At 56.5% G+C, this 70377-nt stretch overlaps 2 protein-coding genes across 3 annotated transcripts in view; both read right to left on the reverse strand.

Annotated features, from left to right (window-relative positions):
- Window positions 1-8852: 8852 nt before the first annotated feature.
- On the reverse strand, window positions 8853-41629 carry CACNG3 (calcium voltage-gated channel auxiliary subunit gamma 3; the record flags this gene model as incomplete). Its single annotated transcript, XM_082490586.1, has 4 exons — window positions 8853-9364; window positions 11161-11301; window positions 13429-13512; window positions 41419-41629. The coding sequence occupies 4 exons, from the start codon at window positions 41627-41629 to the stop codon at window positions 8853-8855; spliced, it is 948 nt and encodes a 315-aa protein (XP_082346712.1).
- A 10557-nt stretch (window positions 41630-52186) lies between these two features.
- PRKCB (protein kinase C beta) overlaps window positions 52187-70377 on the reverse strand; it is a gene marked incomplete at both ends in the record, with an annotated part of 136225 nt that continues 118034 nt past the window's right edge. Inside the window, 2 exons of one of the 2 annotated variants that reach the window (XM_082490624.1) lie at window positions 52187-52339; window positions 67474-67614. In XM_082490624.1, the coding sequence (XP_082346750.1) occupies window positions 52187-52339; window positions 67474-67614 (294 nt within the window). Of the gene's footprint in view, window positions 52340-57810; window positions 58130-67473; window positions 67615-70377 lie in introns of those variants that run through there. The other variant, XM_082490623.1, reaches the window with a different exon arrangement.

Raw genomic sequence — 70377 nt, forward strand, 5'->3', positions numbered from 1 at the left:
CACCCTCGCCAAGCGCTTGACTTGGCGCTGCATCCCAACCCATCACTAACTCTTGTGTGTTTGATGTATTGCCACCGAGCAGTGGCCACCGCCACCTCTCCCTGTAGCGGCCAACACAGGTACCTGCCGTCACACGAGACAGCACTTTGTCACCTCCCGCTGCGACTCCAGCCCCAGGCTGCGCATCCCCTTGACTGCAAATTACACAGCTCAGCCCCTGCACACCCGCTGGGGCTGCTCAGGTCCATGTCCCCCACTGGGCAGCCACGCAGGAGCCCTGAGCTGGTCCTGCCCACGCCACTCCCATCCCACCCACGTGCTTGTCCCTGTCCCTGGGCAGCCAGGGGCTCCTGTGGCTGCCGTCACTGCTCTGGTGGCAGCAGCTCCCTCACTGCTCCTTTTTCTCCTCCACTTCCAAATGGCTTCTCAGCTCCCAGGAGACCTCCTCCCCGATTTGCCATCATAGGCCAGAGGTCCGGAAACCCATTAATTAGCTCCCAGTTGCAGGCTGGTTGCTGGAGCCAATGGTGCAGCACACGGGTGGTGGCACTGTGTAGCCCCTGGCAGCGGAGGGTCCCATGGTCCTGAGGGCAGCACCCAGCCCTGCCCGCCCGCGGGGACCTGCTGTGCGGGGGGAGTATGGAGAAAGGTTTAGGTTGGAAGGGACCTTAAAGATCATCTAGTCGCACCCCCCTGCCACAGGCAGGGACACCTCCCACCAGCCCAGGTTGCTCCAAGCCCCGTCCAACCTGGCCTTGTGTGTGTCCCAGCTGCCACCAAGCACTGCTGAGGGCACAGCCTTCACCAGGCAGCTCCAGCCACCGCTGCTGTCACGGGAGGAGAAACACATACCCACGGAGGCAGAGGCTTTGCAAAGCAGGCGCCGGTGCAGCGCTCCTAAAAACAGCTATGGTATGGCAGCTGGGCAAAAGCCCTCCAGCTCCCCAGGTTCTTTCTGGAGGTGGTACATCCCCCGGGGTGTTTTGCGACAAGGTGGACAGGGACGTGCATGGTCACCCCTTGGTGTCTCGGCAGGTCGGTCCCAAGGCGAGGGGACACGCCGGGCTGGTGGTGGCCACCCCTGTGGGGTCTGGATCTCCCGCTCACGGCTGCTGGCATCGCCTGAGTCTCTGATGGCACAGGAGACAGCCAATGCTGTGACAGTGGTGCGAATGCTAACGAGGCTGGAAGGAATGAGAGTAACTAAGGAAACTAAAGAGGATGGAAAGTCGCTTAATAGAAGAGCCAAAACGCACTGCAAATGGTTAAAAAGAGAGCAGAAAGGTGCAGCCTCCTCCTAGGGAGGAGGTTTGTGCAAGCGAGAACTCCGAGTCTTCCACTCGCTTCAGTTACTGGTAAAATTTGATCCTCCGTTCATTTAGCCACAAACTTTGCAAATCAGATCATCTGTACTATATATAATGCAAATTCCTGCCCTTCCTTGCACCTACGGCTCAGTTCGTGGTGGCTTCAGGCTGATGCCCCCGGACACCGCCAAGTCTGGCGCCAGGAGGCTGCTGAACCGGCAGAGACTGTCCAAAAATCATAATGACAAACCCCCAAAAAGATGGAAAGGGAGGACAGTTTGTTCAATTCCAGCACTATTTGTTATCAGCCTTGTCCTGCACTGGGCAGGGTGAGAGCAAGCCTGGAATAATTTACATCCTTGGCAGGCTCCTTTTGACCAGCAATAGAAACCAGTTTATCAAGAAAAAGGGAAGACTCCGCTTGACTTAAAAAAAAAAATCTCAGCTGGCATCCGTGCAAGGTGGCACCTCAGAGGAGTGGCACATACAAACACTCCTGTAAACCTGCTCTCTCTGATGCTGTCTGGGGACTTGTCACCAGGGACACCAACGCCAGTAACTCCCGTGTGTTCTCATTGCTCTGCAGCATCACCTGTGCTGGGCTCCCAGCAGGGACAGACGGGGTTTGGCAGGTCCCCGCTGGCGGACACCAGCCGACACATGGCCAACCTGATTTTCCCCTCTGGGAGCGCACACCCATGCCTGTGGGTCCCCGAGGGGGTTCCTGCAGCAGCCACAGGGACTGGTGCTTTACTTGGAGTTGTTTCCTGAAAGATTTGACCTCCTGGAAGCCCCCGAGACCACGAACAACCCGCAGGAGGGATGTAGCACAGAGCGAGGCGAGAGCTCCGTCACAAGCCCTCAGCCCCGTGTCAGGCTTTGCCGTAGCAGAGGACTCACAGGTCTACAACAAACATCACCCAGGGGGCTGCAGCCACCCCCAGGAGCAGCAATAAGCACCAGCAATAATTAATTACTAATTGCACTTACCTGCATCACTGTTTCCCATGGCCTTCCCAGGGCAGCCATCGGGAAGCGCCGTGGGGGGTTCCCCTGGCTCTCGGGGGCAGCTCCAGAGATGCAGCCGTAGGCACACAGCACCCATCCCCCGCCCCCCGAAAACACCCCCAGCTCACAAAGACCTTCTCCAACACAAACTCAGGTGCGTCAAGGAGGCTTTTCTCCTCTAGTGACTAGAGGGAGGTTAACGACAGAGGGACAAGAGTATATCAGCAAAGAGACTTTACTGTGAAAGCAGGTGAAAGTTATTTGTTGAAAAATTTCTGGGGAACTTTTTAAGAGCTGGGTTTAGTGGCTGTGGTCAGCTGAAGATTTATGGGTGCGCAGGCACTCACGGTGGACGATAACGATGCCGGAGAAGCTATTCCAGTCCCCGAATGAAAGGCTGCCCTTTGAAGCATCTCAGCGTTTGGATTTAGATGACATATAGTAATGGCACCACAGAAGCCATTACTGTCCATCAAGTAAATAATAAACATGTGATATAAATTTCTTGGACTTACCTAGGCTTTCATGAGCTATTGCAAACAGTAAAAAAAACCCCAACAAATCAAAGCAAGAAAGGGCAAAGGACAACGTCGAGAAATGAACAGCCAAAGAGGCGGCTGCTCTGCAGGAACACAGACCGTGGGAGCTTCCCTTGCGGCAAACCATGGCGAAGTCTGTACACTCATCCTGATGTAGATTTGGACTTAGGGAAAAAAGGGTGAAAAGAAAAGCTATGTGCTGCGGACAGGACGCAGCTGACATCTCCCCTCCGTGGCTCTTTGTGCGAGTGCCAGCGTCTGCAGGCTGACTGCAGGCGGTTCGCCATTGCGTTTCTGTCTGTTACAGCACCAATACGGCAATTAAAAACCTCCCTTGAGAGGTGAACAGGAACGTAAGCCCACGATGACCAGCAAACCAAAGCCCCAGCAGTGACGGGAAAGCCATCTCCAGTTCCCCTTGCTATCGCTGGGTCCCTCTGCGCCTCAGGGCTGCACCCTGCCATGCCACCGTCCCCCGCGGTGCAGAGTCCCGTTTTACCCACGGTGAGCTGCAGGTAACCCGTGGCGACAGGCGCTATTATATTTGACATTGAAACACTAGGCACTGACCCTACCGGACGCATTTACTGTAATACCGTAACTGGATAGATGGTCTTTGTCCTGTCCATCCAGCGGGATCGTTCCAAGGGCAATGACTAAATTACCTGAAGTCTTTTGCTCCAGCCGGACGAGCCTAGAAGCTTGCACTCATTTTGCACTATTTACAGTGATCACGCGGTGATCTAAAACTGCATAAAGGCATTGTAGGATAAATACAGAGCGCTGCAGCACCCTTAAATCAGGCTGCTCAGAAGCAAGTGTAGGATTGGGTTCGTTTCTGTGATGTGGGACAAATGGGACTCGGAGAAGGGGGCGCAGGTGCAACTGGACATGACAACCGGCTCCTTCATCACCGCCCTGGGCTACTGTGCCCACGATGGAGACTGCTACGGGCGTTGGCATAGGGATCCGTGCCCCAGCTTGCCCTCGCTTGTGGGATGGCACGGCTGGTGTCGGGAACGGTGCTGGGCAAGGCACCGGGAGCCACACAATGACGATGGGCTATCATAGTGTTTATCAAGGTCTGGCAGAAAGAAAACAAGGTAATGGGGCATTTGCTGATTCAATTCGTTGAATTCGAACAAATCTTTTTAATCTTCCTCCCCGAAGGATTGGAAAGGTCAGGAAATAGGCAGAATGTGCACTTTCAGGTATTGAAATTAAACTTGTTAAGAAATCCATATTGATTTGCACTCCTCTGAAAAATATTGAAGCCTCCAGATTTAGCCTGGGTATTGATTTTCTCTTCCAGGGGAAAGACATCGGCACGAAGGAAAGATATTACACGTGGCAGTAAACACCTTCAATCACCGCCCGCCCGCTCTCCCTTCATAACCAAATGGCCCCGCTTCGCCCTGGGGGGCTGCAGACCGATCCCAGCGCTGCCACCCGAAGGCGCTCAGGCAGTTCTACAGCCGCAGCTCCCTGGGGGCTGCGGAGCTGCCAGCCCCCGAGTGACGGTGCCCCCCGCTGCCGCTCCCTCACCTCTCCCCAAAATGCCGTTGGACGCTTTACCCGGTTTGGCCGTGCGCCGTCGTGGAACAATTTGAGGATGAGTGCTGTGGTCCCAGCCATATACTGCCCGGTCATTCGGTCCCCTCCGTGCGTGGGACCGTGGCTCTCTGCAGCTTCTGGAGGAGGGGGTGTGGAGAGGGAGGTGCTGGTCTCTTCTCCCTGGTATCCAGGAACAGGAGGCGTGGGAATGGTGCAAAGCGGCGCCAGGGGAGGTTCAGACTGCGCATTAGGAAGCATCTCTTTACCGAGAGAGTGGTCAAACACGGGAACAGGCTTCCTAGAGAGGTGGTCGATGCCCCCAGCCTGTCGGTGCTTAAAGAGGCATTTGGACAATGCCCTTAATACCATGCTTTGACTTTTAGTCAGCCCTGAAGTGGTCAGGCAGATGGAGCAGATGATCGTTGTAGGTCCCTTCCACCTGAAATACTCTAGTCTAGTCTAAACTATTCTAACAGTTGTGTTTCGGAGCTCCTCACGCGGGTGCTGTACAGGTAGCTCAAAACCAAAGGCACCACTGATGCAGTAGCTCCAGGGGTCTTCTCCCTGCTCATCTGACCGGCACCTCAGGTGCTTTACACCAGCAGCCCTGCAGCGAGCCAGCTGCGGGACTGAGACGGGTCACAGAGGTTGGAACCAAAGGGCAATGGCACTAGAAGGAGCAGTGTCCAGAGTTAAGCTGCCTCAGAAACAAACAGCTTCAGGCCGTAAATTTAGTAAGTAAGAAAAAAACGTTTGCTGTCTGACTCTCCAGCACCCGCCTGCCTCGTGGCACCCAGCACGGCGCAGGGGAAGGTGACAGCCAGCACACGTCCTGGGGCACCTCCTGCTTCTCTTCAATTACTTAAGGGATAACTTGGTTAATTTCAGAAAAATCAATCCTCTCTTTGAAATGAAGCAAAATCCTTTCCCAACTGATCTCCTGCCTCACTGGCCCTCAAGAAAAACACTGGCACTGCAAATTGCCCCGACTGTGGCTTTAATGACACTTGAAGGCACAGAGCATCCTGCGTGTGCACAGGACACGGCACAGCAGCATCCCAGTCCCTGATAAACGGTTGCTCCGATTTACTGCCGCAATGGCAATAACGATATAGCGACGGCAGTATTGATAATGATAACAACACTTCCAGTTGTATTATCAACATTTGCCATGCTGCAGGAGTTAATCTATCTGCAGCTGGTCAGGCATCTTCCTGACAACTACCGCACCGATGTCAGGACCAGCCCTGCCCCAGGGACAGGGACAGCCACCTGTCCTGCTAAGGAGGGCTCAAACCGCAGCGGGCACCGCGCTGTGCCAGGGCAAAGCCCAGAAAGGAGCCTCCCGCAGAGCCAGGGCTTTGCTGCTGCTGTTGTGGGGTTTGGGTTTAATTGAAATGTACTCTGTCCGCATCCTTTGCTTTGCCTGATGGAGACAGACAGAGTTCCTTACCTGCAGCACTCAGTGACTTGGCTGGAGCCCACTTTCTGGAGATTTAATTCTGAAAAAAAAATAAAATAATACATCTTTCCTTTAAGGCACAAAGTGTGCGTGTGCATAAAATCTAGAGGTCGGTGATGCCTCTGCAGCTGGGCAGGGCGGTTACGGTGCCACAGCAGCCGGGCTCCGGGCAGGGGCTGCTCAGTGTGACGTGGGGGCAGCAGGAGCAAGACCCCCACCTGCAGCACCATAACCCCTCCCGGGGTCGGCACCGCTGCGGATAACACCGCCAGCACAGCGGGGAGGATGGCAAATGAAGGTCTCGGTGTGGCTTTCATGATCAGAGTCTCTAACGATCTGCTTAAAAGCGCTGCTCCGCATGCATCGATCCCGGCAGTCAGCCCATCAGCTTCCCCTCCGAGCATCCCTCCTGCCCCTTGCCTGGCCGGGAGCCCTCGGTCCCAGGCGGGATTCCCACCGCTCCGCTCCGGGGAAGCAGCAGGGCTGGGGGGGGGGCTCCGGCTGAGCACGCGGACCTCCCTAGCACGACCGACAGATTAATTATCGGTAGGGATTTAATTTCAGATCTTTGTCAAGGACGGCCAGAGCTCTGGGGTGCGTTAATACGTTATTAAAGCAAACCCTGTGTCTGCTTGGAAGCTGCGGGAGGGAGCCGGGCAGGAGCCGCGGCCAGACCAGCACCCACACGCCAGGTAAGTTAAAATGCAGCTTATTCCGCCTTTCACGCAGCCAGTCCGTTCGCTACTTTGTTTTTAAATATTTCCCTAAGATCAGAGTGCTACGCTTCCTCAACTGTTTTTAATACACGCAATCAGCAACTATGGCAATTAAGAGGCCTAATTAGCATCTGAATCGGTCTTCTCACACAAACCCCCTTGCAATAGTGGCAAATAAGCAGTAACGGAGAACCTGCACACAGTCTGCAGCCCCGCGCAGCCTGGACCTGCCGAGGGCCAGACGGCCTTTGCCGGGGCTGTTTGAGGGGCTCCGGGAGGGATTTCGCACCAGCAGAGCTCCCACGCCGGGGTTTCCCACAGTGACCTGCCTGTTATTCCTGGGAAGGATTAGGATGTGCCCCGCCACGCTCTGGCTTTGGCTGGGAGACCGCGGGCAAGGCTGCTCAAGGGCACACACCCCAGGCACCAGATGTTTCCCTTCTGCGAGAGAGAGCATGAGTAAATGAGAGCTCCGCTGGCCCCAGATTACCTGTGGCTGCCTAATGAGCCCCCCCAGGGACTCCGTGGGAATCCATCAACTTTCGTTAGAAGGTTAAATAAGATTTCAATTAAGTGACACGTCAAATTGTAAGAGCGGCTACTTCAAAACCGCCTCCGTTTATAGACGAGCTCTGCTCCAAGGAGAGAAGGCAGCTCGGTGTTTAAAGCCAAACTGCCGGCTGCACACATACGCTTTGGCATTTAGAGACTGATGTCCTCCCTGCCAGCCCGCGCTGTCCCCTGGCTGTCACACCACGCAGGCAGCTGGCACGTCCCCGCCAAGCAGCGCGGAGGGGCCGGGCGTGCGCTGACACCCATCAGGCAAACACCCGGAGCAGCGCAGCTGGGAGATGCGCTCCCCGAGGGGGGCTTGCAGTTGGCTTCGAAATCGGCATTTCCCGGGGAAACCGGTCTTGCCACAGCTGCCCCCGGGGGATGCCCGGCCACCCCCAGGGAGGGGACGTCACCCCGCTGCAGCATTTTTTGGGGGAAACGGCTTTCTGAGCCGCTCTCCTTGGGGCACTCACCCTGTTGGTGCGTAGGCTTTGGGGGGGGGGGGGATTGCACACACACAGCCCCCCACCCCGCAGTGCCCCATGCACCCCACCAACCCCCCCGCTACACAAACCAGGGCAGCACCACCACGGGTGGGAGAGCGGGGGGGGGGGGGGGCTGCTCCCCCAGACCCCCGCAGCCCGGGCACCCCCCGCAGCTCCGGGAGAGGTCGAGGCTGCCGTGAAACACCCGTGGGACACAGCATGCGGTTTTCCAGTTGCCCGCAGCAGGGTCAGGGCGACCTAGTCAGCCAAGTAACTTGCTTGCCAAACCGGACGATTTTATTGTTATTTTTCTCATCGATCTCCCAGCCATCAGAGAATCATACACCATCCGCACGCAGCCCGCGGCCGGCAGCCCAGCCATCAACCCAGCGTCGCCTTCGGTACCACCAGGTCAAGCGTCGCCTCCTTGGTTGTGCCCAGACAGTAATTTGTGACCGCGTGTGTATTAATTTTAGGGAATTAATTCATTTTCTTGCAACATTAGAGGTTAATTAAATGCTGGCTAATCGCTACCAGTCATTGGAGGAATTCTGCTCCTGAGTCCTTTCACGGCCTGAATGCACCAAAGGAAGAAAAAAGGAAAGAAAGAAGGAAAGAAAGAAGCCCTTTCAAGACCACAGAAAATTGCAAAAGGATGTTTCTTCCAACCCGACATGACAAAATTGAATTCCAAGCTATTTAATGCATGCACGAAACGCCATAGAGAAACCCAGCCCGAGCACTCCATCCATCGCGACAGGGAAAGGGGTTTCGTAACACGAGCACTCGCTACGGCACCGACTCAGTGCTGCAAACTCCGGACTTCCAGGCAATTTCGCTTAAATGTAACTACCAGATTAAGGATTCTCACAGACAGGGCTATCGCCAGCATTTCCATGGGACATACAGCTAAGGTAACACTGCGATTATGAGCAACATTAACGATGGAGACCTCGGGAAGCCCCGCTCAGTCTGCAGGGGCACCACGGCCAGGCTCACAGTGCAGCCCCTGTCCCCTCCCCGCCGGGGAGAGAGGGGCGCGGGGGTCCCGGTCCCACCGTGGGCGCAGCGGCCCGGCCCGGCCAGTGGCATTTCGGGAGCGAAAAACCAGCCCCGCGGGCAGGGGCGCAGGGAGCCATCTGGGTTTGTCCTTAAAAACAGGATTTCACGGGTTACACCGTCACAAGGATGATGTCATGCAGCCTGACAAAACGCCCCTGCCCGCCTCAGACCGGCGTGGTTCGTCTGTTGGCCGGGTTGTTGTGCAAAGACTCCTTGAACTCTTTGGGGATGGAGTTATGGACCTGTAAAAAACCGTGGTCCCGCTCCGAGTTGAGCAGCGTCCCCATGGTGACCTTGGAGGGATCCCTGGAGAGGGTGAACATGGAGATGTCGGTGGAGGGGATGGTGCTGAACCCCTTGCTGACGGGCGACATGTCCCGGGACCGGGGCTCGGTGGAGCGGGAGCTGGACCGCCGGCGGAAGCGGTACCTGTAGGGGGGGAGGCGGGTGAAGGCCGACTTCTTCAGCAGCTCCGAGTGGGACTTGGCACGGATCTGGCGGTGCTTCTCGATGTACATGTGCACGGCGATCACCCCCACCATCTCGGCGATGATGAAGGACAGGGCTCCGAAGTAGAAGGACCAGCCGTAGGAGTAGCTCTTCTTGGAGTCGCTCTGCCCTGGGTCCCCCGCGTTGGCCGAGATGTAGACTATAATCCCGATGATGTTGCTGAGACCTTTAGGGTAAGACGAGAGGGAGAGGCGCTCGCTTGAGCGGCAGGAGAGGGATGGGGGACAGCAGCACCCCGATCCCCTCCTGGCAGCAGAGGGACCCAGGCTGGAGGAGCCCTGCCCACCATGACCTGCAGGGTGCCGGGCAGGCAGGGAGGGTGCCAGAGGCCATGGCCGCATCCCCATGGGACACCAACCCACCTGCCAGCACTCCGGGACCAAAACCCCTCACAGACCTCTGCTACTGCCCCCAGTATATATCCGTATTCACATGGGTGGTATATATCCACTTTCACATGGGCAATGAAACTGGTGACGGGTCTGGAGCACAAGTCTTATGAGGAGCGGCTGAGGGAACGGGGGTTGTTCAGCCCGGAGAAGAGGAGGCTGAGGGGAGGCCTTATCGCTCCCTGCAGCTCCCTGAAAGGAGGGTGCAGAGAGGGGGGAGTCGACCTGTTCTGCCAAGTAACAGGTGATAGAACAAGAGGAAATGGCTTCAAGTTGCGCCAAGGGAAGTTTAGATCGGGTATTAGGAAGAATTTCTTTACTGAAGGGGTCATCAGGCACTGGAGCACGTTACCCCGAGCAGCGGTGGAGTCCCCATCCCTGGAGGTATTTAAGGGTCGTGTAGATACAGTGCTCAGGGACACGGTTTCGTGGTGGGCTTGGCAGTGTTGGGTTAACGATTGGATGAGATGATCTCACAGGTCTTTTCCAATCTAGGGGATTCTGCGATTCTGTGATACGTATACTCATGTATACTGAAGGAGCAGGAGGAACAACCACTATTTGGTCTAGAAAAGGGACATTTCAAGAGCTGGTTTTGCCTTGCAGAGCTGCTCACTGAGCAATGGACCGCAGGAGCCCAGCCAGTGCCAGCGCGGTGGCCGGAGCAGAGCTAACCCACGGGGCACGGAGGGGGTCCCTCCGGCACAAACCCCGGCTCACCGCAGCCTGGGGAGCGCAGGGAAGGGGGAACGGCTCCATCTCTTTTCATTCCTGGTGGAGGCCGGAGGCTTTATTTGGGATCTGGGCAGTTTTTGCACTGCCAGCAGCACGGCGGGGCTGCGCTGCAGGGCTGGGGAGTGGCTGATGTATTCCTGGATTTACTTAATGAATCGATTATGTTCTTTCTGTTGTTTTCTCATCTGCATCAGCAGCTCCTGCCAGCCGAAAGAGGGAGAGTAATTTGTCTCTTTGTAGGGAGAAGAAAAAAAAACACAAAACAGAGCAGTTCCTTGAGACAAAGACATTGTCATACAATAATCAGTGGAAGCGTTGGGGAACAGTGCACAGAGAAATGAGTAATCCAGAAGGAACGGCCTCTCGAAAGAGTGTTTTTCCTTGTGGGACTGTGGCAGTCCCTCTGCCTGCTGCCCGGCCCCTGGTGCTGCCAGTCGAGTACCTGCCATCGCCTGGTCCCAAGACCTACCGCTTGGCGGGGATGGAGGGCAGAGCCCCCCCCAGACCTGCCCTGGGGTGGGGGTGCTCCCCCAGCGTGACAGCCGCCCTCCGGGAGCCCCTCCTGGGCTGCAGCGCCTGCGTGGAGACTGCTCGGGGCAGAGCAGGGTGGATGCCTTTAAGTGCCGTCTGGCACGGTGACCACTTGCCAGAATCCTCTGCTGGTTTTCCCCTGCGATGAGGATTTTTCCACTGGGACAGGACAGCTCACAAACCTCAGAATCCCTCGGTGCCGACGGCCTGGGAGGACCCACAACCCGTCTCCTGCTTCCCTGTGTCCTCCCAACGCTTCCACGCCAGGAGAACCGCCCTGCTGCCAACACCGCCGGGCAGCTCCTACCTGCAGAGACGAAGAAGATGCCGGCGCTGAGGATGACGTTGTGTTTGCTCTTGTAGAACTCGCTGGCCGCCACGCACAGGCCCCCGAAGAACAGCAGACCCACGCTGAGGATGGGGAAGATGCTGGACGCTCGCACGGCACCTGCGGGAGAGGGAGCAGGGCAGGGTTGGCCCCCGACATTGCTCCTGCAGTGGGGGCTGCCGGCATCTCCTGTACCAACGCCAGCCCCCGGAAAGAACCGTTGCGACACCACGCTGGGTTGCTGCCACAAGGGATGTGGGGAGACCCAGCACCGGCCCCTCCGGCGCATCGTCTGCCCGTCCCTGAGCTGCTCTGCTCCAAGCTTGCTCTGGAGCCCAGCGTCAGCCCTGCAAACTCTGTGATTCAGACCTCCCATCACAAAAATAGCTTAAAACCTGAATTTCTTTTCTTTTTTCTTTTTTTTTTTTTTTTTCCTCCAAGGCTATTTCAAGGATTTATTTCTTCCAGTCTTGTCACACAGTCAGCACTAGCAATTTACCTTCCCATTACCAAACACACCACCCATGAGTTTAGGCTATGGACGTGACTACGGAGCCGAGGGATTGCAGAGACCTCCCCTCCAGCTCTCACCAGCCCTGCGAGGAACAGTACTGCCAACCACAAGGGTCAGGAACCTGTCCCTTGGGTCCCCCAAACTATCGCAGCTGCTTCAAAAGTCATGAATTTACTGATGCACCTAAAGTTCAACAAAAAAAAAGTTGTTTGCTGATGTAGGGGAGGAACGTTATCAAAATGAACGTTATCAAAAAGCCCAAGACCTCGAGCCCACCACGTGTGGCGCCGTGACCCTGGCACTGGGCTCCATCCCCAGGGGGATCAGTTCTGGCAGGACCCGTCTCTGCATGCGTAGGAGTCACTGACCAAGAGCTACGCAAAGAAGGGACTTTTCTACACGGCCTATCAGAAGTTCGTCTTCCAAAATGACAGTAAAGAGTAATTAAGGCAGCAAATCACTACCTGCTGCACTGAAGAGACACTGTGCCTTGGTTTGGGCTCTCATCCCTCTATCAGGGCCTTTATTAAAAGCACAGAAACACAGAGAAGCCCCATTAAAATGCCATTCCGGGCGCTTTAAAATAGACTTTTTGTTTTAAATGTGGGAGGGGGTGGGAGAAGAACTTAAACGCTAATCTACTAAAATTGCAAACCAATTCCATTAAACACATTCCCCTCTTAGATGGGTGAGCAGAGCTGATGGCTCCCCGCAGAGTTAGAAAATGGGGAGTTCAGAGCAACATCTGGATAAGGCAGCAGCTGCATCAGGCAGGGACCACCGCCCAGCCTGGGGATCGGGGCTGAGCACAGGGCAATGGGTGCTGGGGGTCACTTCGCCCCCAGGGATTCCTCCCAGCCCCGGCAGCTCAGACAGCTCCCAGAGATGCCGCCGCCTCCAAGGCTGCCGTGTTCTCACTCGTTTGGAAATTTAGGTGTTCAAATGAACCTTTTGCCGTGCAGGCTTGGCAGTCTGTCACACACGTGCACGCTCGCCAATGTCCCGGTGGTGCACGTCCACGTTGCTTTGCACGTCAGGGTGCGCACTGTTAGTGTCCAGCATCTGCCACCCCGCGGCTCGGTGCCCCAGCGCTCGCTTGTGCCTCTTCTCTGCAGGGTCAGCCTCACCCCAGTGCCAGGTCCTCCCACGTAAAAACCCTGCGGGTCCTGCCCAGAGGCTGCGCTGGTCCCCGAGAGCGGGAGGACCCTGCTTTTCCCAGGAGAGCCACCAGCTCTATTTTTACTCCCTCTCCCAGCACTGGGCTGCTGCCGGCAGAGCGCACGGCAGATGCTCGTTGTGCTTTCCCGGCGAGTGCCAGCAAATCCAGCCTGGATGCAGAGACCTGGGGACCAGCATGAACACAGCACCCCTGCGGTGCCACACCAGGGACCCGCGAGGTCCCTGTCCCCGGCCATCCTTGCACCCCGACGAGCTCGGGCTGCACAGCATCTGCCAGGACCAGCCGTGGGGACAGCGAGTGCCAGACAAACGTGACATGAACACTGCTACTGCGGCGTGACATGGCCACGCTCGGGTAACCCGGAGGGTCACTGCTTCCGTGCGGGGAGCCTGGGGGGGCTGCAACCCATCGGCCGCCTGCCAGCAGTGGGGGGGACCTACTGGGTGAAGCTTCGGGTGCTGGGGGACGGGGAGGAGGGTGCCAGCGCAGCGTAGGGCAAGGGGGTCCCCAGGGAGCGCGCGCAGCTCCAAGGTGCACAGGGAAGCGGACTCACGGAGGAGATACTCAGCCGTGTCTTGCTCGTAATCCGCATCCTCGGGGAAGTGGTCGATCTTCTTGCACACTCCTCGGAAGGTTCCTGGGGAGACACAAGCCAGGAAACCTTCAAATCCCTCTGCGCTGGCAGGAGCGCTGCTGGATGCGCCGCAGAGGGCCAGCGTGGCAGCAGCCCCCACCGCTCATCCTGGGGCTGCCAGTGACCCCAAACACCACCCTCGGTCCCTGGGGACAGTTTGCTCCCTGGGTGCTCCTGCATCCTCTGAGCGCTGCTGGTTCCCTCTAGATCTCAAACTAAGCCCCATCATTACCATCGCTGCCGAGCTGGGAGGAGATGCTCAAGCTGCCCTGCTCCCCCCTGCAGCCCCACAGCAGCCACCGGCGGAGCATCTCCGGCTGCACGGTGCTGCGAGGACCTGCGGGGAGCTCAGCAGTGCTCGGCATAGCACTGCCTCTGCTGAGCTTTCCCTCGCTCCTCGGGTGCACTGTGGACACGGCAAGGCTCGCCTGGCCCCCGTTTTCTCCAGTGAAGGGGGAGGCGAAGCAGGGCAGGCACTTGCTGGCTCCCAGCACCCACCCAGGCAAACCCCTCATCGGTTTTGACAGAGAATCGATGCGGCTGTAAATAAACCTCCCGGCCTCCGGGTCTGAGCAACACCTTATTCAGATGCACTGGGGAAAGTGCTCTGCGGCTGCAGCCCAGGGCTCATTCTGGGATGTCAAAGTCATCCGCCTTCACATCAAATTCCTGCTGGGGGAGATGACAACGGCACGGGGGTCAGAGAGGCTGCTTGAGCAGAGCCCCGGCTCGGGGCTGCTCAGCACAGAGACACCAGCCTGGTCTTCCCAGTTTGGCTCCTCCACCCCAGCCCCTCGGCTGCGCGAAGGCTTTGATTTACTGCCGCAAACGCAGGGCACAGGCTGCCACACAGACCGGGATCCTCAGCACATTTGCTAAAGTAACATCTGGGCCCCAGCTTAGCTTCCGAGATGCGATATCTTTGGAGGCACAGATGAGTTCATTTAAACGATTACAAAAAGTTTCTAGCCTGCCTAGCCTTTCCTGCCACTTCTCAGCCCTGCTTCCTGCCTGGGACACAGGCAGCTGGGGCAGAGAGTCACTTTGAGGACCTGCCCGTACCCCATTTCCAGCCTGCTTTCACCCGTCCCCCACAGCACGCACACGGGCACGCACCCACGCGTGACTGTGGATAAGCACCCAGTGCCACAGGCGGGCGTCCCCGCCGAGCTCGGCACGGGCAGGACCACCACCCGCCCCGCCGGGAGCCCTGGTCCCACCGGGAGCTCGGCACATGCCACCTTTTGCCTCCTGCTCGTGGGTCCCCACAGCATGACTCGGGAGTGGGGGCGAGAGCAGCCCCACCGACAACGCCGCCTGGAAGGCCCGGGGAAGGAGGCAGATGCTCTGGCATCTGCTGGCCTCCCACTTAGCATTTGGGAGAAAATAAAAAGGCTCTTTTTGTGTGGGGCCCCCCCCCCCCACTCCTGCCTCTGAAGCAAAACAAACGCATTTCGCCTTTAAACGCTTGCCTGTTTGCTTTGGCCTTCTCCTCGCTGCGCTTTCGGGCTCAGCCCTCTCCCGTGCCAAAGCCGTGCGATTGTGCCACGAGCGGAAAAAGCCAAGGACGAGTCAGGCTCAGGTAGGTGATGTACTGGGGAGTCAGTTACGCTTTGGAGGTGGCACTTGGGAGCAGCCCGCCAGGACACCGAGCGCCGCACTCGCTCTCTGCTGGGGACGGCTCAGAGCCGGGCTTGTGCCACAGCGCTGGACAGGAGCACAGCTCCTCAGCCCGGGGTGGCAGCAGCGTCCGCAGGACTCACAGAGACATCTTCTCCAAAGCACGCAGCAAACGCTAACGCCAAGAGTATGCGTGGTGCTTCTTCTGCAGTGCCAACAAGTGCTGTCCTTGATGTTATAAATGGGGAAACTGAGGCACAGAGTGTGAGGTCTCTGGAGAGGCAATGGGCAAGGTGAGGTGGGAGGAATTCCTGCGGTGTCTTCCTACATGAAGAGCAGCCCCCTCGTGACACCAGTGCTGGAGGACAGTCAGGTCACACTGGCTCTGTCCCCTCTCCCATGGCACCACAAAAGATGTGTCACCAGGGGACAGGGGTGAAGGCGAGAGAAGCCAACCCGCACGGCGTCCCGCACAGCGGCACGCTGTCAGTCTGCGCTCCGGCTACGGGCTCGGGGGAGCCGAGCATCGTGACAGGCATCAATTAAAGCCTGGAGATGAAGCTCTGGAGGTGGCAAGCTGTCATCCAAGAGGGAGACACAGCCTCTGAAGGAGAACCGCCTGCTCCCGTTACTTTGGGAACTGCGGGTGAAGGAGAGGCTGAGAATGGGTGCCATGAACTGGGATGAGGTGGCACTGGGCACAGGGAGGATGGCAGCTGCACAGTACAGCACTCCTTCTTCTCTTCCTCCTCCTCTCAGCTTTTGGTTTTCCACCCACCTTCTCCAACCTTCTCCCCGTACCTGCCAGCAGGGCTCTGCCCCAGGCACCCCAGAGCTGCTGGTGGGACAGATCTGCCCTCCCCGACTTTTAATGGCTGCAAAGCTGCTGTCAACCAGGGACGCCCATGCAGCGTTGCAGGACTTTGCAAGAGCTTCTGCACAGGCACCAATTCCCGGGCAGCGCGAGAACATCTCCCTCCACAGCAGCCTCCCTGCAGGGATGCAGAGCCAGTGTTCATCACCTCATTAGCGAGAGAAACTTTCCTTTGGTGCCACGTGGGAAAGGAGTTTAGGGTTCGAGTGAGCCCATCAGCACAGCGTGCAAACAGGAACACCAATTTTCCTGGGCTCGATCTCTTTGAAGTTCTCCGAGGCTCCCTGTGCCGCTGAGCCCCCACCAGAACCAGTGCTGGGCTGGGGGGGTGGGTGGTGGTGTGTGTGAGCACCCCCTGCCCTGAGCAGCGGCCGGAGGAGCCAGGACCCCCGGGGGGCCTCGCTTCTGGCATAGCCCACGTGTAAGGTAAACCTGCGCCCATGAGGGGCAAGCGCAGGGGATGCCCTGTTCGGATGCAAACACCGGGATGCGCATCCCTCAGCCCTGCCTGTCCCACCCTACCGCCTCCTTTGCAACACGGATGGGGGAAAAAAAAAAAAAAACACAACAAAACCACAAACCAAAAAGTTTTAAAAATAATAAAATCAAGTGACTTTCTCAGGGCAGGGGCAGAGCCTTTGGCAGGACCCAACACCAACTGCCTCCTGCTGCGGAGGGGGCGCAGAGCAGCCCCGGCGAGTGGCTGGCAGGAGAAATCCCGGTGGCATCGCTAAGGCTTGGAGATTGCTCCGACCCTGTGGCTCGTCCTGCACTTCGCAGGTGGTTTAGCAAAATCTACACCCACCCTCCCCCCAGGGCAAAGGGAGCCCCAACACATCCAGGGACAGGCAGGGCAGCACCATTGCCCCCCCTACCCCCGGGGACAGGGCAGGCAGGGGGGACAGCCCCGCTGCCTCCTGGCTCCAGCACATCTATTTCACGCTCTGACATTTATTTTGGCTCCTTTACTCCCTCTGTTCATTAACCGATGCTCGTTGCCATGGCAACCGCTGAGTCACCTGACACACAACTTCCCACCCTCCAAACAAATAACCACAACAAGCCTTAAATCACAAAAAGCCCCCCCCCCCCCGACCCCCAAAATGCTCCTTGAGGATGGAGCCCTTCCCTGGGGGGATGCAGCTGGAAAGGGCTCCGGGAAAGGATGGGGCTCCCGGGGAAGGATGGAGGCTCGTCCCGCCGAGCAGCCGGGCTGCACGCACTCCCGCCCCACACCGCACACCCCGAGCCACCAGGTCCCCGTCCCCCCGGGGTGATGGCAGATGCAACTCCGGGCTTTCCTCTCCCGGCTTTACAGCTGGGCCCTGCTAAAGGCAGCGTTACGACGTCACGGGAATAAAGGAAGCAGGTTTTGTCCGAGTCCTCAAACTCCGGAGCCTCCTTCCTCTGCCCACCTTTTCTTAGCAAGATGCCTCTGGCTCCCAGGGCGCCAGCCCTGCCCGGCACCGGCGCTGGCTGCACGCAGAAATCAGCCGGGGAGGGCTCTCCGGGATGCTGACCTGGCTCGGGAACAAGCTCAGCCGCCTGCTCGGGGCACTCAAAGCCTCAGCCCCGCTAACGCCCTGCCTGGGCAGCACCGTGCCCCCTCGCCAGCACCCAGCTGCGAGCCCACGGCCTCGGCTCAGCACCCACCACAGCTCGTGCTGTACGGACAGGCTGCCCGGGGGGCTGCTGCGTCCCCCCACAGTCACCGGTCCCTTTGCCGCTGGTGGTCAGGCTCCTCTCCCTTCGCAGGAGGGAGGGCAGAGCTCCCACCGGCCGGGAGCACACCGGGCTGCTGGGGGCCGCTGGTTTGGGCACATCCCAGCCTGCTCGCGAGTAATTTCCCGAGGTGATGCCCATGCCTCTGCAACGCAGCTCTGCGCCGCGTGCATGAGTCACACCACCTTGGGTTTAATTCATCTGCTGGCCGGGAGAGCGCCAGCAAAGGCAGCGCGCCGCTGCGGTTATTCATTCCCTGCTCAGCTGTCTCCGTGGTAGATCTGGGTAATTTTCTCTCCCTATTAGTGTGAATCCTGATTAGCCAACTTAGCTTATCGCTGCACTTCCCTGCCCGGAGCCCAGCGTGGCAGCAGCAAGCTCTGCTCACGGCGGCTGGCGCAGACCCGCTCCGGAGGCGGGAAGCAGGGCTGTGCCGGCCGGCACTGCCTCCCCCCGCGCACCCCAGCACGGCACGGCTGCTCCCTTCAACCTTTTTCTGTACCGAGGAACCAGACCTGCCCGGCCCCTCCTGCGGCAGGGTCCTGCTCCACAACGCGTGGGGCCCATCCAGCACACGCAGCCATCAGCGAGCTCAGCCGCACCAGCACACCCGCAGGTCCCCCAGATGCCCAAACAGGCAGGGACAGTGCTCGGCCAACAGGCACCGGCCAGGAGCCACGGAAACACCGGTTTGAAGCAGCTGGACAAGTGCCAGCCACAAAGCCTGCAAGATAATCCTTTGTCACCGCTACACGGTCGTCCCCCCTCACCCCCCTCCGTTTCGCTTTCCTCTCCTCTTCCCCGGAGGAGCATCCGCGGTGCTCTCCCGTGGCCGGCGCAGCTGCCAGCGCCAGGAGCGGGGAGCTCCGGGGGCAATGGCAGGGCAGTGCGGACCCACCGGCAGTGGGAAACACCGCTGCCGTGCCCAGGGAGGGGAGACATGGCCCCCGAGGGCCGCTGCTTTGAAGTCTGACAAGTCAGCCAACCCAGCAGTAGCGTCAGCTGGCGTAAGTGCCCGGGTGAGACCGATCGAGCAGGCGGGAAGTGTGGAGCTGGGGATCATCCATGCCCTCCTCCCTCCACGGACGAGGCGCTCACGGTGGCACGGGGCCGACCAGGACAAGCGTGTCCTTCAAACGTTTGGCTGTGCAGCGCGGCACCGTGCTTCCCTGCCCAGGCTGGATTAAACCCTCTGCCACGTTAGCTGAGCACCGAGCAGCTCCCAACCCTCCCGTGGCTGCGGATGCAGCCCCAGCACCGTCCGCACCGATGGCCAAGCTGCCGCCGCGCAGAGAAGCGGCTGGAGGAGCCCAGCCGGGAGCTGAGCCACCCGAGCCCCGCAGGAAGCCTCTCCTGGCCCTCCTGTCTTGGGGGGTGCTGGGGACACCCTGACATGCCAAGGTCAGCGTGAGCAACCTCAGCTCTTCCATCAGTTAGGTGCCACCTCTCTCCTCGTCCTTCACAGCTGCCACAAACCCTCGGCCAGCAGCAGAGCAGCATCCATCCACGCTCTGCACCAGCCTCAGCGAGCTTCAGTTCAGGCTCTCGAATTAATGGTCCTACATTAATCCCGGGGCACCCCACGCATCCCCAGGCACTGCAGGAAAGCCCTCTCTAGCTGGCAAATCTTCCAGGGAGTTTTCCACATGCAAGCACCGTACGTGGCAATGGGACCGTCGGCCACTCAGTGCCCGCAGGGTGTCCCTGCCCGATGGCTCCAGGCTCACTGCAGCCAGCCCTGCCTTTTAGGTAACGTTGGATTTAATTTGGAAGAGATGAACTCAGATAACACATTTTGCATTCGCTGGTTTTATAAAGGCATCCCTTCCCTTCCCCTCCCGCGGGGCTGTTTTTCATCCCGCGCTCCGCGTGATTCTTCGATCGCTCTCATCCCCACCAGATCAGAGCATCCCCGAGCTGCACGTTAAATAACGTGACTAACGCCTGCCTCCTGCGAGTCACCCCTTCTCCCCCAGACAAGGGCTGCCTTACACAGGGCAACGTTTCATTTCAGCAGGGTTTTGTCGTCGCTGCTTTAGTTCATTCGTATTTCGATGTACGTACTCTCTGCACTGCGTTTATTGGAGAAAGCAAAGGCAATTAATTGATTTGATCTCAGGTCTTTTTCCTCTCGGAGCTCTTTTCCCCAGGGAGGGCTTTGGGGGGGAGGGGGGGGGGGGGCAGAGAGGGGGTTGCGAGGGAAGTAGGAGTCTCGTGATGCTGGAAATATGGCTAAGAATACCAATCCTAACCCGGAGAGCCAGAAGACTAAAGAGCTCTAGTTATGGTTTTAAAATCTCATTACTTTTCATCCAGTGGAACAGTTTTTCAGGGACTATTCTGGTTGTTACTGCTCAGTGTGCAAACTAAGGCTCAGGCTTGGGAAGATGAGCTAACACTGTTCTTAAATAAGAACAAAATTCCTCTCTCCCTTCATGTCGGTTGGCTGAGGCAGGAGAAGTCCCGGGGCATTTCAGCCCTCAGCTCTGCACCTCCCCATCAATTCAAGTGAGTTATCTCCTAAGTTGTGGTGTACAGTAATGGCCTTCCTAAAGAGACCTTTTCACGCCAAATCCGTTTGGAGGAAGCGGTGGGGTCATTATGGTTTAAGTTCTCTGAAAAATCAATACTCGTTGGAGAATCAGAGGCCCAAGCTTAGCTGGCAAGTGCTGGGGTACGAGCCTGTGGCACATCGTTAGAGATGCTCAGGCTCTGCACTCCCTTGAGTAACAAGAGCAAGATACCTAAATATCTCCGAGGAATTAAAACTTCAGGGCTCATCTTTTTTTACCTCCCACCCACCTCCCAGATGCTTGGAGAGATGGAAAGAAATTCATCTTTACTCCCTGCCTTCTCCAGCTTCACGCTCTGCGAGGGATCCTGAGGCTCTTTGCACAAGGTCCCCGGTGTGAGATCGCAAAGCTCTGGGGTTTCAGGTCCGCATGAGACCTGGCCACCACCCAGAGACCCGTGGCCACCGCGCAGGGCTCGGCTCGGCTGGCACGGGAGCGCTGGCACTGAGCAGCAGCTCTGCCCCGTGTCCCTGGGAAGGGCTGCTGGGGTCCCAGCCACCCCCCAGCATCCTGCTCGCCTCCCACATTGCAGTGTCTTTGATAGAGCCCGGTTTCAAAGTCAACACAAGCATCAGCGAAGACCGGTGGGACGGCTACAGACACCGCAGACCCACAGCTCAGAGCAACCCAGCTGGAAGAGCTGCTCGAGCCAGCGATGCTGCCCAAGGCAGCCGCCTCGGGAAGGGGTCTGCTCGCCTCCCGAAGCCAGGGAATCCTCAGGGAAACACACAAGCAACCACTCCTTGCCATCTAACTGGTTTTGTGACCCGTCAGCCCATAGGCTGTCACCGGTTTACACGTGCATCTGTTTGCTTAAACTCCACTGGAGAGCGGCTAAATTAAGGCAAAACTTGTGTGTTGGTTTTAAACCCTCCCTGCTCCGTGTTACTCTCCGTAGCCAGCAGCGCTCTCCTTGTCGGGATGGATGCTGGGCTCCCCACTGCCTGCCAGCGGGACGAATCCTCCTCCCCAGGACCGAGTTCTCCCCCTGGCACATCCCCATCGCCCCAGCAGCCCCACACCAGCTTCCCACCAGGGTACTGGCGTAATCTGGCTCCATCTCTACTTCACACTCTCTCCCCCTCTCTGCGGTGGCGGTTTGTGTCTGAGCAGAGTCACCTACACAGATATGCCTTTTCTGAAGGACTTTTTTTTTTTTCCTGTTGTTAAAAAAAAAAAAAAAAAAAAACACCACACCAGTGGAAAAACCCCAAGTCAAATGAAATGAGCACAACAGCGAGGAGGTGGCAGAGGTGGGCTCTGCGGTGCCGGCTGGACGCCGAGGCACATTTGAACACATGCACGGCAGTACAAGAATTCAAGAACTGAGCCCCCACTGCCTCCCCGACAGGTTGGCGGGACTGGGGGAGCAGTGCCCAGCTCCACGCTGCCCGTGATGGGCATCCCTGGGGGACACGTTGGGGCAGCGGTGGGCACAGCCGGGGTACTCACACCCGTGGGTGGGATGGGAGCTTCTGCCCGGTTTAGCCTGCGAGGTGCTGGCGATCGGTGTGTGTCACAGAGACTTTACTCCCTCAGCATTGCTAAAAGGAAAAAAAAAAAAAAATAAAAAACCCCTACATTTTGACAGTGACTCATCATCTCCCATTCTGGAATCTGTGGGGTTGTTGCAACCTACACAAGGCAGTTCAGAAAAGCAAAACAATTCTGAATAATAGAGGAGGAAAAAAAGTTTGAAAATGATGGGTAATTTCTAGCACTCTGCTTCAAGGGTTTAGCTTTGTTTTTTTTCTCATTATAAAAGTAATCAGGTAATGCACGGGAGCTGCCTTCCAGGGTGTCCCCCTGCGCTCCCCTGGGTTTCCTTCCTCCCTCCATCCTTCCACCATCAGCGGAGCTCATGGCAGGGAAACACCCAAACTGCAAACCTGGCTCCTGGGAAGACGCTGGGCTTTCCCGGACGGGATGGGGTAGGAAGGCGCAGGGGGCTGCGGCGAGTGCAGGGGCCCATGGTGGCCCCTTCCCTGCAGGGCAGCCAAGGCGCTGCCATCCCCTCCGTGGCACACCGACGGCCGTAGGCAGCCAGCCGCCAACGCCGGGAGCCCTCGGATCGGGCTGGGGAGGAGAACGCTCATCAGCGCGTCTAAGGAAACCGTTTCATGTTTTATCTTTAACAGCGAATAAACATTGATTTTTATTTTAAAAGGTAATTGACATTCCTATGATAGCGAAATGAGTGCCCGAGCAGCCAGAATCAGCGTAAATAAGCCATGTGCTAGAAATTAATGAGCTTCACTGATTGAGTTTATCCGTTTAAATTAATACAATTCTAGCAATTAAGGAAAATAACAATCTTTTGCTTGTTTGCCTGCTCGAAGACATTGATGGTAAGAGACGGGGCAGGAGCAGGAGCCCCGGCCCCGACTGAGCATCCCCGTGCCCGAGGCACCAGGACCTCCCTCTGCGCAGACGCACTGTCAGGGCAGGATCCCGCTCTCCTTCGTTTAATGAACATTTTAGATTCACTTGGGTTAACTGATGAGCTTCTGGGGGGGGGTGGGGGGGGGGTGGTGTTGCCTTCCAGCCTCTTCTTTGGCTCTTGGTAATAGGGGTGGCCGGCTTAGCCCTGGGAGATTCCTGGATCACAAACCTTTTTACTAACAGGACATGGGAGAGGAGGTCTGTCCGGCAGTGTGGGAGCTGTGTTCCTGTTTGGGGAAGGTAGGCTTGGGTTAACACCCTTCCCATCGCTGCTGAGAACTGGGGCACCAGAAAGCTCTCTGCGTGTCTCCCCAGGTAAGCGTTTTCCTCCCCGTGTGCATCTTTCTGTCCGTGTCCACAGCAAACGCCATCGGCCACTTCACCCTCCCGCCAGGCTGCCGTGTGGTCCCTGCCGCGGACCTTCCCGAGTATCCCCGTCCTCTGCTCTCTGCTGCGCTCCTCCTTAGTGCTTGATAATATTTTGGGCAGAACACGGGCGTTCCCCACTGGCACCCCCTGCCAGAGCCGAGCGGGTATGTGCAGCCCTCAGCCTCACCCCCTGTGGGACTCCGCAGTTTCACACATCCGTCCGGAGGCACAGCGGCCTCTCCCATCCCACGACCTTCCCAAACCTCAATGTTCCTGCCAGCCCCCCAGAGCCCTGCCCCACACAGCGGTTTGGCAACCGCCACCACAGGAAGAATTCCCCCCGTTTCCCCGCAGGGAGCCGATGCTCCCGGAGCCACAGCCGCCTGCCAGACACCCACCCTGCCGCAGCCGGGGATGCGTTTGAGAGTAAAGATTTTATTATTGCTTTTTATGCCTTCAGCAAGTTGTCCTTCGTAATCATTTCTGCCTGCCTTGTAATGGCTCCTCATTTAACTTGTCGAAATTCATGCCCTTTTCTGTTTCTCTTATTTGGACACAACTTGCATACGTCAAGTGATGTCTTTTTCTCTCCTTTGCTCTTTCACTATAATGGTTTTTTTCGGTCGTCTTTGCTGCTGGTGTACCTCCAGCCTGGCTCCACCGTGTTTGCAGCCATCACACCCCATCAGCCCCCTCTGCTCACTGAATAACCTCAGGGACGAGGGATGCAGGACCAAACCAAGACTTGGGTCCCTTGCCAGCCTGCTGATCCGCTCCTCAAAAAAAGACTCATTCACAGCGTCAACAACTTCCATTCCTGTGTCACATCTCAGGGTGCCCCTTCTGCAGTCTGCGGAATAACTGAGGTTTCCCATTAACGCGGTCCATCTTCAGCCTCCACAGCTTCTCCAGCGCAGTGCTGTGTTTTATGTCAGCAAACCGTCAGCAGAGACTCACACACGGCTGCACTTCTGCTATGAAGGGCAGCAGCTCCCAAATCCGCCCCGAGAAGGCTGGAGCGGGAGGTCACCGCTCCCGCAGTGACGGATTCCCCGGCGGCGGCCGGGCACCGCGGAGGCATTAAACCAGCAGGAAAAAAAAAAAAGGAGGGAGGAACGAGGGAACAACCGAGCCCTTCTCCAGCACAACGTCGAGACGGTGAGAAGAAAACTCACCAAGAAAGCAAAAGGCAGCCCTTCAGCTGCCTGCGCACCCCAGCTGGGAGCCGGGATAATTAACAGAAGGATCCAGGCTCGCGCGTTTGTCGGAGCGAGTTTGAGCTACGTGCCATTCCTGAGCCCTGCAGAGACCCCTAAGGCCACTGAAAATCGATGCTAAAACCTGCCCAGAAGGGACCAAGTGGGAAAAATATGGGTCAAGAGTGTAAAAACCTGGGGTCTTCTGCTTTAACAAGTGGCCAGTAATTCAGACAGAGACAATCCACAGATACGGGGTGCTCTGGTGTCTGCTTCAGACCCCGAGCTGTGCCAGAGGCCAGACCGTACTTAATAAATTAAATAGCTGCTTAAGCACCTATTTAGAATAAGGAGGAGAGAAAGCTGCATGATGATGGGAAGCTGGAGGTTTCACTTCGCCAGTATTAAAATGTCCTCTGAATTTCTAAAAACCTATAAATGACAATTTCATAGCTCTGAAGCGTGGCATCTAGCGCAGGGGAGTGCTATTTTAGACTCTGTGTTGACAGCTGAAGGGGAATGGATCACAGAATTAAAAACTAGTTGCTGCTCAAGTCCAAGCAATCATGATTTGATGACGCTTCTTATGGGCACACAGAGCAAGTCCAAGGCACCAGCATATATTCTTGGTGCTTTGAAAGGTCAATTCGCCGAGCGGAAAACAATTATAAGCCAAATCGGTTCGGAGAATGGATTTAAACATGAAAGCGTGCCCATGAATAGAGAACGATTTAAGAGTGTTTTACCCCAAAACTCACAACCGAGAGAGGAGTTTGCATCAGTTTAAAAACTGCCTGGCTAATACGTAAACAGCTATAAAAATAAAAACATGCCCAACAAAAAGAAGAAAGGAGATATTCATAACTCTGAATATAAATCAGCGACTAGAAATTGTAGAGCACTGATAAAGGACGCAAACAAACAGTGGAAAAACCATCAAAACATCTTTCCCCGGTGCATTAGGATGAACAACAACAACAGAAAGGAGCAACGCTATCGCCCGTTACCAAACACAAACGGCAGAAGCGTTAGTCACAGGACCGAGAAATGTTAAATAACTGTTATTACAACCGCGACATTTCACATTCGGCATATTCACATCCCAGAGCTTCGAGAGACACGCTGAAGGAGCCAAGGGAGCAATTAACAGCGATGCTTAACGCCTGGCCGAGAGGTTCCCCGGGAGGGTGAGGACGGAGCCACCAGGCGGCAGGGCTGTGCCCGCTGCGCCGCTGCCGCTGCTCCGGCCGGTGTCTGATGGCACCGGTGGGGACCGGGAACAAGGGGACGGGCCACGGACAGAGCGGTGAGGTGGCCGGTCACCAAATCCACGTCGGTCTAACCAGCGGCAGACTGCGGGAGTGCCGGCGACAAGGGGTTCTGTGCCGGCGAGCGCAGGACCTGAGCTCGGGCCACCCCGCAGGAGACCATGAGCGTGACGGCCAGAAGAGCCTACCCGGTGCTTCGATGCACGGCGGCCTGGAATAACACCATCAAAGTTTTATTGCCTATTTCAAGGCGAAGCAACCGCTCAAATTCGTGACTAATACCACGCTCCGGTTTTGAGGAGCTCAGAGGGTTGTGGTTAGTGGTGCAGAGTCTAGTTGGAGGTCAGTAACAAGTGGTGTCCCTCAAGGGTCAGTACTGGGTCCAGTCCCGTTCAATATATTCATCGATGATCTGGATGAAGGGATAGAGTGTACCATCAGCAAGTTTGCTGATGACACTAAACTGGGAGGAGTGGCTGACACACCAGAAGGCTGTGCCGCCTTACAGCGTGACCTGGACAGGTTGGAGAGTGGGGCAGGGAGGAACCTAATGAAATTCAACAAGGGTGAATGCAGGGTACTGCACCTGGGGAGGAATAACCCCACGCATCAGTACAGGCTGGGGGCTGACCTCCTGGAGAGCAGCTCTGTGGAAAGGGACCTGGGAGTCCTGGTGGACAAGAGGATGACCGTGAGCCAGCAATGTGCCCTGGTGGCCAAGAGGGCCAATGGCATCCTGGGGTGCATCAAAAAGTGTGTGGCCAGCAGGTCGAGGGAGGTCATCCTCCCTCTCTACTCTGCCCTGGTGAGGCTGCATCTGGAGTACTGGGTCCAGTTCTGGGCTCCACAGTTGAAGAAAGAAAGGGATCTTCTGGAGAGGGTCCAGCAAAGGGCTATGAAGATGATTAGGGGATTGGAACATCTCTCTTATGAGGAAAGGCTGAGGGACTCTTTAGTCTAGAGAAAAGAAGGCTGAGGAGGGATCTTATTAATGCTTTCAAATACTTAAAGGGAGGGTGCCAGGGGGATGGGAGGAGTCTTTTTTCAGTGGTGCCCAGTGATAGGATGAGAGGTAATGGGCACAAACTTGAACATAGGAAGTTCCATCTTAACATGAGGAGGAACTTCTTCACTTTGAGGGTGGCAGCGCACTGGCACAGGCTGCCCAGAGAGGTTGTGGAGTCTCCCACTCTGGAGACATTCAAAACCCGCCTGGATACTGTCCTGTGCAACTGCTGTAGGTGCCCCTGCTCTGGCAGGGGGGTTGGACTAGATGATCTCCAGAGGTCCCTTCCAACCCTGACCATTCTGTGATTCTGTGTTAATCGAACCAGGGAGGGCTCAGGGCGGCAGGAGGCTCAGCAGGTGGGCTGCGAGGAGCCCGAGAGGCGGGCGAGCGGCTCCCTCCCTGCCCCCCGCACAGCCCGACCGCGGCCCGGCGCTGCGGATGCCCACCGGCATCGAGGGCTGCCGAAAGCAAACCCTTTTCCACAGTGCAGAATATGAAGGCTAAAAATATGTAAATCGCCACGGAAAGCACCGTCAGAGCTTCAGCAAGACTCGCGAGTTGCCAAAAGGCAATTTTGAATTTCCCAGCTCGCTGCGCGAGGCATTAAAAAGGTCACTATTTCTGAAATAAGGATCTTTACAAATAAACACATTTGCTGAGGACTCGGTGAGTCATGCTGGAGCGGAGCACAGAGCATTTCCAACCTAATGCTTTTGACAGGCCACGAGCAGGGTGATCTTTTCATGTTTACAGTTCATCAATAGTTTTTACAGCCGCACAGTCAATCTTTAAAGCACATTTAGCCTGGGAGGAGGCTCGGCAGGTTGTTTTCCTTGCAAAAGCGATATTAAATTTATTTTTTTCCTTCTTCTTTTATAGCATTGATTTGAAGGGAAGTATTTGAACTTCAAATACGGGACTGCCACTCAAGCACCTGCCTTTTTTATATATATATATACACATACTTCTGTCACATCTCCCTAACAACATAAATATTTGAAGTTCTCAGCTGATGCGCTAAAAGGGACTCGATCCATCAAAGCGTATTTATTTCAGGGAATTCAGTGGGCATCGCGCTGCATGTTTGCTGGAGGGGGGGGTGGTGGGGTGGTGTAGGGTGGAGGGGTGCTGGCACCGGGCTCGCTCCGCTCAGCGTAACCCAGGGTCAGGGTCCGGCCCAGCCCCGCTCGCTATCGCAGGTACCGGAGCGCATCCAGCGCCGACGGATTTAGCTCGCTGCTCCCTGCTGGCAGGCAGAGCTGCCTCCTCACCATCTGCAGGAGGGGAAGAGAGCCCCGGGAAGCCGGTTCCAACGCCCCAGATGGGGAAAGCAATATCCAAGAGTAGCACCACGGTTTCACTCTTGGCTTTTTCGGGAGAACAAGAAGGGACGACGCTGTAGACTGCGCATTAGGAGAAGACTTCGCTGGTGAGCGAGTGAGTGACACCGACCTTGCCTTCCCCCTCCAAGAAATAAAAGACGCCTGCCTATGCCCTGGTAAGCTTTCCAGAAATTCAGAGCAGTTTCCATTGCACAGCACTCCCTCTGCCCCGCTGCCTTCGGGAGGGCTTTGCCATTGGCAACGCCTCTGTGCTGCCATGCCGCGGTGTGCTCCCTGCCCGGGGCAGCGGCGAGGGCAGCTACAGGAGGACGGGGCATCCTGCCCATCATCCGTCACGGTGGGATTTCACTGCACCAAGGGGCCCCAACACATCGCAACCAGCTTCCCTCGGCCCTCGAAAGGCTCTCCTGCCCACAGGCAGCATGTGAGACTCCTCTATTTAAGGCTTTCGCTTCCCCTGCCCACGCCGCAGCCCCGGCACTGCAGGCTCTGCCTTCGGATGACCTCAGGGCAGGGAACAGGACCGCACTCCCAGCCACAAACCTGCTCTGCTTTCAAACGGCTCCGACCCGGGCGAACAGCCCCGCAGGTCCCCGAGCCGCTCACATCATTACCTTGGCCACAAACCGGCCTCACCTGTCCCCAGTTGCCCAAATGTGACAAAACGCTTTGCCAGAATAACTCCGGGGCTTTGAAACAGCCCCGGCTCCCGCACGGCTCTGCCCTTCTGGGGGGACCGACAGCCGAGTAGAGATTTGGAGGGGGAGAGAAGAAAAACATAAAAGACCCTGAGACGGATGGGCAAGCAGAGAGCTTCGCAGCTCGTGCCAGTGCTTTCCATCTCCGTCCCATTCTGCATTAAATCATGCAGAAGAGCTCATCCTGCTGCTGCTGAAGCCAAGTGATGTTTTGCCATCAGCTCCAAGGACAGCAGAGCTGTGCCCCACGGCAGGCTGTACCTGCCAGCAGCACGGGACTCCCCCCAGCACGCAGGAAGCCCCCCGGGACACACGCTGCTATTCCTGCACGGCACAGGCTGCCGGCACTGCCTCGGCACTGCCCCGGCTCTGCCGGCACCGGCCCCCCCCCAGCCCTGCCTCCACCCCGGTGCTTACCTGGGGCTGCTCCCATGGGTTCCTTCCCCCATTTTCAGCTCAGGATCGTGCCCAGGATCCATCACTTTGCCCTCAGCACCACTCAGCCCACACCACACGTCCCTGCAGGGAGAGCAGTGCTCCATGGAAGCCCTTTTAATGGGTCTGTCCCAGCTGCAGCCCGGCAGCTCCAGCCTGGTTAATGCTCACGGCACCCACCTGCCTCACTCTTGACGATGCACCCACAGTTTTGGCTAAAGGAGGTGATGAAAGCTGCACCTGAGGGCAGGACCACGGGGACGGGGCAGCGTGCGCAGCTTGGGGCAGCCCCCGGGTATGGTGGATTACCACTATTTGCTTCGTTAGCGCTTCCCACCCCTCGCCAGCTCCCACCTCTGCCAGCTCCCTTTGCTTTCTGCCGGAGCGCCGTTCCTTATCTGCCCTCGGTGTTCAGCGTGTGGCACCAGCCCCATTCCCCTCGACCCTGACCCCATTCCCCTCGACCCCGACCCCATTCCCCTCTCCTGCTGCCGGGAGGGAGCTATTCCCCCTCCACGGGCTCCCTGCAGCAGCACGGAATTGTCTCGGAGGTCTCCTCCGTCTCCCGCGCTGAGCCGGGGCGGGTGATGTTATCCCCAATTTACAGACGGGTAGTGGAGGACCGGAGCGATGCAGCTCACAAGCGTCTGTTCGTTCTGGGTGCTCAGCTGGAGCTGCGCAGAGCCCGGGATTTCACAGCCCTCGGCACAGCCCTGGAAATAGGCTCTGCGCGGGAGGTGAGAGCGCTGCCGCCCAGCCGGCCGAAAGCGCTGCCAGAGCCTGCGCCGCGAGCGGGGCTAATGATGATGAAACCCGGACCCTGAGGAACAAAGCTGCTGGATGGCAGCAATGGGACGTTCTGCTTCTCCTATTTTCTGGAAGAGTTTTCCTCATCCTGGGCAGGGGGAGGAAGATCTGTCCGAATTGACACTGCGAGTCATTTCTAAACGGGTGATTGAACTTGCATAGCCTGGAAAGCCCTTGCGTAAGACCGGGACGCTCCTGCGATCCTCCGGTGAGCAGCGCAGACACGATACCTGACGTACACACCGAGCGGCTGCAGTTTTACACACACCGCACTCATGCGGAACCACAGGTGACGGAGACCAGCTCACACGTACCACACGCCGGCGACAGCCGTGGCCGCTGCATGTTTGAAGGGGCAGAGAGGGCCATCCTGTTGCAGCGGTCCCACACCCCGGCGCGGCGCAGCGCAGCGCACCGTACCGCAGCGCAGCGCACCCCTCGCTCCCCGGCTCGCCGCCGGCAGACGGGCTGTGCCGCGGGAGCGCGGCTCAGGGGCGGAGGCGCTGACACGTCTGTCTGGCACTTCAGCCGCCAGCGAGCTAGGACAAACAGGGGAGCCATACGGCACAGGGCTATGGGGACGCTCAGCAGCTCGGCCAGGAGGGTGCCACTGCCCCAGCGGGGACCTGCCCTTCTCCTGCCGCCGGCTGAGGCTGGGGGCAGCAGCGGCTCTTGCGCTTCCCCCAGCGCCAACTGGGGCAGGTTGGGGCAATATGCAGAGTAGATATTATTGAAAACTATTATTATTATTATTTAAAATTATTTAAAACCCAGATGTCACCTCCGCGCCCTCCCTGGCGCGCACTTCCACTGCTCGGTGATGGAAGCAGAAGACCCAGTTCCCGCTTCTCCCCCGGCTAAGGGGTCTCACACCCCGGGCTGCACCTTTCCTACTTGCTGCGAGAGGCAGAATCGCTCTTCTCCTTCTCCAGCTTTTCACGTTGGAGGGAAGGCCAAAGACTAATGCATAGAAAACGCTTTCATCCTTGGCTGAAGCGTGCTGAGGAATGACAAGAGATTCTCCCACTGCGCAGCGAAGGAGCCTCAGGGCTGCGAGAGGCTTCCAGACCCGCTGCCAGCTTGCCGCTGCGCCGCGGGCTGGGGGGGGTGGTGGGGGAGCCGCAGGTCCCCGTCCGGAGGGGACCCTGCTCCGCTGCCTCCCGGGGGTCCCCGTTTCCCCAGCCCGCTCTGCGGCGGCGGCGCCGGCTGCCGGGCGGTGAAGCCGCGCGGCACAGCTGCTGCACCGCGATAAGGTTTGCTCAGCTGAGCGAGGCTGCTCAGGCAAATGGAGGATTTGGCAAGGATGCCGTGCAGCCTGGCGGAGACGACTGCCTCGGCGGGCTGGTAAGGCACAGCCGGAGGTGCTGCAGGCTCAGGGTGGCAAGGAAAGTCGACGTGAGATCGCGGTCTGTCTCGCCAAGTGACAATGACCTTTCCCGGCCGGGCAAGCAGCCCCGGGGTCGGGGGCGGGCGGGATGCAGCCCCGAGGGAAGGCAGCCGCTGACTCTTGCAGCCCCTTGCAATTGCTCACGCGATGACGTCGTGCGATGCAACTGATGATGCCGGTGCACCAAAGCACCCCGACAACTGCAAAAAACAATTGTAAGTTGGTCTTCAGCATCCAGCTGAGCATCAGCCAGGCTGTCCCGAGGGGCTTCTGCTCCCTCCTCAGGGGGGAGCCCAGCCTCTCCAGGGGGGACAGAGGTGCCATCCCTGGGGCCAGGGGGTAGGTCTGCAGCACGTGAGTGGCTCAACAAAGGTGCCAGGAGCATAAGCCAACACTGATTTTTAAGAAGTTAAAATCAGGACCACTTCAACAGGGTGGTTGCTCGTTGGTAGCCTCTTTGGGGGTTGCTTTCCCCTCCCCTTGTGATTCCGGGCACGAACTGAGAGTAAAGGTATAATTAGGGGACAATTACCAAATCACCGGCGAAACTGGGAATGCAAGCATTCAAGAGGCAGAAACACAAACGTCGCCCTCAAATGCCACCTTTTGTCACTGCTTCCCACCGCCCAGGTCCCAGGGGGTTGTATTGCCAATGCCAACACCCCCACGGGCTCCCAGAGGTCCCCAGAAAGGCTGGGGGGGGGGGGTGTCGCACATCCCCCTCCGCTCCCTGTGCCCACCCGGGGGCTCCCGAACCATCCCAATCCTCCTCCTTCAGTACAAAGCGCCTGGCGTAAAGCAAACGCACAAAGCCCCCAGTGAGGGCGGTGGGATGGCAGTGAGGTGCTGCTCCTGTTCCCACGCCTGCCCCCCGCCTTCCCTTGCCTGCCTTATCACTCCTTTATGACTCTGTTCGTCTCTGCACGATAAAACAACACAGCTCCTAATAACCTGACGTGGGAATGGCTGAGCCGTCCTCTGCAGCCCGACAGCGCCAGGCTTGTCTATAGATGGTGGTGTCAGGAGATAAGGAACAGGCAATATCTGTGAAAATCATCATGCAATATCACCCGTCCAGCAGCCGCAATCATTTCTCTTGCCTCTCCCCACGATGACTATGAAAAACCCCTGATATTTTCAAGCCTGTCAAATGCAGTCACTCACCCGGTGTGCAAGTGCTTTTTGCAAGGGTTAGGGAGACGAGCAAAGCCCAGGGGTCCTGCCGCACAAGGGAGCAACATCCTCTCCTGAGAAGTCCTTTCCACCCCTTCTCCTTTGGGCAAGCGAGCCGCGGGGCGGCGGCGGCCCCAGCGCAGGGAGGGCAGCAGCAAGAGCACGGCCAAAGCAACGGGGAAAGGTGGGATGGAGGAAGGGACCGCGGCAGTTTTAGCATTAACATCCTTGTAAATCCTTGGAACTGAGGCGGTGGTTGAAGGATGGCGAATCGGTCCTGCTGCTGAGCGGAGCGTGGCAAGGATGGGAAACTCGCCCCTGGGAGCCCGACTACCAACGATGCGGAAATGCGAAACATCAAGTTGCCATAAGAGCAACTCAGTTACAACCTGGTCCTTTTGCCGGCACTGGCCAAGAGGCAGATCTGCTACGAGAAGCCGGCCGGGTTTTCCAGTCCTGCCGAAGGCAGCTGGCTCTCCTCCGGTTGTGGAGCGTGAGCTCACCCGAATGCAGAATTCCCACTTTGTCCTCATGTTTCTCCAGAGACCACAGACTGAGCAGACCTTCATTTCTGCCACCTGCAACGCATCCCCCCCCCCCTCAGATAAGCAAGGGACCAGACCGGGCAAGTGAAGCCAGTGCCCAACAGCTTCACCTAGGAAAGCCCGTGGCCCGGCAGAGGTGTGCTGCTGGTCACGCAGCGTGTCTCCGGGCCAGAGAGTGACCGCGAGGAGCCCATGACTTTCTGTCTCCGACAGTATCACTCTGAAGGACACGGGACAGTTTAAAGCACAAAGCACACCCTGGCTTGAACTTTTCATTCTGAAGCTACTGTTAAATACCTGCTGCAAGTAGATGGTTAAAAGATAACACAAACGTAAAATAAGAAGATTTCAGAAAACACCCCCGAGGCCCCAGGGCTGACCCCCCCGGCCCATGACACAAGCAGCATTTTACACCGGGGGTTGTGTGACAGATCTGCCATGTGGTGATGCTCCTCCTCGGCACAGGCTGCGGAACCTCTCCTCCCCGGAGCCGCCGCAGAGCTGTCAGCACGCACGAGCCAAGGGAGAAGACACCAGTTGTCACCCCGGCACTGTCATTCTTTATCACAGCAGGTGTCTTCTTAATCAAAGACGTATCTCGAGACGCCCGCTGCTGCGGTCCCCCCGAGCGAGCCACGGCTCATTACAGCCCGAGCGGTGGGACTGCGCAGAGCGAGCGGCAGTGGATGCACTCCCAGGGGGGCTCACCCCAGAGAAAAGCTACAGAAAACCTCTGGTGCTGAGCCTGGAGTGTCACCCATGAACCCTTAGGAAGGGATGGGAAACCACACCAAGCACTAACCCAACATGAAGTCAAACACCCGCTTCAAGGAACCTGCTTCCACGTGCCATTGAAAAAAAACTGCAGTGAGTTTCAGATGTTGTAGCACAGTTGCAGCCCTTACTGACGGGGGAGTGGGGCAGCGGGGGGGGGACACACACACACCAGTTCCTCTAATGTCGCAGGTACGTGGAGAAAACCCTCGCCAACCGCGCAGCCCCGCTCGCGCCCCGCTGCGCTTCCCCACTCGCTCCCCGGCTCCCCGCGGGCGCTTCGGAGTGACTCAGTGAACGGGGTGGGCACCTTTCCCCTCGGATGTCTTTGACTAACTCACCCTCAGCACCTATCAGCGCTGATGTGCATTAATGACAGCGGATACGTTGCATCTGCATCCTGCCAGTGCACGGCCGTGAGTCAGCCAGAGACGCTGATCGGCAAGGTGAGCCAGGGATTTAACCCCCCCCCCCTCCAAGCGGGACCCCTCGGGCAGCAGCTGAGCCAACCCCCCTATACATACAGGTTAGAGCATTTATATAATTTTAAGAGCAATTTTGATTTCCCTGAAAAAGGAGGCTAATGTCTATTTATGAAGCGCGCATCGTGTTCATTAAAAATCCACGGTGAAATCCATGTGAAAAGTAACCGCTGAGATGCGAGAAGCACTGAGCAAGTTTAATACCACGGCTGTCTCACCTCATCTCATCCCAAATAGCATGGGCAACTGAAGAGCATCACAGGTCTCCACACCTGGACTATCACCCTGAACCAACAAGAGGTGGCCCGTGGTGCCAAAGAGCACAGTGCTGTGTGCCTCGCCAGGAGCCGAATAAGAGATGAACGCTAATGAATCCACCCAACCCCACGTTATAAAAAGCAAAAAACCTCGCGCAGAGAGAAGGGAAGTGATTTACCAAAGGCCACGTAACTCTCGCCAGTGGAGCCAAACATCTCCACCTGCTCCCTGGCTGCTCTCAGCGAACATCATCCGCTGGCACCTCCCGGCCAGCCCGTGCCAGCACCCCACCTCCTCAGGGACCGCGGAGAGGAGGATCCGGCACCAATGCACGGGGCATCCTCCCCCAAACCACAGCGACACTCCCAGCCGCCAGCCCCAGCCCCGGGGCTCGCAGCCTTCGTTAGCCATCCCTAATTATTCACAGCCGTAATGGAGACAGTGACCTTGCACGGGGAAAAAAAACCCGCTTGAGCCTCATTCAAATTCAGACTTCCACCTCTATTAAACAGTAACAGCTCTTGAGATGACAGACTCTGCACCACGCCTATGCAGCAATAAAATGCCTCTTTCTGAGCCGTTCACAGCATACATCGTACTCATCACGTGCTGCTCACAGGCAGTGGGGGAACCGGCTCCCTCCGCCCCCCCCAGGAGAGGGGATTTTTGTCCAGCTAAACGCTGCAGCATCCCGGGAGGGTAAATTCTGCACCCCCTGTTCGAAGCAACGGTTTCTCAAAGCAGAGCTGGCGGCAGCGAGCTGAAGCGCGGGTCCTCTCCAGGCACCTTCCGAAGAGCAGCCAGATCCAAAGGCACGGCTGCCCGGAGGCGCAGCCCCGGCTGGCAGCGGCCAGAGTCCCTCTCTGTCCAGAAGGATTTTTGACCGCGTGCCACAAGAACATGGCTCTGGAGCAGACCAAGGGTCCAGCCAGCCTGCTTTCCATCTCTATCAGAGGACAGCAATTAATGCTTATTCAATATATCCTCCATCAAGCTAAGGTTCAGGGATTTCCTAAGTCAGAGGTTATGCCTGCGGCATCATACGTGACACCCCACAGAGCCCCACGCTCGAGGCATTTATTCAATCCTGTTTTGAGCCCAGTGCCGGAGCGTGGTCCGACCCCTCCTCAGCACGGTCCTGGTGGAAAGGCTTCTTGGGGGTGGAGGGGAAGGGCTGTTAGACCTGCAGCGTGGCATCAGATATCCTCAAACGGGTAACTGGTCTCTCTTCACCTTCACCCATCGCTATCATCTTAGATGTCTCCATCGTCTACTTTCCATCACACAGGCTAACTTGACGCCTCCTCGCTCTCATACGATGAAGAGCAAATAACCCCTCCCCGCTCACCTCCCCAAGCCTCCCACGCTCTTACAGACCTGTCCTGCCTCCCGCTCCATCACCTCCAGCCCACGCTGATGGTCCCCCACCCACACAGCCGTCACCCCAGGGCTCTCCTTGGTGCCGGAGCTGGTGGGCATCCCTGGGACAGAGCCATGCGTGGTGGTGGCAGCGGCACGGGGGGGCCGTGCTGGGGCCGCCAGGTCGGTGGGCCGGAGCAGCCACCTGCCAGGGAGGTCCGCGTGGCTGCGTGCGGAGAGCTTGGCAGCCACAGCAGAGACACCGCCACCGGCGCTGGCGGCACCGTGGAGCTGGACCAGGAGCGCCATGGAGAAGCGTTCAATTGCAGGACGGGTTGTTGATGAGAATCTATTACAGACACCAACCAGACAGAGGAACAGGATGAGCAGCTCCTTAAATACCTACCTATAATGAGTAGCGAGAAAAAGTGCTCTATCACGGATGATTGCAATCTCAGGGACATTTGCTTGGCGCTTTTAAAAATTAAAGATAATAACGTTCTAACAGAAACAATATTGCTGTCACCTTGGGGAAATTCTCTGCTTGGCCTCACTCAGAAGGACTGAGAGGAGCTGAGCGCAGGCGGAGAGCTGGTGGCTGTCCAGGGGCAGCTGCTTCCAGCCCAATTTAACGCCTTCGGTGCGAACCAGCTCGGCTCAGCAGAGCCAAAAGCAACCACGGACAAAACCAGTTGGGGGAAAAAACATAAACGCAGAAGGACGACAGTTACTCAGGGCAGAGAGGTTCCCCGGCACCCCAAGGCCTGCCGAGAGGGGAAGTGAAAAACTGCAATTAAAACAATTAAAAATCAGAACTTTTGGTGTTGCAAACAGCAGTTAGGACACGCACGTGGCTGATAAGAAGAGCTAATGGGATCTGTTAAAATAAATCTGCAACCGAATCGTTTAAGCAAAACCAGGAGGAATTCTTTAGTCAGGTTAGAAGAAAGGAGCTTTGCCGCCGATGTAAATCACTACCGGATCATGACGGTGCAACTGTCAGTCACGAAGCAGAAGTGACACACAATTATTTATTCATCAGATACTTCTGTTCTGTACTTGGAGACAAATAGGCTCCTGTATTCCGCCAGGAGTTGGGCAGGATGCTAAACAGCGACTATTAAGCGTAAACATGAAATCGGTAGGACTAGAGAACTTTCTCCCAAGAGCGTTCAGAGAATAGGCTGAGAAGTTTTCTGAAGATCTAAAATGGATTTTAATAAATCTTGGCATTCTGTTGAATTTCGAGAAGACGGGAAAAGCTGGTTTAATGTTTAATCAGAGCGTGCCACGAGCGATGGAGACGGGCAATGGCAGGAGCGGCGTCCCCCAGCATCGCCTGTGGGTTAGCTGAGGTGGAGCAGCGGCAGGGGGGAACCAGGACATGTGACAAATGTCAAAGAGCCTGGCAGAAAATAGACTTATCAAACTGCATAAATTTTTCTTGATATGGTTACACACAAAATTCAGTTGATAAAGGAAATCGGTAACATAATACATTTAGAGTTCCACAAGGTATTTGATTTAGCTCTCCTGAAAAAGTAGAAGACTGGTATTATGCAGAATCAACAGCGCTTTATTAAAGGGACTGGGGAGCAGATTGCAGAGATTGTGCATCGTCATCCAATGGGATATTTCTACACAGGGTCACCTGTTACCAGAATAGTGTTGAGCTATAACAATGTCTTTATCAAGAGTATTAAAGAAAACATGAGATAACTGTGGGTAGAAGAGGCAAACAGCAGAGACTATTTCTTACGTTCAAAGTAAGTTTGAGGGGTTCATTTCTTCTCCCAGTGCAACAGCTGCCCTAGGGACACGGCAGATCCACCCTCAGCTGAAGCCTCCAGGACTGACCACCTAAACCGCCCCAGGAGTTGCAGGCCAGGTGTAGAAATGGCTCAGCAGGGTCCTCTGGGCTGTAGGGGTCAACTGATAAGACTCGCAATATTAGGTTTTAATCTAGAGAGGATCCCCCAAAAAAAGACCAAAGCCCAGCAGAGCTCTCTGGGTTTGGCAGGGAGGAATTACCGGCTCGGTAAAGGCTGCGTTGATGTTGCTTTGGGGGGACACTGGAGTGGGGGGACCGGGACACTTCCCAGTGGGACAGCTGAGCTGAGGAACGGCTCTGGGTCCCCACATCCTCTGCAAAGCGGCCCGCGCCTCCCCCAGCTCAGGATGCCCCAGAGGGACAGCAGGACGCTGTGCATCCTGCGGGAGGGAGGCAGGCAGGCAGAGCAATGCTCGTGGTCCTCCAGAAGTGACAGAGTACTTTATTCTGACGAGGGAAATGAAGGAGGAAAGGAAAAGTACCACATCGCCTTAAAATATGGTATTTCAAGCAGCCTTGGCCAAATCCTCCCGCTACTTCTGCCTGTTTCAGCTCTGCGCGATGCCGTGGAGCCAGTCCCAATCTACACCACACAGCAGGGAGGACAAGGAGGCTCCCTGCGTTTAATGATGCTGAATTTAATTAAGTTTGATGAAAACCAAAGTTCTTTTACTTGCCTAAACCCAACACAAGCCTAAGCAGCTGCCCCCCAACTCCCTGAAGCTCTGTGCATTTCTCTACCTTTCGTATTAAGAAGGAAGTCACAGAGGAAAAGAACTGACAATAACCACCCACGGGGGACACGCAGTGACAAGCGCTGGTCACGTTTGAGCGGGAAGTACAAGAAGACACCTACTAAGTATTTGCATATTGTAAAAGCGATAATTAGAATTCAAACGCTGCAATTTAAAACAGAGGCTATCCTAGCACAGCAGTCTGGGAACGCCTGCTTGGGCTCCAGATATTGAGTCAACCACTAATTTGTGTTTTCCAGCGTGGGTGTCTCTACATAGGTCTGCGGTGGCTTCATTCAAGATTTATCCACTCTCGCCTATGGGCTTTTGACGCTCACGTGGTGCGAGCGGCTCCCACGCAGGCGCTGCGCGTGTGTGACTGACATGGATTTAAAGAGCATCTGCGACGGAGCGTGCACCCAGCGCTCACGTCGGTCGTTTTAATAATCTGCCACGCACGCTCAGGGAGATGAGCGACCGGAGCTCGCCACTTAATTCCTCCGTCGTTACACACATTAAACCCCCGTTAGCGGCGGAAAGTTCAAGGCTGAGGCGCCTCCCGACGGGCAGAGAGCACTGCTCAGTGCTAAAAGCATCTTCTGCACCGCAGGAGAACCGGCCCCTTTGACTGACCATGTTCATTCCCAGCACAGGATGATAGAGTGCAACCTTTGTCTGTTTTCCAAGCTAGATATCATGAGTGCACAGGAATTAGAGACACAATGAGGCCCTGCCAGCAGGAATCAGACAGGACCTGCTGCACGTAAAAGCCCTGGGTGCAGGATCTCAGCACCCAGTGCTCCCCCGGCACAGGGAGCACCGGTGGAGAGAGCGGCCGAGCGGCTGCAGCAGCGATCCTCAGCTCCGGGGGGACCTCAGCCCCCGCTGCAGCACTGTCCTTCCTCCGCGTGGAACGTGCCTGAGCTCTGCACAGAAATTTTCCTTTCCCAGCATCGCGTCAGTTAACAGCCTGCGAGACGCCGGTGCATTTCTCCAGCAAAATTCAGGAGGGGTGATGAGCAGCCCCGCCGCATCCCCCCAGCACCATCGCAGCCCCGTGCGCTCACCCCGAGCCCTGGCTGGGCCCCCCCCCCATCCTGCCGCCGACTCGGTGCTGCACGCCCACCCACAGCCCCTGTGGCCCACCCGTTGCTCTCATGCACATGCAAGGGATGACGGAGACTGCCCAGCGCGAGGCCTCAACTGTGCCACGGGCACACCGAGCAGCACCGGCATGGCACTGTGCGGAGCCACCCCACTCCCGCTGTGGGAGCACCAGCCTGGGGGGAGAACGTGCAGCGGGGAGCGATGACCCCATGGCAAGCGCATGCCCTGCTGCTCCCAGCCCCGCGCCCGAGCTCAGAGCAATGGACTGTGATTCAGCTCCGAGCTCTGGCACGGCACCGTTAAGCCCTTTCCCGAGTGTGCTGTGCCCAGGAGACCGGGGCCTCTCCGGTTCTTTCCAAAGCAGTGATTTATCGCAGTGAGGGAACCATAAAACATTCGCTGAAAAAAAAATACAGCCAGCAAACCCAAGAATTTTGGAAATTACTCATGCCTCCAGCAATCCCATCTTTCACAGCCCTGGCTTCTGCCTCCTCGGCTCCCTCAGCCCAAGAGGGGTGACAGATTATCTCAAATTATTTATTATGGAATTAGAGCATGATCCAAACCCTCCTTGAATCAATAAGAAAGCTCCGACTGACTTCACTGGGTTTAGGACCAAGCACCAGGCACAGACAGGGTATTTCTGCATCCGTGGCCGTGACTCACCGAGAACTTTCCAATGTGGAGGGAGCAGCTCGGCCACCGCAGCTCCTTTGCCCCCACCGTCGGAGGGGTCGCTCCCGGGCTGGGGGGAGCCTGACACCCCCCGGCCCCGCAGGACAGTGGGGCAGGTCCCCCCTGAGTACACATGACACCAACTACTGCCGCTAATTTTAAAAGTTATGGCCCAGTGTGATTCCACCAGCCATTTTTTGCTGTGCAGGTACCAGCACCAGGCTCCGTTCAAGCTCGTGTTTAAGCACACAGCCTGTTGTTGCCCATACAAATGTCAACCAGGAGCTTTGGGTCAAAAATTGCCCCCAAAGCGTGGCCTGAACTGCAGGAGGGCAGCAGCTGCCGTGGCCTCTCCAGCCGGGCGCTGCTGCAGGAGTGAAGCAATGGGGCGAAGCGGTGAGGACGGGCAGGTGGGAGCCCGGCCGTGGGGCAGCCGTGGCAGAGCAGCCCGGCCGTGGGGCGCAGTCCCCCAGGGATGGAGGGACAAGCTGCGGCGGGGCCCTCCTGTTCGGAGGGGAAGGGTTGGCACTGGGGCCCGGCTATAAAAATGCCGGGTGCGATGGGTTTGCCTGTGACAGGGACACGGTGCCTGCGGAGCCTCGGAGAGGGGGAGATGCTGGGGGGGGGGGGGGGGGGGGGGGGCTTTGCTGGCTGTGTGATTCCCATTAAAACAGCCCCTGGGGCCGGGAGAGGGACCTGTGGCCTCTCAGCCTGAAGCCTCCCCGAGAGCAGCCGCACGCCCCGCGCCGCCGGGAGGATGCACAGCGCGGCTGCCCACGGACAGCGCCGGTCCCCGGGCACGGGGGGGGGGACGGGGACGGGGGAGGGGGACACGACGACACGGACCCCAGCACCCCGCGGCCCCACCCGGGGCCCGGCTCCACCGGGACCCCGCGTCCTGCGTGCAGCACCCACCCGCCAAGTTTCACCCTCGCCCGCCGCGGTGTCACAGCAAAGCGCCGTGTCCGTGTCCGTGTCCGTGCCCGTGTCCGTGCCCGGGGAGGGGAGGGCGGCGGGGCCGCCGGGCAGCCCCGACCGGGAGGGATGGATGGGATGCTCCGCTCGCCGGCCGCGGGTGCCGGGGCTCGCCGGGGGCCCGGCGCTGAGATGGGGGGTCCCGGGATGCCCCTGCCCTCCCCCGAACTTTTGGGCAGCCCCCCGCCACGGGGCCGGGGAGGAGGATTGGGGCGGGGGAGAGGGAGATGGGGGTCGGCGGGGCGGTCGGTACCTTCCAGGCAGCACGTCCTCCAGAGCCCCGAGTGGGTCATCACCTCCTCGTTCTTGCGGCTGGTGTCGTTGTCGCTCGTGGACTTAGTCCTGCACACGCCGCGCGAGTAGAGCCAGTAGTCGGTGCCCACGGCGATGGTCATCAGGCTGAAGGCTGCGAAGGCTCCCACCGTGGTGATGAGCATCTGGACGCCTCTGTCACACATCCTCATGCTGCTTCATCCTACGGCGGCGGCTCGCAGGGGAAGGGCCGGCGCCGCCGCCCGCCGCCGCGCTCCGCGCTCGGCGCCTCATGCCCCCGCGGCCCGCGGCGAGCCGGGCCCCCCCGGCGGCGCTGAGCGGGGCCGCCGAGCCCCCGGGCGCCCGGCCGGCATGGCCCCAGCGGCGGCGCGGGGCGCGGAGCGGCTCCGCCGTGCGCCCGCGGCGGGAGCGCGGCGCCTCTCCCGGCGCCTCCCCCGCGCCGCCCGGCCAAGGCAGCCGCGGGGGGCGGCGGGGGCGGGGGGCAGCGGAGGGCGGGCCGCGGGGGGCCGCGCCGCTTGGAAACCGCCCCCCCCCCCGCCTGGCCGGCGGCGGGGGCACCGCCCGGGGATGGGGACCGGCTCGGCGGGAGGGGGGCGGGGGGAGGAGAGGAGGAGAGGGAAGCGGGGGGAGGGAGGGGGACCGGGACGGGGAGCCCACCCTGAGATGTTGGGACCAGGCGGCGACTGCCGCGGGTGGGGGACCGAGACCGGCGGGGGAGCCCACCCCGGGGTGCTGGGATCGGGACTCTGACTGCTCCGGGGGACCCCAGCCGGGGTGCCGGCACCGCCCCGGTGGTGCCGGGCAGACACCCGCCCCCAGCGCCCCCCCCCCTCCCCGCTACGGGGCAGCTCGGCTCCCACCCCCCCCGCCCCGGCCTCGTCCGGGAGCCCTGGAGCGCGGTCCGCCCCGGCACTGGAGCTGCTGCCCCCGGTAGTGGGGTCCGAGCACCGGCTGGCTGCGGGGGGCTCGGGGCCGCGCACCGACACAGCCCCGGGCACCCGCAGACCCCCCCGGGGCGGGCACAGCAGCAGCGGCACCGGGGGATGCCCCAGCACCGGCCCAGGGAGCCTGCCCGTGCCCTGCCCACGGGCACTGCCTTTCCCGAGGGGACCCGTCTTTATCACCTGCCCGAGTGCAGTGACAGAGCAAAGCCAACGCAGGTGCCAGCAAACAGACGAACAGACGCTGTACCTTGGGATGTTTTCCACATCACGCTCCTTAATTGTTTGCCACCAGTTAAAACCCTCACTCCCTCTCTCCGCGCCTCTCTGCTGTCTCCTCATCTCTCTCAAAAACATTTCTGCAGCCAGTTGGATGAGCTTATGACTCATGCGACCTTTCAAATAAGCCCTATAATATACCCACCTCTTAAATTAATAGCCTTTTAAGGGGTACGGGTGAGATAGGAAAGCATATGATTTACCTGATAGCGTGTACTTCCACGGTTCTCATTTGTATGCACTCACATGTAAATACTAGTTATCTATTCCCAAAATGCAAACAGAAAATTATGAAGATTACAGAAAAAATCAGGGACTGAGAAATTAAGAAATGTGAAAACTAAGTAGCCCCCTCAACCTTAAACCACCTTCTTTGCGCATACTCGTGAGGCAGGGCACGCTGATTGCAATGCCGTACTACTTCTTCCCCAGCACCGTGCCACACGCAGTGCGCCCGCCGTACCGCCTGCCCGGCGCTGGATCACCCCGCTTTGTTCCCCCTGCTTCGTTAAGGCACCTTCGCCTCCATTACTGCCCCTGTTCAGCGCTCAAGCTGGAGGCAGAGGCAGGTCTGCCCAGGCTCTCCCGGGTGCGCAGCACCAGTTCTTGCTCCTCCAGCGTTTACCACCCGGAGAGCTGCAGTGCTCGGTGGGCTGGGGGGTGGACAGCACTCTCTGATGAGGGTGAGGATGGAGACTCAGGGGTTGTGGCCAGAAGCATCCACCCGAGCTGAATCACGGGGCTTTTTTCTGTGTAGTTTTTGAGGAGGGGTTGTAGCTGCCCAGTTTCTGTGACTGGCAGCGGCAACGCGATGCTCGCAGGTCACATCTTGGCGTCACAGGCTGGACACCGAGGTGAGCACCACTCATGGCTGCACCGGGATGCTGTTCCCGAGTGATCCAACGGGTACCACACAGGTAGCTCAGGGCAAGGTGCAAGGAGGGACCACGCGCCTCCGGGACAGCTGCCTCAGCCATGGCATTACGCTCCCTCGTCCTGCCACCCCCACCGCTCCCACCGCCTGTCACCCAGCTCCCGCAGCGCGTGGGGCACAGCCTGACACCAGCACCCTGCCCGGCCCCCATCCTGCGCAGAGGCAGGCGTCCCGGGGAGGAGGCAGCAAAGATATCTCACACCTACAGCGAAGGGGCTGCAAATTGCATTCCGAGTGGGGGATTTTGCAGCCTTAATTGTGTTATTTTAACATAGTGTGTGTAGGTGTGTGCAGAGTGCACATGTACCGTTTCCTAGGCTTTTAACAAAGCAAGCTCAAACAGAATCAAAGTCCATGTTGGCCCTTGTATGGGTTGGTGGCGGGGGCACCCCTCGCCAAGCCCTGCACCCCTCTTACTGCTCGTCGCATGGAGTAGCAATTCCCAGGAGCGAGCCCGGAGCTCTGCCCGGAGCAGCCACCTCAGGGGACATGCAGGGGGTTTGCTAAGATTTGCAGCCGACAGGAATTGGGGGACCTTGCCATGCTGCTTTGCAGCTCAGACTCCGGAGGACAGTGTGCTCCAGTGGTCACAGCCTGACGCCCTGCACGGTGCAGCCTGGGCTCCTCCAGCTCCGGCTCCCGTCACCCCTCACTGTTCACTGCCTTATCCATCATCATCTACCTGCTCACCAACCTGGACCCGTCTGAGTTTGACAAAGTAGAAACAAATAGCAGAAACCAGCTCATGCCGCAAAGATTGTACAACTTGTGCAAAAAAAAAAAAAAAAAAAAAAAAAAAAAGGCTGTCCTTGCAGGCAAAAATGTCCTAAACTGAGATCTGTTAGGCTTTGTCCTTCCAAATCCAGCGATGAAAGCTCTGCTGCATTTAAATTGGCAAAGTGACAGAAAGTAAGTAGTCAGAAATAATCCCTAGCTGGATTAGGTTTTTTCCTTGAAGGAAGAGAGGCTCTGATACAAGGCGAGTTTAGGTCATTAGCAATGCAGTGAGATGCTGAGCTCCAGCCTTGCCTAGTCTTCACTTCATTTCCCTGCTCCCGGGGGCTGCAAGGGGATAAGGACTCCAGAGCCTCTGGCACATGTGTTCATCCTTCCTCACTCCTACGAGGGGATTATTTATATCTGCACATGCTTTGGAAATGCTGGTTGCAATCTACTGGCTCTAACAGGACTCCAGCGGTAAGGCTGGTGTGTCCTTACGTGATGTGCTACTTGAGTTCAGGGAGGTTCTCCTGGATGTGACACGAGCGAGCGATGTCGTACGTGCCACCAGCCCGGGTGCACGTGGCACGAGCCGGGTCTCCTGGTGCGAGCTGGTGCGGTTGCCTACCAGCTTGGCAGCTCCCTGCCGGACTTCTTGGCAGTTTAGTAGCAATAAAAGTAGCAGGGGAGAGAAACAGAAATCCACTCTCAATCCTCTCTCTGGGAAGATGCGGAGGGAGTGCCGGGGTGGTCACGCGTGGGCTAGCAAGCAGCACGCATGGGCTAGCACGCAGCCTCCCGGGAGCCCCCGGTGAACGCATCTACGGCAGCTGCACGCTGAAGTCCACCTTACTTTGCCCACACTTCTGCTTTCGCACGCACCAGCTGCACACGCTGCCGTGTCCCTCCATTGCATCTGCTTCCCCCCCCTCGGTACGGATACCCTGGGTAGACAAAACAAGTCCAGGAGAGGGAAGGGGATGACATGGGACAGCAAACGTCACGCCAGTGCCACGGGGTTCCCCCAGCCGCTCCGTGGGTACGGGGGGTTGCGTGCAGTTCAGCAGGTCCCCATCTCAGCTGCCCCACTGGGGACAGCCCCAGCCCGGGCTGCGGGAGGGAAGCCGGGGGAATCCCTTCCCCAAGGTCATACAAAGACTGTGGAGCACGGCTGCATGGGATGGGTGGGAAAGGAGGGAGGTTATCAAAGGGATTCCGTGAGGCGGTGGTACCACAGAAGTAATAAAAGAACAAATAGCAGTAGATTAAAAGATATTTTGTAGTCTGAGTCCAGCCGGACCATGCTGAGCCACCATAAAAGGTTTGCTGCTGCTCCGACCCACCGCAATTTAATTGATTTGATTTAAATTCTTTGAAGAAGAAGTGGATAACGAATAATGAGGCAAACAGGATTGTAATGCAAATGAAAGAGATGAAAGATGGCTTCAGGGAGACGGCTCTTGAAGGTCAGAGCCTCACGCAAAGCTGCTTCTGGTCACTCATTCAAACATTAATGAGGCTGTGTTCCTCCTGATGCCTTTGATGGATGGAGGGGTGGCTCGGGAGGCAAACGCTGGGCTGATGTCTGGCCTCTATTCTCCTCGCTCCAAGCGGATCAGCACCTGGCAGCGGTGGGGAGGATTTTACCTGACGCGGTGTAGGGACTTGGGTTTTGGCTGCCCCTGCTACACTGGGTAAGCAGACTTCTTAATCGGGTTTTTCCAGATACTCCGATGGAGACTCTAACTTCAGAATTAATTAACTTCACTATCAAAAGCTGAGTCATTTGTCACAATGGTTTTGTCATTAGCAGCCATAATTAAGGAAAGTGTCACAAAACCAAATGTTTCACTTACACAAGCCAGGATAGCTGAGGCTCAGAAGCGTTCCCGACATGCTGGGAACGGGCATGTCAGCAAAGCCGGGGAGGGGCTCGAATGGCCACCCCAAAACCCTGTGCTGGGGCCACGGGAGACGTTCCTGGCGCGGCCCCGCAGCCCACCCTGCCCCACGGCCGGGGGCTTTGGGGAGCGGCGGGGAGGCAGCGGTGCCAGCAGCCGGGGCTGCCGCTCGGGCAGCACAGGGACAGACCAGGACTGCCCACCCTGGAGGAGAGATGCCGTGGGCAGTGGTGGGGCTGGTCGAGCCCTGCAGTTTTCCCACCCCCATGAAAATTGGGGTGCTCCCCAGTGACCACCAGCCACCCCAGGTGGGAGAGACAAGGACTCCTTCTTGCTGGAGGCTTATCTGAAGTCCCCAAAAGGAGAAGGAGAAGCCCTTCCTAACAGGCTCACCAGCTTTCACAAGGGCACTTCCTAAAAAAGCGGATTTCCTCGATGGAGACGAGCAGGTCTGCGCCATGCAGCGCTCCATGCAAGCCAGCGGAAAGCCGCGTAACGCTGCGCTCGGCCAGCAAACCCTTCGCAGCCTCATCAGGAACACGTGCAGGCGCCGGGGGATTCTCAGAGCCCCGACCCTCCGAGCTCGCTGCCGCTCCCCCGCCCTCGCTGCCGCGCAGGGTGACACCGTGCCAACTACCTGCGGAGGGTCCGCCCGGCACCCGACCTGCCCGGCGCCTGCTGGCTCACCCCCACAGCCCTGCGGGACTTATAGGGACTGGGAACCAGCGCGCACAGGGTGGTGGGAAGAGCATCTGTGCTCTAGTGTTAATTAACTCACCTTAATTAGCAATTAACTGAAGATCCAAACAACCAACACCTTCCCTCCCTTTTGGTCTATAGCGTATCTTTAAGGGCAGCCACAGCTGCAGGTCTGCGGTCCGGGACCCGCATCCAGACAGGCTCCATTTGCTAATATTCCCAAGCTGTACAGATACGCATCTCTTTTAGAGGAAAACGGTGACATCCCAGCGTTTGCTGCTGTAACGGGGCTCGGCGGGGCCCCTCCGGGTGACCACGCAGGCGGCCGACAGCCAGAACCAGCTGCCGATTGCCGGGGATCCCACGGCATGCCCGGCCCGCCGGCTCTCCCCCTGCACGCCGCCGGAGTCTCGCAGGCAAAGGAAGTCAAGCTCTCAGGGTTTCTTTAAAATTATATAGTTTATTTTTTTCATACATGCAGCAAATAGAATAAAGAGTATATGCCCATCTAAAAGGAGGTCTTTATGAGAATCTTTTGACAACACACAGCAGGTAGTCTAGGATGTAGAAAAGTCATCAAATACTTGCAGGTGAAATCAAATTCACAAACACAAACTGTTCAACAATAAACATTTTCTTTTTTTTTTTTCTTTTTCCTTGTTTTAATTGCCACTTGGAACCTGATCAGAAATAAACCGCTTGGATGACACTTCCATGCATGGAGCAAGATGCTTGGTGCTTCTTCTGCCGTTGCGGGCTCAGCGGCTCAGCGGCTGCTGCAAAAGCAGAGAAGCTGCGGCACTTGTTAGTGAGAGTTAGTTCCACCGTCCAGATGTAAGCCCTGCCTTTTGAACAGCTAGATCCTCGCCCTCTGCGCTCCAAACCACCCTAGCTCTTCACCGGCATTAGAGCTCCTGGGATTCACCATCATCAGAGCATATCTACCGCCCAGAGCGCTCGCTCATCTTCCCGCCTTTGAGACTACCTACACGGGTTGGCCACTACGCAAACTTGCTTTTTTTTTTTGATTAAATGGATCAATAACCCCTTCGGTGACGGCTCTCTTAGCAAGAGAAGGCTGCTCAGATGTCCAGCCAGGGGAGACAAGAGCAGCAGCAGCAGGTCCCTCTTGCCACGTGCAAGCGGCGTTGCGCCGGCGCAGTCCCTCCCCAGCACGCACGGGCTGTCTTGCGTTCCCTTCGCTCCTCCACTGTCCCCGTGTGCCACGGCAGCTCTCCAGCAGCGCTCCACCGCTGCAGGCACCCGGCAGCCTCCCCACTGCTCCCCAGCTCAAACTGGGACCGGGAATGTAGAAGGCCTGGAGAAAAGCCCTCTTCTTTGGCAAAGTGTCCAAGTGAAAGACCAGAGCACGCCCAGGGAATCACGGAATCACGGAGTTTCAGAGTTGGAAGGGACCTCTAGAGATCACCCAGCCCAACTCCCCTGCCAAAGCAGGATTGCCCAGAGCACGTTGCTCAGGACTGCATCCAGGCGGGTCTTGAAAATCTCCAGAGAAGGGCACTCCACCACCTCCCTGGGCAGCCTCTGCCAGTGCTCTGCCACCCTCACCCTAAAGAAGTGTTTCCGTGTATTTGAACGGAACTTCCTGTGTTCTAACTTGTGCCCATTGCCCCTCGTCCTGTCACTGGGAACCACTGAAAAGAGCCTGGCTCCATCCTCCTTCAACCCACCCTTTAGATACTTATAAGCATTAATAAGGTCTCCCCTCAGCCTTCTCTTCTCCAGGCTAAAGAGTCCCAGCTCTCTCAGCCTTTCCTCATAAGAGAGATGCTCCAAGCCCTTAATCATCTTAGGGAGCGCTGGCATTCGCAGCCCTAACACCCCTGCAGAATCTGCCCCTGCACCAAGGTATCCCGGCACACTTCCAAACACCACTGTTGGGAAAGAAATCCTCAGCCAGTGGGTAAATGCAAGCAGTTATTTCTCCACCACCAGGAGCCTCAGCCCTCCTGCCCCGTGTCTTCTTCACACATCGTGCCGCCTCCTTTGCGAAGCCCGCGCTGCTGCTCAGCGCCCCGGCTGGGTGCAGGAGCCGTGCAGGTTCTGCTGCCCCGAGCAGCCACCACAGCCCACCAGCAGCAAAGGGACCAACACAGCCCCTGGGGGTGGGGGATTGTCTAACAACCACCTGAGGAGCCTGAACTCCACTTACCTGCAGCGTTCAGGTGTAATCCAGCCTTGGGGGGGGGGGAAGGAGTCAGGACTTGCCATCCTTTGCGGGTGGGGTGACTGTGCATCCTGCCTCCCCGGTCCCTCCTCCCGCCTCACCTGGGGAGGTGCAGGGCTCTGGGTCCCACCCTGCCACCGCTGGACCCCACCGTGCCGCAGCCGGGCTGCTCAGCGGGGGACACCGTGCCCGCAGCTCAACCCCCTCCAGCCCGCAGGCGAGCGGTCAGGGTGCATGCCGCAAGTCCTGGGGGATTTTTCTCTCCTCCGTAGCTGCAGGCTGAGATGCCTCCTCTGTCCTCGCCCCCCCCCCCCCCCCCAAGCACCCTTCTCCTGCCTCACCCCTGCTCACGCACGCTGTCCCCTTGTCCCCCCGGCACCGCACTGCTGGACGCAGCGGTGGGTGCACTGCGTGCTGCCAGCGCGCTCCTGTCGTTTTACTGGGCTTTATCGGCGCATCAGAGCAGCCGGGGACTGACTAACGAGGCTCTCCTGGAGCCTCTTAGCTCTGAGCATCTTCCTGAAGCACCGCTTTCCCCATCCAACAGTGGAGATTAAATCATCAAATTACAGCAAACAGTGAGTCAACCACTGTCACTCTGCCCTTCCTTGGAAGGGTTCGTACAGATCTCAACGTCTGCGCAGGGCCAGGCATATCCCGTTTTACATTTCTCCACAGAAGAAACAGGTCATCCGGAAATAAACCTTGAAATAAAGACTTTTGCAAGTAGCGGAATGGACAACGTCAGAAGCGCTCAAGGTACAAGCCCTGCAAACAGGACCTAGCCTTTGCCAAGCCTCTGCCGGAGCGTGGATCTTAACCCTGCCGATCCCGAAGATGCCACCCAAGCTGCCTGGTGGCACGGCTGAGCACGGCCGCGTGCCGGCCCGGCTCGCTCGGCGGTTCAGCGACGCCTGCTCCATGCAGAAGTGTCACCCCAACACACAACACACATATCCCAAACAGAAAAAGATGTAACTCCTCCCCCCCCCCCTCCTCCCCCCCTTCAGCAGCCCCTGCGTGTGCCCGCGGCCCCGGGGTGCCCCTTGGCACGGGAGACCTCACAGCAGCATCCTGGCCAGACCCCGGGAGCGGCTTCAGAGCTGCAGATACGGAAATTAAAAACATTCACCACTGAAGTAATACTTAATTCCGCAGCAACGGGTTGGAAAGTTACAGTAACGTACATGCTCTGAACATCGGCTGTGGTCTGCGGAGGATGGCGAGACGTCTTCTGAAACGTGTGCTAGAGTTACGAGGACGCTCATCAGAAACTAGCCCGCGCTCGAGGCTTCCCTGGGCTTCGGCTGATGCAGCGTGGCTCGTAAACCCTCTCGTCAATCTGGCACAATTTGCAGTTTTTCTGGGTTTGGTTTTGTTTCCTCCAGCCCAGGTCAGGACCCGAGACCACGGGCTCGCATCCCCCGCGCGCACAGGGCACTGCCTGCCCGCGATTTAGTGACGGGACGAGGACACCCGGCCGCCCGCTCCCTGGCGGGCGGCACATCAGCTTTAGCTGCTAGCAGCCTTTTTTTTTTTTTTTTCCCCCTCAACGAATCATTAAAAGAAGAAAATAATTTCAAAAGGTAGAGTTTGATATCTATAAAAGATCTACAAACCAGAATTTCCTTTATATAGGATTCCTCGTGATTCATAAAATTCCACCCCCATTTCCCCTATAGGCATGGAGTAATGGGTATTTACATTAGAACTGGTAGCGGTTCAGAAAATATACACATGGGGTTGGGTTGGGTTGTTGGTTTTTTTTTTTTGCAAACCAACCAAACTGGCGTGTAATAAGAGAGGGATAACAGCCAGTGACTCAAAGGATGCTGACACTCGGGGCTCACCCTGCTGCGAATCCAACAGCGAGCCAGAGGTGCCACCCGGCCACCGACGGGCAGCTCCTGCCTGCCCCTGCCTGCCCCTGCCTGCCCCTGCCTGCCCCTGCCCGCCCCGGCGCGGCTCTGCCTCACAAACAGCTGCTGGAACTGCCTCTTCCCATTCAGGATTTTTGAAATGATGCAGAAGGTCCTGGATTGCTGAATAAAATGCCCAGGAATTTTGGCTGAAGTCAGGTAAATTGAGATGCCCGTAAAATTCATGGGTTTTGAGCCTTTAAGATAATAGCAGAGGGTGTAAAGTAGAAAAGTTACCTTTATAAATAGCCCTCAGTACAGCCCTTATGTAGCGGGCATATTTTCAGTTGGTAAATTGTAAACCGAGAATATAAATGCGTTTTGTTTTGGTAGAATATTAATATCCTTTACAGAGCTGTTAAATTTCAGCAGTGTCTGTGAAAAAAAAAAAAAAAACCAAACCAACAGGAGAAAGATTTATGCGAGTGCTGATAGAGTGTATCAAAACTGCAAACTGTTCCAGATGTTAAAAAAAAAAAAAAAATTAAAATAAATTCCCACCTTTCGCTTAGAAAAAGATTTGCTCCGATTTACAAGAGCCGGCATGGGATTCGTTTGGAGTCTTAATGCCTGAGTGTAGGAAAGGCCGTATGGCGAGGCGCAGGCTTGCGGGAGGCGAGGGAGGAGGACGGCTTCGGCGAGCCAGGCGGACGGTATATACAACGCATTGAAAAATATAGGTCTATAAGCAGACTTTTCCACACTGATCAAATGTATCCATGTCTCGAACAAAAGGCTCCTCTAAGACAAGCTCACAGTCATCGCAAGCTTCAGCACAACGGTTTAAAGATATCAACCATGCTTAGCATTCAACAGAAACGCTTTGTGAGTAGCTAGGGTCACCGGAATCTCAGCATCCCATTTCCAAAATTACAAAGACTGTAGCAATTTGGTATATTTCTGTTTAAAAACTCTATTAGTCACCACCAACTACAGTTCCTAGAAGTATTACTGACTGTTAACTCGAACCCCAAACATCTCCAGCTAGGGAAACCAAGCTAGCAAGTGACACAGACATAGGAAGGCCTCCTAAAACAAGCGGTCGGCGTGTTTCGCATGAGGGTATGTATGTCTGCACTGCTAATCCCGGAAGACTAGTGTCGGTATGTACAAGGCGATCTGGAGTTTCGGACAGCGAGGAGAGGGCGGGCGGCGGCTGCGCCGCGACTACACGTTAATGACAAACTCGGGGTTAGTGTAGGAGAATCCAGCAAACTCGTTCTGGTCCAAGTTCATGATGAAGAGTTTGTCCGTGGGCGTGAGCTCCACCGGCTGCCGGGTGAACTCTTTGTCGAAGTTGGAAGTGTCTCGTTTGTCTTTCTGTTAAACGGAAAGCACAGAGTTAAACCCGGCAAAGGGGGGAGCGCGAGCGAGCGAGCGAGCGAGGGGCGGCAGCACCCGAGGGCGCGTGGCCGGGAGAGCTCTGCTGTCCCCAGGGGAGCTCTGCTGTCCCCAGGCTTCGTCCCCGGCACTCGAGATCTCCGCAGCGGTTTCTAAAGCCGCCGCTGCCGCTGGAGGAAGGCGCACCCAGACAGGCAGCGGCAGCCCCTGTACGGTAGAAGCAACCCCGCACCACGGGCAAGAGCAGAAGAACACCAGTTTAACACCTTGAAACACACAACCAGACAGCAAAGGGACACGGAGAGAGCAGGGGGACGTCGGGGAGGGCTGCGGCGGTCCCAGGCCGAGCATCCCTCCTCTCCTGGGCGCTGCGAGAGAGAGGAACAGAGCGGTTTCTCAGCATGCCAAACCGCCACTGCAAACACAGTCGCAAAACACAGGAGGAAGGAGCCTGGAGGAAGCAACATGCCTCGAAATGGAAGTAAACATTCAATACGATTCCAAAATTGGCACAAAACCATCAGCTGTAACAGCTCCTTTTGCTTTAAGCTTGATTTTGTTAAATTATGCTATGATATGGTATTAACCAACACGGTGTTTTACTAATTTGAGGATGTGATTTGCTCCAGGGCTGTATAGAGAAAATACACGGTAGTTCAAAACCTCAAAGAATGAAAATTCCACCTGTGCAACCTCGTATCATTTGAATTTCCTAAGAAGAACACCTTTGCAGCTACATCCAACCCAAAAAAAAAAGAAAAAAAAAAAAGAAAAAAGAAAGAAAAAGAAAGTTATTGTCTCGGTTAGCGCTGGTAACCTGCGATTGGCACTGCAGAGCCCATCAGGCGGGAACGCTCGGGCCGTTTTTATAAATGTGTGTGTATCAGAGATTGCCCAATTAAGGTACATTCTGGCTGCGGGAGGTTATGGTCCCTCGGCTGAATGGGAAACCAGAATACTGGAGATACAATATAAACACTCAGGATCCTTCATCGGCAAAGAAAGCCCGCGGAGGGATGCCCTGCTCCCCGCAGCGCGGCAGCGGCGTGAGCAGCGGGGCCGCCCGCCGGCGGGGAACCTGCTCCGCTTCACCTCGTTAATAAAGCCAGCAGGGACAAAAGACTTTCCCCATCCCTTCTTCCGTGTCTTTATGTCGGATCCTGAATGAGGCGGGAGCGCAGCCACTCGCAGTCCTCTCCCCGCGTTCCCAACCCATAAAGGCTGCGTGCAGGACACGGGGCTGGGATGCTGCCGGGGGGGCGACGGGTGGGAGACCCGCAGCATCGCCCCGGGGCCGGACCAGGCTCACCGCAGAGCGCTGCGCTTTCCACCGCTTTTTTTTTGTTTTGTTTTACTGGTAGGCACAGCCACCCCCATGCCCCAGCTCTGTGCTGGAGGTGACCTTCCCCTGAGGTGACACTGGCAGGACCCTGTCACAAATTTGGTGCCTTGCAGAAACCTGAAAAATGGTCTTTTTGTTTTTGTTTGTTTTTTGGTTGGTTTTTTTTTTTTTTTTTTGACTCTGCCTTTGCACCGAGGCTCCCGCAGCCCCGGGAGCTTCCCTGTGCTCTGTTATGACGGGAGATTTCCAACTCTGGCTTTTTTTGTCAGCTCGTGGCAGACAACCCCGAGGGGTGACTGCGGGGGAGCCCCCCACGCTCACGCCTGCCGCTCCATCACCAGACACACACGTGCCACCGGCCACGGGAGGGAGGGACCACGCGAGACCCATCTGCACCCCTGCCCCGCTCCTCCCTCCCGCCGCGGCCATCCTCCCTGCTGCTCTGTGCTGACGGAGCACCCAGCGGGCAACATGCTGTGTCCTCACTGCAGCACCTCTTGTCCCACCGGCTGCCACCGTCCAGGGACGCTGGGGCAGAGCCATCGGCAACTTCACACCTCCAGCAGGAGCATGGCCAGCATACGGCCAAGAGCCAGGTCCTCCCTGCCCTCCTGCTGCCAGCCCGGCCAGGAGCACCACATCTCGGCCGCAGCTGGATTGAGCCTCTGGAGACGAGCCCCGATGCCACCAGCGGCCCAAGACCTCCTCAGCCGCTCGGAGACTCCACTTGCTGCAGAAGGCATTCCGTCGGGACGGCTTCAGCCTTGGGGGAGGAAGACCAGGGAGGAAAGAGAGCCAAGGACAGCTGAGAGGAGGCGAGATGGGAAGAAAAACAGGGCTGGAGCTCAAGGAGCAAAGCGAGAAAGGCCAGGAGAAGAGCCAGGACGTGGCGGTGCTGTCATGCCAACGAGTCTTTGAATACAGAGTGGTGCTCAGGGCACTGGTGTCCCAACCTGCTGGCGCCTGCGGGTCCCAGCCTGCCCCCGAGCAGGAGCTGGGTCTCTGCCTTCGCTTTCGGACAGTGACACTCGGGAGGTGGCAGCGTCCCTCCTCTCCCCAACGCAGAGGAGGAAGAAGAGGCAGATTTGGGGGCAGAGAGCAGGAGCGGGGAAGGGCAGATGGGGTGAAGGAGCCGACTTCAGGTGCAGAGTTCTGCCAGGCAAAGGGTGAGGTGGTTGAAATGCAAGCGTAAGCCCACCTTGATGGAAGGCTTCCTAGGACGAGAGGGGCCGGCGTGGAGCTATGGAAGAGCAGAGGCACTGCCCTTCGCTGCGAAGAGGCTGTTTCAAAGCGGTTGCACAGGGGCTCTTCTCTTGCAGTCCCAGCACGTGCCGAAGGAAGGAGCTGATGGTGGCACCAGGCTCCTGCCCTGCTCTTGGAGGGATGCTGAGCCGACCAAATGGCTCCTGAAGGCCACATCCACCTGAACCAATGTGTGCCAAGATAACACTGTCCTACCGAGCCAGGAGCTTCTCCCGAGCAGGACTGTGTGGGATGCTGCAAAGGGGAATGAAATGTCCGCGTTTGCTGACGGTGCCAATGGCCATCACGGCCCCCAACCCTTCGGAGTGGCCTCTGCTGAGGGCACCAGAGAGGGCAAGGGCTCAGCCTGGGAGCCCTCGGGTGAGCAAAACCTCCCGCTGCTTTTTGGCGGCAGAAAGCTCCGGCAAAGGCTGTGACGTGCCTGGGAGGGGGCTGAGGGCAGCCCAGCTCCCCCCCGCCCCGCGTCCTGCGGCAGGTTCCCCCTCCCACCCCGCCGGGGGCCGGGCAGGAAAGCACAGCACCAGGAGAGGCCAGCCGTGAGCGCGGCGAAGTGGGGTTTGCTGATTTCTTACCTTGAATTTGGTCTGAAATCGGTGGCAATTTGGCCTCTGTCAAAGATGATGAATAGCCTGGGAGCCGGTAGGGAACGGCTACGTGGATCTGGTAAGCAGAGAGAGTGGGGAAGGCAGGGGAAATTCAAGGCTGAAAACGCCGCCGGCAAAAGGGCTAATTGAGTCTGGGAGGTGACACGGAGCACGGGAGGGACGGCATGGCAGAGGCACCCCGGGCTCCGCACGCCCAGGGCAGTGGGCCTGCAGGGCACGTCCGGCCCAGAACAGGATTTTTCCCGGACCACAGGGGATGAGGACGGCCGTCCTCCCCGGCCACCGCCTCCGAGCCCCTTCCCCGTGGCAGAGCTCCGGGGCTGCACGGGCAGAGGAAGACGGGGAGAAGCTGTTGTCGTCGGTGCTGCCGTTGGGTGCCTTTCGGAAGAATCCCGCAGAGTTCAGAACCGCAGTAATTCGGCAGAAGCAGATTGCCAAAGCCAGAAGGGAAATTCTGCATGCGCTCAGGAGAAGGGAGGTTAACAGGAACCTGTAATCCCTCTTTAGCTGAAACTGCCAATTGCTTTTAACAACTGCTCCTCTGAGAGCGCGCGGGCAGGGCGATGAGTCACCGACACACGGCGCTGCCTCGCCGACAGCCTTCCCTCTGCAGTCTCCAGAAACGCGAAGCGCGTACCGCACTTGTCTCCGTTCAAGGCATTTAAAAAGATCCCCAAGCGGCAGAGCTCTGCTCGCCTCGGCAGCGCCCCGCGGGAGGGCCGTCCTGACACCTCAAATCATCCTTTCCTCCAAGGGACATCGGGGGGAAACTCCTTTCCCTGTTGATGCTGGAGCGGGCAGCGTCGCCGGCTGCGCAGCACGAGCCGCTGCAGAGGACCCGCAGGCATTTACTCTCCTCGCGGAAGATGCTTCCAGTACGTCGTACCTCGGTTTGGGGACAAACGCTGCAGAGGACGAACGGACCACGGCTCCGCCGGCGATGCAGGAGGCTGGGCTGTGCTGTGGACTGCTGCCTGCGCTGCTGCCTGCGCTGCTGCCTGCAGGACCCGCCGTGCCCCCGAGCCGGCATCCCCGAGCGGCCGGGGCAGCTTCCAGCCCTCGGCACGATGCAGCCCCGACTCTTCGGCGCTCCTGGCATCCCTGAGCCCAGAACTGTAGAAACTCATTATTGCCAAACACATGCAGGTTTCTTTGACAATATTTCTCACTTTTTATTTTATAATCGGTATTGGGAAAAAAAAAAATAGAATTGGCACATTACAACTTAAAGCAGATTGATACAGTGACAGCCCACGAACATCTGCAGAATAGTATAAAAGGAAGCTGCATGATTGTTACTGTTTCAAGAGAAATTCATCCTTCCTGAAACTTTTTCTTTGATGCCAGAAACAAAACTTAGGCCATTTAAATATCTAGCGGCATTTTTTAAAAGTAGGACTATTAGTTGAAACAAGTTTCTTTACAAGCTTCATATCGGAATTCACAATACTGTTCAGAGTTAAATAGCATCCCACTTGTGTTAATACCATTTTTTGACACATTTAAAGCGCAGGTAACAAACTCAATCAATCGCTTTGGCATTTGAAAAAAAAAAAAAAAAGAAAAAGTTTTGCTATGAGAACCGATGTTGTGCGGTATTTACTAGGGTGACCATGGATTTGAAAGCATCCGCGACAGCTCTTTCAAATTGCCCATTTACAACTGGATATGTTTCTTTTGATTTAAGAAATGCTACTTAGAGACTGCACAATCAGGAGAAATCTTTGCAAACGGCAGACCTGCCTTCCCTGGTAACCCATCCCTGCTGCTGCAGACCCAGCGCAGAGAACCGCACCTGCCCAAAGCCGCGTACGTACGAGTCTACGGCGGCAAGGGGTCCTGCGGCGGGTTCCAGCAAAGAGCGGGACAGAGCTCCAAAAGAGGCCAGAATCGGCATTTCAGCTCTGCGGAGCTACTGCTCGGGTTTGGGAGGAGCCGAGAAGCTCCGCCGGCAGCACCCCGGCTGTCGGGAGCGCGTTAACACCGGGGAAAGGATCCATAATGTCGCTTGCTTGCCACGAAGGCTAAGGCGGCTAAACATTAAATTTTCATGATTATATTAAAAGGCTAGGGAAGAGCAGGAATCAAAGCACATGCCGAAGAGATTTCTCCTAATTGCCATGGCCTGCACCTCTCCCTTTTACCTCCGTTAGCCAATGAACTCTTTCCGTTTCCCACAAATAAAATGTCATTAAAGCACATTTGCAGCGCCTCCTGCACATCGCCCACCCTTCAGGCACGCCCCAAATCATGTGAAGACACTTCTGGCTTTGAAATATGGTCACTCTAGTAGTAGTACTAAAGAAAAACCATGAATGCAAGTTTTGCAATGGACAATGTCACCACAACAGCAGTTGGGACTGGATGATAGAGATGCAGGGATGAGATCTACACAGCTACTTAGCTCTTGGCTTCAGGTTTAAAAAACTCAGAGTTAACAAAGGAAAATCCTTCGAATTCTGACTGGTCAATGTTCCTGATGACTTCCTGGTCAGGAGGTGTTAAGACGGGTGGATGGCGAGTGAAAAACCGGTCGAAGTTTTCAGCATTGCGTCCACACTATGAGAGGGGAAGAAAAGAACGTATGGTGGGTGGAGAAAGAAGCGCGGGGGATGCGGCCGCAGCCACCCGCCCAGCCTCGCCGCCCGCCGCCGCTCACCTCGGTGCAGCAATGGCAGAAAAGAAAAAGGTGCAAAACATGTATGAGCTTTGTTAGTTGCGAGGCGATGTTACCCCATGGCACAGCCAGGGACCGGCCGAACCCTCCGGCTGCGCCATGGCAAGTAATTGCGGGAGAGGAATGAGATGGGAGCGCAATTACTTGCTGTCGTTCCCTGCCTACGCGCAGCACTGCACCTTCTCTGCGGCTACACCACGCGCACGGCAGCTTCTTCTGAAAGACCCCTGCGGCTCCACCACCTCGGTCATCCCTCCTTCCCCGGGAGCGGGAAGTTTTCATCGTGCCCGGACTGCTTAGATGCTTCTCTCTGCGCCTGCCCAAGGAGAGGGCTTCTCACCGTCCGCAGAGCTCCTGTAAACCACCGCTGCCTGAATGCTTAACGCAGGCACTCGTGCCTGGCAATTTCCAGGGCTCCTCTGTCCCTTCCCCACGTGCCCATCAGAGCCTGACGGTCCACGCCGGTGCGTGGGGTGCTGCTCGGCCAAGGCAGGCGGGAGCTGGGGCACCCGGGGTGCTCCTGGCTGCCGGCATTCCGCCCCGTGGCAGCCGGGCTCTCCACACAGCATCCCCAAAGCTCTCCGCTGCAACTGGACAAGGCTGGCTATCCCTAAAATCCCTCCTCACAGCGACGTTTTCCTCTCTTGCCCCTGAAGGCAGCTAACGACAACTCTACTTCAGGCTGGGCAGGAGTCCAAGAGCACTGGCGAGCCCTCTGCGGCCGGCAAAGCCAGATGAGAGAAGAAGCCAAAAGCTCTGGAGCCCAGGTGACCCTGTCCCGGCCGGCACGGCACTGCGGGGCAGGAGAACACGGGGTCTGGAAAGCAGCCGAGAGCGCCAGGGGCTCGCGGGAGCGGGTGAGCATCCCTGGCTGCTGGGCTGCCGCGGCGGATCCGGCTGGCTGGGCTGCCGTCCCTGCAGCGAAAGGGGGAGGTCGGGAGCAGGGAGACATGCCAAACGCCTTATTTAATTTTCTTAGCAATCAAAAACAAGGGTCCTGTAACTTCCCGTGCTGCAAGTGATGATTTAATATAATAATAATAGCAATAGCTAATAACAGGTGGATAGCGGGTCACTGCAGCAGCGACAAATTGCGCTCAATTACTGCCTATCGCACGCATGTCACATCCCTACGAACGGCACGCAAGGCCTTTGCTCTAACGGCTGGCCAACTCTCCCTCCTGTCGGAGCCTCCACACAACCGATGCTCTCCCGGCCCTTTCCTCCGAAGAGATGCAGAAGGCAGCACCTCTCGGTCCCTCAGTTCTCGCCTTCCATTTCCCCGTGGAGAACAGAATTGCTTCCAGTGCTGGGGCAATTTTTCTCGGTACTTCACTTTCATTTGCTAAGGAAACAGATTTACATTTTTAATAAACGTCAGACTAAATATAATAAAATATTAAAGACAAATACATGTAAACGTCAACATTTCCCGGTTCCTTCCTCTGCCAGAGAGGAGGTTTCAGGGAAGACAATGAGAACATCCGTCAGCCTCCAATGGCACGTTCCTTTGACAGCTCTTCTATATTCTTACACCACCAAGTGAGACGCTTACTATCCCCGAGACTCTAAAACAAGTTCAATGGGGAACGTTTGGGTTGAGTTAACTCTAGCTACTGCCACAGCTGCCCCTCCAGCCTCTCAGCCCATCCTTCCGCACCACTGTACCTCTCGTATCTTGTAAGGCCGTGTCTTAACCTACACCACATTTCTAGCCTGGATTTGCCAAGCTTCTGCTCCCAAACGCATCTCCTGACCATCACCACGAGATCAGCATAGTTTCTAACTCATCACTCAGACCTCGGAGACAGTTTTTCCTCCCCGCATCTCTTCTGGGCTGCTGTGGTCACACTGGCTGCAGCGTCAGCCCCGGTGAACAGAGCTCCTGCCTTTGGCCCCACGGCTGAGCCCACCACTGAGCCCAGGCAAGAGCAGATGCTTGGTGTGGTAGGCTACAGCGTGGTTTGCTCTTTTTCAAATATTTTGATGCAAAAAATGAATTGGTGCCGCCTAGGGGAGGAGTTAAGCAAAAAAAAAGAAAAAAGGGGGGGGGGGATTCCAAAGAAAGACAAACAAAAGCCCTCCAAACCAAACATGCAAACACAGAGCGTGAACCAGTCACCAGGAGGGTACTGAAGATAAGAGCTTTCCAAAACGAGCCTGAGAAGCCTTTTCATGCAGCCTGTGAAGAACACCGCGTCGGTGGGGGAGACCCTGCCCCAGCTGCCCTGGGCCCTGGTCCCAGCACGACGCCGTCCGCATCGTGGCCCTCCAGGAACAACTTTTTGGAAACCCCTGATTTCAAGCACAGAGACCCGAATGGAAAATGACCTCTCCAAAGAACGGGAAAGGGTCCCCACACCGGAAAACACAGAACCTGGGTCAAATTACCAACCGAAACCCAGGAAGGAGATGGAGGATGAAGACGCAAGCGCAGCGAGCAGACTGGCAGACACCCAGCTTGTTAGCTGCTCTCTAGAAAAAGCCCAAGTTCTTGTACCTTGCCAATCCCTGACTGCTGTGCAGACCCCATCCCGAGGCAATTCTCCGCATCTTTTCTTCTCTCCGAACACTTTATTCCCCAGAGCAGCAGGCGGGTGCAAACTAACAGGGACGTGCCCATCTCCCGGGCAGGCGGAGGCTCTGCATCACGTGAAGAAGTGGCCAAACAGGGACCTCCTGGTGACCTTCCCCTCTCGGTTACTCCAGCGGTACCTGCGCTCCCCTCTGCAGCTCACGGCTGATCCCGGCCCGCTGTCTCCGCCGAGGCCGGGAGCGGTTGGGAAGCAGCGCGGAGGCGAGGGCGGCCGAGCCCCCAGACCCCCTCCTGGGGACGCTCTGCCGGGGGCTCAAAGGCTGCGAGATACCCCCTCTCTAGAGCAGCAGGACAGCAGCGCCGTTCACAGATGTCCCAAAATGAATAGCAAGGTTATCTCCAGATGAGCTGACAATTCCCACCGTAAGGAATTTGACCTGTCGCAGATCCATTTTTGGGGGGGAAGAGCTGGTCGCTGCTCCAGACCACGGAAACAAGTGCAGCTTTTGTCTTTTGTCTTGCAAAAGTACGTTTTAGATGTCTGACAAGTCAGCATCAGCCAAATGCCTTCCTGAAAGCCATCACATTAACATCAAAATAGAAAATAAATTCCCAGAATTGAAGTTTCCCGTTCCACAAAGCCTGGAAGCTAAAGGCACGAAACAAAGAGACGGGGGCTTTTCTAGGCCACGTTGTCACTAGTTTTCCCCCCTCAGCGCCGAGATAAAACAAACTATGAGCAAGATTACCGGGAAAGTCTGCAGTGCTTAAGGTTCTCAGTGCAGTACCACGTAACATCGCGGGGTTTACCTGCTAATAAGCCGCTCACCTGCAGATTCTATCAACTCCCAACATACAGTGAAAGCCTCACAGTGCTTTGAAAATATAGCTGTCATTGCCTATTAGCTTCATGAGATGTTGGTGGAGACACGCAAGGCAGTTCATGTGAAACGTCTGACAGCACCAGCCTTCTTTTCGCTCTAAAGAAATCTGCTGTCTCTTAAAACAAAATAATAAAAGAAACCCAAACAAGAGCAACCCCATCAAAGATCTAAAAACCAATCCTTGCCAAATGCTTCCACTTATTGGGATAGAAAATACAAATATATTTTTAAGATGCATATGGGCAAGGAATAATTCTCACCATAATGCGATAAGGCAAGAATATGTGGATGGAAAAGTTTAGAAGCTGCCTCTATCCACAGTAATTCACCCCCAGCTTTGGGAAGTTTGCAGACCTTCTGTTCGGATGCATAAGAACTTGTCCTGGTCAGCAAACCAATCGGTGTATCCTCCTCTTTCGAAACTTTCACGTGGATAAAATACATACTTTAAGGCTGGAAATTGTCTGTGGGTTTATAGGAGCCACATCCAAGCCCAAACCCAAGGTCTAGAGGCTGTGACCATGTACCTGTGCGGTTCTGCACACCACATCCGAGCCGTCCCCGCCACCGGCTCTTGGGAACGTGGCGAGTTTTATTCCGGTGGCCAAAGCCCAACACCGCTGGAGCTTCAGGAACGAGGTCTGGCCCATGTGCATGATCAGAGACAGCCACGGGGATCCGCGCCGCTCCGGACGGCAAACAGTCGCTGTCGGCAGGAGCACCGTCTTTAAAGCTTCCGAAATGAACTTCCTCATTAAAGGATGGGAGACGTGCTGCATGAATTTTTACATTTATCTAAAGCCACGTGAAAAATCTACCTCATTTGAGTCCGATATTAATGTACAGGCATCAGTCCATCCTGATTGGAGAAAGGGGGGGAGTGGGAATTTATCTTACATAAATCCCCAATGTGTCCTGTCTAATATTTATAGCCGGCACGGAATGACTTTTTTTTTTTTTTTTCTAGCTGCAGAAATAAAACTGTCAGCTTAAAAGATAGCCTTTTTATTTTATCAGTTTCTAGCTTGATTTCAAATAGAGACAAAAGGCGTAATAAAATATTTTCCATTGATCCCCGCGATGCAATCAAAGATCATAGAAAAGGCGAGGATGGCTCTCCTCCTGCTGCGACGAAGCCCTCGCTCCCGGCGCCGAGGAGAAGTGGTGGGATGAACACGCCCTCCATTTCCCATTTTTTTGGCCCAAACCAGTGGCACAGCCCCAATCCCAGCAGCACTGCAGGCATCTCTTGGGCAAGTCTGCCTTTCCTGGTGCCGCTCCGGGTTAGAGACCTGTCTCCTTGCTCCAGGCAAAGGTTGGGAGCAGTCACTGCGAGGGTTTTCTGATGGAGGACCCTGGCTTTCATCTCTCCCCTACGAACAAAGCCAAGTTTCTGCCCGATATACTGAAAATATCGGCTGAATAATGAGAGGGGAATCTCAGAGAAAGCCTTTACAGGACCCTGAGGCTGCCAGAGCAAACCTTGTCTCCATGACGAGAGGAGATGTTTAACCTTAATGCGTTCGGCCGCCTCCCCACGGCACGCTCCCGCCCACAGCAGGCCCCCTCAATCCTTAAACCTCGTCTAATTAGAAAATTACTTATGCAAACACGTGAACTCACCTTGCAAAGACCGAAAATAAGGCTACAAAAATGCACATGCAGAGGAACCGGGGTCTTTACAAATCCAGGCCTATAAATGGCATTTCAATATTAATTAATTCGATGCAGTTAAGAGGAAAATTAATTAATGCAATTAGAAATTATTAGATTAAAAGCAATTTTTGTCAACCCCCGTCCTGTTGTGAGCAATTCTGTGCTCTGCCGTGTGACTTCAATGCTTTCAAAACGAGGAGACTTCTCAAATCACTAGGCTTTATGTAAAGTAAAGGAGTAATTAGATACCAAAAACAATAATTATCTCAACGAGAGACAGAGAAAGCAGGCAAGTGTAAATACACTTCCCAGGGTAAAGGCAGACCCACGAAAGGAATTGTTATGCACAAGCCAAACCACGGAGCAGCCAAGCACAGCCCCACGTCAAACCCGCCGCGTCTCTGCACACCGAAGACAACCCAGACCCTGATCTGTCTCGTTACCGTCTCCGTGATAAAGGTTAATCAAGCACAAAGCGCAAAGCAACACATGAGCTCTTGGGAATTTATTTTCAGCTCCGGGTAGGGAACACCCGCGCCAGGCTGAGGGCTGAAGCGTCCCTTTTCCTCTTGGTGTAAAACGCTGCAGGTTTCTGGGAAGTGATGTGAAGCCCTTCCCGGCACGCAGCCGCTGGGAAGGCACGGAGAGCAGAGCCCTCGCTTTGTACCCACGCTCACTACCCGCGGAGATGTTAAAAAAAAAAAAAAATATCGTAGAAACGTGGCAAAATAAAAAAAAAATATGGGGGTGCTACGGAAGAGAGAACTAGCAAAGATGCTTCTGCGGAGACCGGGTGCGGATGGGGACCACCCCAGCGGGGAGAGGTGCGGAGGCAGCACACAAGCTGCTCCGGAATGGCACCTTAATGACACCTTCTGAGAAGCAGAACTTGTGGCCATGATGCTAAAGGCAATTTGGACCGGGCTCTGCTCCCCCCATGACTTGCGCCGAGGGGGCTGCAGCGCTCAGGCACTACGCGGTGCTGGACCGTGGGGAGGCTGTGGGCGTTTGGGGGCAGATAGCGAGCCCACATTTGCGTATTATGCCATATTTTGAAACTCTGGCTTGCAGACAATCTCTGTAACCTTATCTTTAGAGAAGCTAATTAAAAAAAAATATAAATCTATATTTAAAAAACAGACTTAAGCCAAGGTAAAGAGCCAGGCCGGCACAAATGCCCTGCTCCGGCAGGCGCTCAAGCCCTGCACGAACGGCTGAAAGTCGGAGGCAGTAAGCAACGTCTTTCCTCGTGACCCACCCAAGGACATTGTGAAGGTGCCCAAACCCGGATTTTCATTTCTGTGCTGCTCTGATCTGCGCTCACAGCTGGCATGAAAGGAGCAGCGTTCTCCGGCACAGATGCGCTGCTGTTGAAATATCAGCTATCAGCAGGCACCTGAGTTGTCTTAATCCTACCTAAATCCTAAATCTACTGCGCCTACCTTTCTATTAATCTTCCTGTCCTATCAAATGGTGAATTTTCCCCAGCACCAGCCGTTAGGTGAGATGCGACAGACGGCAGCTTACCGTCCCCCTTCCGAAGTCCGGCATCAAAAGGATTTTTAAAAGAAATAAGACACTTAAAGCAGGACAGAATTTGCACATTTTAAAATATAAAAACAGTAAGAAAGCGCCTTTGGAGGAATTCCATTGTTTTTTGGACTGTAAACCAGCAAACAACAAATAACGCTGTGCCGCAACCCGTGGCAAAGAGCATCACGGGGGGATCCGCTCAGGGAGAAAGGGCAGACGTAGAGGAGGGATGCGGCAACAGCTTCATTAGCAAATGAACGCAGAGGTGGGAAACAGCAGGAGTTATGGATTTCAGGAGAAAGGGGCTCTTGCAGGTTATGACCAAACCCCCGAAGCCCCGGTACCTGCTCAGCCCTCCCGACGGGCTCCGGGTGCGGAGCAGCATCCCCGCCGTGGCTGGGGCTCACAGCCCACCCCGTCTCCTGTCTCAGCATCCTTTACACAAAGGTTGGATCCCACCGGAGCCAGCAAATCATGGCGTGTACACACAGTCCCAAACAGTTTACCGTTATTACACTGTGATATCAAAGTTAATGCCTTCCCAGTAACGCCTTTCCTACATGGTCTAATGGCTTGAAGAGCCCGTTCCTTCCGGGGGAAAGGAAAGCAGGCAGTGATTCAGATCTCTGTGCCGGCATCATCAGCTGCTTACCAGCAACCCGGATCTCCACATTTCTGAGACAGGCAGGGAGAATGGGACATTTTTCTCTGTGTTGATGCGGAGGGCAGCCTGAGAGCGCACCGCACAGAAGCGGCTCTGGGCCACGGGCATTGCAGTGAAAGGCTCCGAGGACGGTACCCCACAGCTTTCTGCAAAGGCATCGCTGCGCAGGAGTTACCTTTGTAAAATTATCTCTCTGAAATTAAAATATGCGGTGCCAAGCGCACGCAGGGCTTCGCCGGCTGACCTGGGGCGAGGAGCAGACCTCCCGGTCGGCAGCCGCTCCCCATCCATGCCGGGAGGGAGACGGGGCTGCGGAGGCTCCTGGCAGCCCCAGCTAACGGGCGGTGTGTTCATATTTGATCAGTCAAGCAAGGAGCTGTGGAAGGGAAAAGGCTGCTAGAGGAGAGACATTCAGAGGGAGGAGAGCTAAAGGAGCTGAGCATCCTACACCACATGGACTCCCGCTCCACGTTTTCCCTGAAAGCGGAGTTTATCCAAGCACTGAAGGGATCCCTTCAAAAGACCGGGTTTACTGTAAAGCAGAGGAAGAGCAGACGTGTCCAAGGCTGTTAAGGGCAGTGGGGCAGGGGAAGGCTCAGTTAAACACATGGAGCATCTCTGGACTCCGACTTGTGATCCAGGGTGATGGATTACGAGAGCATGCAGTGTCCCCACCTCGGTCACTGGGCATGAATATCAGTCCGTATCAGCCATGTAAATCAGATTTAACTTTGGATTCAGAGTTTTCTGTGAAACACCGGCGCCCTACTAGGGCACAGCAGCTAATGGGCATGCAGGAGGTGCAAACATACGAATAAGGCCATGCCTTAAGGACCTGGACCGCTGCGGAGAGACTCAGACGTAGCTGTGCCCCTGCCAGTCCCAACAGCAGCAAAAAGAAATCCAGGGAGAGATGTCCCTGTCCCCGAGTCTACATGGTCACTGCTGCCTGTGCATCACCTCTGGGGAAGGGCAGAGACCCCACGGGCAGGGAGATGCAGCAACCCGACATGCCTGGGGCGTACGGAGCAGCCCGAGCACCGCAGCTTGCAGGATCGTGCCCTTCAGCACAAACCCCGTACGCAGCGGGCGATGAAACCCACGCCGTGGCTCAGGCTGCACCCCCGCCCCGGCACAGGCGTCACACGGACAGATGTCACCGCAGAGACGGCTGGACCAAAGGAGCAGCCAAGCAGTCTCATCTTTTTTGACAAATAGCTTTCAGATTACTTATGCCCCCACCCTCAGTTTCGCGGCCGGCAGCGTCTCTCCCCCTACGGCCGTGTGCTCCACGAGCCTCGCTGCTCCCAGCGCGCCCAGCATCTCTCTCGCTAGCAGAACCCCTCTCAGAGCAAGGCAGAGACGACGGAGAGCAGCCAGCTTCTCCTCCCGGCAGAGCCCCGCTCCGCCCCCGAGCCGGGCTCCAGCCTTCCACCGCTTCACCTTGGAGAGAAACTGTTGGGTGAAACACGGCTCCATTGCCAAGTCAGACAGACTACGGTGCTGAGCTAGGGGTTGAAATAAAGTTTAGATTAAATAAATAAACAAATAAATAAATAAATAAATAGAGAGACCCGTTCAGCTTAAGAAGAAAGGAGGAAAAAAAAAAAAAACAACAGAAAGACCGACCCCTGGGATAACAGACAGACAGTACTGCAACACAATTAACTCCGCGAGCTAAACGCGTGGTGTTGCCACCCCTGCAAGTCGGAGCGAGACACGGCGTCCGCGAGTTATCCGTTCACAGCAGTTGGTTTGACACGTGCCGACTGTGAGGAGACGCGATCTTCTAAAGCAGACAGAGAAAGGGCCCCTCCACGCCGCGGGCAGGACGAGCAGCGCCCGCACGTGCGCCCGCGCACCCACCGGCACGAGTGGGAGAGGCTGCGCAAGAGAGGAGCGGCCTGGGGCAGAGCGGCAGGGGAGGAACACGCTTAACGCGGCCACACTTACAGCCTTTGGCTTGAAGGGAGGCTGGATCTCCTTGCGCTCCAGCTTATCCCAGTCGATGTAGCGGAAGAACGCGTGCTCCTTGATGTCCCGCTCCCCTTCTGGGCCACATCCCAGTCGCTTGGCAGGGTGCTTGGTCATCAGCTTGGGGAGAGGAAGAGAAGAAAGAGTCACTCAGAGAGCGGCCAACTGCTTCCCAAAATGTCCGCTTCGAGAAGTCCCCAGGGTGCCGTGATGCCCGGCCGGGCAGCCTGCACCAGGCGGCCGCTGCCCCGGTGTGCCCCACATCAGTGCCCGCAGCCCGACAGGGGCTCCCATCTCCTCTCCCGGCTCTTGGTGCTCAAAGCAAAGGAAAAAAGGGAGAAGCAGGAGCAGCTCCAGGGACAGGGAAGGTTGGCAACGGCTTGCGCCAGCACGCTAAGCACATCGCAGGTACATGAGTACTGGGTGGGATGAGCGCATCCCCTTTTCCTCTGGGAATGAAACCGGTTCACCAAGAAATAACGTCAGGGTGCCGAGAGAGCCCACGCCAGCGCAGTCTCACCAGCCTGCTGCAACAGGGGCAGCAGGATGCGAGCAAAGCTGCTTTGCTTTTTTTTTTTTTTTTTTTTTAAGTCCCTTGGCTTGGTAGCAAACTTCTCAGCATCTGCATAATTAATTTGAAAGGCCACTGCCCATTTAAGATGAACAATCTGCCCTCAGAAACTTTCCTTAGCCCTGGGAGCAGAGCCTCCGCTTCTCCGGAGCTGCGGCAGCTCAAACAAGAGACGTATTTTCTAATGAAAGAGTCAATTTTGAGAAAACAAGCACAAATAGTCCATTAATGTTGTTTATCATCTAAACTTCTCCTCTTCACTGGTTCAATAAGAAAAGTGAAACGGGCCACGGGAATTAAGGGCGGCTGTACAAACATTAATATCCTGGGGGCATTGTTGGAGCTGTGTTCGGAGATCAGATGGAGATTCCAGAGATTTGTAAGACGTTGATAAGCGCGGAGAATATGAGCCGTACACCTGCAACAAAAGGACTACTTTATTAAAAGCAGGGCAGTTAAAACTGACCCCAGAGCTGTGCAGAGGTTGCAGCCAGCCTCGCTCCCTCTCTTGGGGCTGTGGGTCTGCAGGAGACCCCCGTTGCCCTCCGGGAAGCCCTCGGGGGGGGGGGGAGGAGGACAGGGCACCCGCGGCTCTGCAGAGAGATGCTACCGCTCTGATCGGAGGGCTGAGGAACCTCCCCACCCTTCCGTTGAGGCTGGTCCACCCCCGAAAGATGAGGTTTTTATAAGCAAGCGTCTTCCGACAAAAATAAACCCACCAGCCCAAGCAAGCGGGCGGCAGGCGGCCGTGCCACGGGGCGCTAACGAGCCCCCGCCAGGTCCCCCGTCCAGGCAGAGCTCCTCTGCCCCGAGGTGTGTTTTGACACGAGTCAGCGCTGCCACCCACCACTGCACAAACCGACCTCGCTCAGGGAAGCTGATCTTTAAAAGCAATGCTACAACAGGGAGCTGAAAGCAAGGAAAAGCCTCCAAAGAAAAAAAAAAAAAACCAATAATCCCAAAATGAAATAAAAAAACCCCTACAAATGTGAAATAAGAGCGGAGCTAAGCACTCTGCTAGCAAATGGCACTACATCCAGGGGCAGCCAGCTGCGAAGGCAGCCTGCCGCTGAAAGACTGATGGAGCGAGGCTTCCTCCAACCACCATCACCCCCCGGCAAGCCCATCTGCAAACAGCAAAGGCCCACCAGGCTGCCCAAGCTGGACCAGTGATTTTCCAGATGGTGAGACCCGCCTCTCCTCAGGGCGAGGATGTGACCGGCATCGGCATCAGCATCGGTCTTGCAGAGCCCGTCCCCGTGCGAGGAACGCCGCTGGAGCCGCTGCCGCCGGGCTGGAGAGGGAGGGCCATGGGGGTGAGAGGTGGCAGCAAAAACAAAAGCAAGATTTTTTTTGAGAAAAATGCAAAATAATGCAGTTTCCCTCAGTATTGCAGCATGCAGCTCTATAAAAAAAAAAAACCAAAACAAACCAAACAAACAAAAAAACCCCCACCCAGTGTAAGAAGACAAGACATTACACGTGATGGTCTCTTGACTGAGCGTGGCGGCAGCCCGGACAAGCAGGTGGGGCTGGACCCAGCGCCACTGTCCCCTGCCAGGAGAGGGGAGCGGTGCCACCAGGCGCTGCGGGCAGGTGGCCCCGGCAGGCAGGGAGCCCCACCGCAGGCTTATGCCAAGGCAGCAGAGCGAGGTGGGTGACCCGCCATCCCCTCGGTGCCGCCGGGGGGTAGCTTTCACATCACCCTCGGCACACGGAGAGGGCGAAGCTGAACCTCTCCGTCCCTCGGCTTTCACTACATCCACTTCAAGCCGACTCGGGTTCAGCTAAGCAAGAGGATCTCTGCATCTCCTCGGCAGGCTCTGGACAGCATCCTGACGATTCAATCAGGTCCCGCTTAGCTGCGCTAACGCAGGGGAATAAAAAGCATCCTGCGACTCAATAAGGTTTTCCTACGGCAAGTCTCTGACAACAATGTGAGAGCCTGAAATGTGCTAATAAACTGATTTAGTGATTTGGCTGGCGCGTCAAAGGGCTTCGTTTGCATTCGGCAGGCGTGAAAAGAAATCTGTTTGTGGGTCCTCGCTGCTAAGCGCTGATCCCGAACACCCTGACACCCCTCTGGCTTCTACTGCCAGAGATCGCTGGGGGCAAGGAGGGGGAGCAGCCCCGCGCCTGCAGGATCCGTGCCTCCGCCGACACCAAAGCGCGCACACGCCTGTGCATAAAATTCAGCTGGGAAAGCACAGAATCACAGAATCGCATAATCACAGAATCGTCTAGGTTGGAAGGGGCCTTTAAGATCATCGAGCCCAACCATTAACCTTTAAGATCATCGAGCCCAACCATTA

Source organism: Vanellus vanellus (assembly GCF_965231255.1).
Source record: "Vanellus vanellus genome assembly, chromosome: 14".
Classification (NCBI taxonomy): Eukaryota; Metazoa; Chordata; class Aves; order Charadriiformes; family Charadriidae; genus Vanellus; species Vanellus vanellus.